Below are 72,089 nucleotides of genomic sequence, written 5' to 3'. Positions count from 1 at the left end.
CATGTACAGCGCGTGCAGGCACTATCAGCAGCTGATTGGCCTCCATGGGTACACTTCTGCGAATGGTTCATCCAACTATGTGTCAATCCTCATTTCAGTGCAAATGTTCTCTTTACGGATGAGGCTTCATTCCAACGTGATCAAATTGTAAATTTTCACAATCAACATGTGTGGGCTGACGAGAATCCGCACGCAATTGTGCAATCACGTCATCAACACAGATTTTCTGTGAACGTTTGGGCAGGCATTGTTGGTGAGTCTTGATTGGGTCCCATGTTCTTCCACCTACGCTCAATGGAGCACGTTATCGTGATTTCATACGGGATACTCTACCTGTGCTGCTAGAACATGTGCATTTACAAGTACGACACAACATGTGGTTCATGCACGATGGAGCTCCTGCACTTTTCAGTCGAAGTGTTCGTACGCTTCTCAACAACAGATTCGGTGACCGATGGATTGGTAGAGGCGGACCAATTCCGTGGCCTCCACGCTCTCCTGACCTCAACCCTCTTCACTTTCATTTATGGGGGCATTTGAAAGCTCTTGTCTACGCAACCCCGGTACCAAATGTAGAGACTCTTCGTGCTCGTATTGTGGACGGCTGTGATACAATACGCCACTCTCCAGGGCTGCATCAGCGCATCAGGGATTCCCTGCGACGGAGGTGGATGCATGTATCCTCGCTAACGGAGGACATTTTGAACATTTCCGTAACAAAGTGTTTGAAGTCACGCTGGTACGTTCTGTTGCTGTGTGTTTCCATTCCATGATTAATGTGATTTGAAGAGAAGTAATAAAATGAGCTCTAACATGGAAAGTAAGCGTTTCCGGACACATGTCCACATAACATATTTTCTTTCTTTGTGTGTGAGGAACGTTTCCTGAAAGTTTGGCCGTACCTTTTTGTAACACCCTGTATAGCTACTCCTGGAGTTACGGTCTGGGGTGCGATTTTGTACAACAGCAAATGCTCTTGGTTATACAACCGTCACTGACTGCAAAATAGTCCGTCAGTATTATGATTCGACCTGTTGTGCTGCTATTCATGAACAACTCAGGGAGCGTTTTCCAACAGGATAGCGCTCGCCCACATACCGTTGTTGTAACTTAACATGCTCTAGAGGATGTCGATAAGCTGCCTTGCCCTGCTTGATCACCAGATCAGTCTCCAATCGACCACATATGGGGCATCATCGGACGACAACTACAGCGTCATCCACAGCCAACATTAACTGTCCCTATATTGACCGACCAAGTGCAATAGACATGGAAATCCATCCCCAAACTGATATCCGGCACCTGTATGTGCTGGAATTCAACATTCTGGTGGTTACTCAGGTTATTAACGTACCGGAATTTCACGTTTGCAGTGGCTTATCTCGTGCTTACATTAAAGTGTGATCTTGCAATGTTAATCACTTAAATACGTTACCTAAGAAAGTGCATTCCAGAAATTTCACTATTCTACATTTTTTGTGTTGCGATTTTTTCCCCATCAGCTGAGAGGAGGTGCTCAACAAAACACAAATTAGTGTTGCAGACCAAAAGATCTGGATGTCCATAGATGAAACCAGGGATGTGAGTCAGCGTTATGTTGCGTACGTTGTTGTTGTTGTCCTAAAAGGTCATGGGTTTGGAAAAATGCTAACTTGCGAAGCTCTCAAGAGTGTAAACGACTTGGCAAATTCCATTTTGTTTGACAACTCTGGGCAGCTACTGTGGCCAGATGGTGCGAACACCGAAAACATTTTGCTGCTAGCAACAGATAGTGCTTCATACACGGCTAAAGTAGTCAAGGGGCTTCAGATTCTCTACTAAAGCTGCCCTGCAGTGACCTCTACGCCTTCAAATACGCTCCTGTCACGTGGAAAGGAGCTTTTCCAGGTGCAAAACTGTCCTCAGCGACAACCGTAGATCTCTGTAAGTGGGGTCCGCCTGCTTTGCTGGGTGGTAACGTGCTCCCCTCCCTAGCAAGTGGACCCGGGTTCGATTCCCGGCCCGCTTGGATATTTTTTAAGCTCTGGGATTGGGTGTTGTGTTGTCCTCATCATCATTTCATCCTCGTCACCAGCGCGCAAGTCGCCCAATGTGGCGTCGTCTGAAATAAGACTTGCATTCTGGCGGCCGAACTTCCCCAGGTGGGGCCTCCCGCCCAACGATGCCATACGCTCATTCATTTTTCTGGAAATGGGAAACCTGAAAATTCGCCGTGTGATCCAGTACAACTCTGCAGAAACGTAAGTTTGACAGGAGATGTTCAGTCATTTGGAATAGTATGAACAAGTGAAATGCAGTAGTGAAAACAATGTTTTATTGTTTGTGTAGGTATTTTTGTTTTCACTGTATTTTGTATTTTTCCAGACACATGCAGATATTTCAGAAATAAGTGCCATTTAATTGCAAACACTGCAAAAATAAGTAGTATACTCACAATTTGTTCAAAACTGGGTTTTGTATTACATAAAAGCCAGCAAGAATGTTTTAAATAAACTTATCATATTTTATTTTTAAGGTCATCGTTATATAAGTTGTAGGCCACAATTGCTTGCATATTTCGCTGTTTTTAGGTCTTTAAAACCCAGACCCCAGTATGAGTGGTCAACGGTGCACATGTCACTGGTCTCCTCGTGCTCCTGCTAGCTTCTTGTGGACTGTAAGAGATGAGATTTTGCTTGTATGTTGAATTTATTACCCTCTGCTACGAGTATGTATGCACTCAATCTGATCGCCCTGTGATAGCGCATTGTGTGTGTGTGCCACGCGCAGCTTCAAGGAGAGGTTGGAAGCAGAGGATAACTGCCAGCAGGAAAAGTTTCTGACATCAGCATCAGCATTCCTAGAATTGAAGGTATCAGCGTCAGCTATTTTCCTAGAATCACAGACGTCAGCCACCAGGTCCTTGGGCAATAATGTTATTCCCGAAGTTCCCCCTTCCCCCAATTCTCTAGTAGCCAAAGGTGTTACGCGTTTTCCGGAAACGCAGAGTGGCCATTGGCGGTGAAGCTCAGAACCTCCACATTTTGAGCAATTTTAATTTTTGTCGTTCGAATGCATGAGCACTGTTGTCTTCCGTCTGTACATCAGCCCAGTTGAAGTGCTGACTTCAGCACTAGCACCAGCGATCAGCTGGGAAGAAGAAGACTCTCAGTAAGTATTTTCAGTTCTCTTTGGAATACAATATCGTTATTATTAATAAAATCCATCAATTTTGCAAGCATGCATCACAGCAGTCCCACATGGCGCTAACGTTATACTGCTCCCATGCACGTATTTTACAGATTCTCTGACCTATTGTAATAAATTAATTACGTTTATACTTATATTTTTGTTATTGTTGCTACACACAATGTCACACAGAAATTCTTGCGTGAACCCCAGCAGCAGCAGACACTGTCCACAGATTTCTTCTCCCAAACTTCCGAATCCAATGTTGTTCAACTATTCAGTGCCACAGACGGAGCCGGAACTCGACACACAGGAAAGCCCCACAGGAGTACTGTTGTTCACCAACGTGACTGCAAGAGAATCTAAGCATTTGAATGTGAGTCTGTCAACAGCCTCGGACTATTAAGAGCGAAAGCTGTACAGTTGATCAACACAGGAAAGCCCCACAGGAGTACTGTTGTTCACCAACGTGACTGCAAGAGAATCTAAGCATTTGAATGTGAGTCTGTCAACAGCCTCGGACTATTAAGAGCGAAAGCTGTACAGTTGATCAACAATGTTATTCTTCCAGTCTAGTTTTTGTGTGGAAAATGCTCTGAAGTTAGACACAGCATTGTTCAGTTTGCAGTTGTCAAATACGCTTGAATCCCTTTTTACCGATTCCATCTCCTGTCTGTTTGCATTGCTATAATAAAAAATCGGAGCGTTTGTAGTTGAGCAAATGTCTTTGTTGTCCATGATTGTTTAGAAGCATGTGGAAGGACTGGATGCTCATAAGTTCCCATGAACCCAATATTAATGGTATTACGCAACACACGGAAAAGTTTCATCTGTACTGATAAGTAGGGAACTTTCCATATCAATTTATCCATCCCAGTTTTATTCTCTTCTTCTGAAAGTTCTAAAATGCGTGAGTTATTATCTGTACTTCAAACTGATCCCTGTTAAGCGTTTGTAATGACTCATTTGTTATCTTCAAAGAAGCCCAGTACCATTTTGAGCAGGATAAAGGCGCTAAAGTAGGCACCTAGCGCTTCATCTATGAAGTATTCTTAATTTTCGAATGCATTCCATTCTGAAGTTAATGTAGAGGCATATGTTTTGAGAATCGATCTGATTGCAACAGTTCTTGTGCGGTCGATTTCATCACCGTTAATTTGATGTCTCCTTTTTTGAAACAGAAAAGCAGCTGTATTACGCACAGGTTGCTTAGTTGCTGTTGGCAGAGCGCCTCCACCCCTTTTTAGGGTCACAAATCTTCCTCCTATATACAGGAAACTGTTGCTCGGAATTGTACTCATCTTCCTGATGAATGACCTCATCATCATCCTGAACTGGAGTTGTATATCAAGCGATGTTACTACGACGCTTCTGTCCTATCGATTTAGGAAACTCTTAATTCCCACATGTTACCAAATTGTGCTTCCACTGCGAAGCGATCCTCTGACGGCTGTGTGCGGTCCTTTGAATGATGTGTGTGCTGTATTTATACTTTGAACCCATGAGGCTGCGACAGACGAAGATATACTACAACTGCCTCATTGTGAAAAAGCTAACAGATTCCCATTCTGCTCTATGATATTCAACTCGAGATGGTCTAATGTCTGAACAGTCACAGGAAGATGTATTGGACTGCCAGGCACCTCCACAATTGTGTAACCTGGACCCACTGTGAGAAAAAATTCGTAGTTAGTGTGAGGGCATGTGTGTGTGTGTGTGTGTGTGTGTGTGTATGTGTGTATATGTGTGTGTCATCCTTAGCGTAAGTTAGTTTAAGCTAGATTAAATAGCGTGTAAGCTTAGGGACCGATGACCTCAGCAGTTTGGTCCCATAAGACCTTACCACAACTTTCCAAATTTTTTATCTTAAATCAAGAGTATAATACATCACATCTAGTGCTCACCTACGCAGTGCTGTACTTACTGCCAGTTTTTATGAATTTTTCGAGAGAAACGTTAAGCAGAAATAATTGTAGAGATATGAATTGCAGTCTTGGTAGCACTGAAAATTGTATAACACCTTGTTCTTGTCTGTAAAGTATTGGCACAATTCTTCAGGTGGTCTCAAGTTCAAAATGGTTCAAATGGCTCCGAGCACTATGGGGCTTAACATCTGAATTCATCAGTCCATAGAACTTAGAACTACTTAGACCTAACTAACATAATGACATCACACACATCCATGCCCGAAGCAGGATTCAAACCTGCGACCGTAGCGGTCGTGCGGTTCCCGACTGGAGCGCCTAGAACCGCTCGGCCACACCGGCCGGCAGGTCACAAGTCACCATATGAGTCGAAATAGTATATCGTATTTCGGTTTCTTTTAACAAATGCAATCCTGTGAGTGTTACATCCTCCTGCAAAATCTAAATCGGCACTCCCACATTCCTTGTATTTTCACATCATCTTTCGCAAGGAATCCCATATAAACACTCTACAAAATCTTGGGATTTTGAGTTTCTTGAGGTATTTAAGAAGATATGTATTGGTAAGCAGTCTGCACAGTAGTATACTGGTAGTTGGAGGTCCAGTCCATATCAGTTCTTGTACGATTTTAAATTTAGTCCTTTACTGATAGCGATGGCCTCCATTGCCCTACTAGGTCTTCTAGCTTCCTGTAATTGCTACTCTGTGTCTTGTACGTTCTTCACTGTTTGAGCTATGGCAGCAGCTGCTCCAGTCAAAGATCCGACTGCTGATAGCTCTGTGAGTGCTGGAATTAAAAATGAAATGGTTCCACCAGATGTCTTTGCTATTCATAGAACCTTAGGCATTTTAATGTGACTTCTTGTCCTTCCTCCTTTCTCCTTCAGAGCACTTCTAACTGTTACCATCGCTGACTGGATGTAATTTTTTTAATACCTTACAGATTTTTTCCTCTTCTTTTTCTGCAATGAGCTTGACTCATAATTTGCCTGAAATTTATTTCAGCAACCGATTTGAGATCAACTACAAATGCTGCAGTGTGTTTTCCTATAGCTATTTCCTTTCTTCCACGTATTTGCCTGGCTAATATTCTATCGGCAGCGTGGTGGCAAGAACAACAACATGTTCCTTGCAGGCATCGTCCAGTATATTAATTTCCTAATCACCGCAATCCTGACGATTTTTCAGCTTCATTCCAGTTCCGCAGTAGTTGTATCCTGGTAAACACAATTCAAATGATAATTTATCAAGAATACTACCGCCACCTCTGATGTGTTTCCTAGCATTCACATCACACTACCCGTATATTGTCTGAGGTTTCTGTGTCCTACTTATATACCAAATCATGGATGTCCACCCAGCTGTTGTTCTTTCATGGAAAGCCTAGTCACTTACCTAAAACCTTGTTCTCTCAACGTCTTGTAACTTACTCCATGGTCTATACATGTGGTTCAGAAATTTTCTGTAATTCCTCTGTGTAGAAACTTCCAGCAGTGTCTTCACCATCGCTGTCCTTTAAGATGTATCTTCTCGGGTGTGTGCGTTGAAGTTTGCGAACTTTGAATCTCCGTTGACCAGTTCAGCGGGTACGACTTGTCAAATGAAGTTCTATATTTCGAAATAAGCACCGAATCATCTACATTAAATATATGTTTGCACAGATCCACCACCTTAATATGATTGTATACCGTCTTTAGAAGCCCAGAATCACATAAGTCCACAGGCTTTATCTTCATCGTACTTATACTTGATCGATTACACTGCCGAGTTATGTGTGGGACAATTTGTAGAATTAAAACCTGCATCAGTTGCCAGTAATTTTTTTATTTATTCCATAACCAATTTGGAAGCTTAAAGCTTCATCTTCAGGAGCTTTGAAACGGGTCATGGAATAAATTAAGAAAATTACTGGGAGCTGAACTGATTTTTATTCTACAAATATGTTCATCAATTGTGGATGGCCAGCTGATCAAATATTTTATATGTGGGAAGATTCCGAAAGATTTGCGTGACCGTGGAAGATTAAATTTCATCTACACATAGTTTTTTATTGGCCTGTCCAAACATTGCACAATACTCAAGTTCTTATGGCAGAACATAGAATAGTGGTTTATTTTATACCATTCCATTACAGACTTCACATGTCTTTTGTAAAATTCACGTTCATGATCGTTCTGAAGATTGTCAGAACATCTATTTATCCCTGTCTGCAGCAATTGCTCATACAACCTCTTGACTTCTTTCTTTGCCTTTGCCTTCACAGGAAGAGCCCAGACGAATTTGGAATATCTGTCTATTACCATCAAAATATATCTGAAGTCTTTATATGAATGCAAACATTGATTCATATCTAATAGATCGGCTTGCTATAAATCATAAATCATCTGAACCTCATATTGTGACAATTCTATGTGGAACTGTTTTGCGTACTGTTTTGTAAAGCTCGTGAATGACTGACTCCATATTCGCTCGATGACATGTCTTTCTCAAAACTCTGAAATGATTGATCTGATTTTTGTCGCGTGAACTGTATTTCCTGCTGTGGCTGTTGGTGTCAGCAGTCTATACCATTTTATGATCTCATCTGGATGATCATAATGTACATACTTCAGAGGTAGAGTGTTCAGTCTTTTGTGCTGAACGTCAATGTCTTCATCTGTACCATATATCGTTTAAAGTGATTTTATAATATTATTGTATTTCCTACTTTTATAGCCTTTTATTCGTCCTTCTGTGCCTTTGATCTGCCTATATGAGTTAGTTATACATAATATATCGGCATATGGTTGCTTCTCCTTTGGTAGATACTTATCAGGATATGAAGCTTTGAAGAGTATTGGCTCTAATAAAGCAGATGTTCTATTATATTTCGTATTTGTGACCAGTATTTCTTCCTTGGTTAACTGCATAGGATGAATACCTCGGATATATGGCTCATCTTTGCTAACCGTATACTTGTTGTTTAACTCTCTACCATGGTGTTCGTTAATGTAAGCAGTAGTAGTGTTTCCTTTTTCTATTTCTTCTTCCGCTCTTTTATCTCCATCCATAGTTTGCCAAAATCTTCTCAGAGTTTCTCTTCCTGATTTAAACATTTCTGAGTGAGACTGCCCTTGCCACAGCTGTCTTAACTTTACCAGTCATAGATTCTATCAAACAGCATTCCACGTTTCAACAACTTTCCACTTTGTGGCCGACATGCTATTGTCGACTAAAATAGGTTTCTGCGATGGTATACCCCCTTACATATACTCCGAGACTACTGGTGGTGAAAGGAGTCAAATTTCTTGGCTATCGCCTTGATGTATTCACACGTATCCATTACTTTTGTGTTGACTTTTTCAATTTTTCTCTCTGACATATAGCTCACATTGCTGGATTCTAGTGTTCAGCCGCTCCAGCATTTCACCATTTCTTCTACTGCATCGATAAGACTTTCCAGTCTCTTTTTCTGGCGTTGTCTCGATTTTTCTGTCAGTGTATAGATGCATGTGCTCTGCACCCTCAGAATGAGTGTACGGCACATGTACAAATTTGTCCATAGTCTGCAGTACACTGATGCAGTTGCATTGTTGTGCACTTCCTTTTACGCAGAATCTCTTGGAAGTTTCGTTTATATAGATCATCATTCAATTTTCTCGTTTTATGAATCACCAGAAAGCCATACTGTGTGAGATTCCAGCAATCAGCACATTTGCTAACAGATTCATTGAATATCAGTTTGGTTCCTACATGTGGTTGGTAAAAATGTTTGAAATTTATATTGTACTGTTTGAACATGATAGTAATGTTTGCATTATTCCTCACCAACTGATTTGGTATCCTTGAATATGTCTGACTCACATAATACATATATAGATTTCATATGATGACAAAAATATTTGTGTTTTGGATCCTGGTTCTCTACTACAACTTTGTCAAATATGAATAGACTGTTTGTTTTTTATTTCTCAGGCGGTGAAATATCAATGCTTTCGCTGAATTCCTGGCAAGTTACTCCGCCAATGCTACACAAAACTTCTTTTAATAGTAGTAATTATTGAAATAGGGTTTCTGAAAGTGTATATAGATGCTGTAAGTGAAGCCCTTCAGGTTGTGTTAATAGCAAGAGAATAAGATAAGTCTTCCTGAATCAAATGGCCCAACAATCATATATTATTGTGAAGTAGTGAACCATTACTCTCTTCTTCTCCTGATTTCCAGTTTCATTGCATAAACGGGCACTTTCCACTAGAGCCTCGTGATGAGGTTGATTAGTCTACTCAGTCATGGTGACAACTGTTCATTTACCTTAGCATATAGTAGTTTTACAGAGATATAAATAATGCACATATAACTAATATGGATTTTTAATTTGTAAATATGGTATATGAAAATAATTAAGTAAGAACATACTTCTGTGCCGATATCCAGCATAGTTGTTTCATGCGTTTCCATTCCATCAACGCACAGCACGAATTTTAGAGCTGAATAGTAGTGTCTTCTGACGGTCGACAAGTTTTGTGACATACCCAGCAGATTTCTCCATAATCGCTCATAGAACTGTCAAACATACAGTTGCCAGCTTAGCCAACACTCTACATCATGTTGTATTACATAGCTAGTAAGCATTAGATTTTTAAATGTGTGCTCCTGTAGATGTCTGCACTCTCTGTCGTTAAATATTTTCAGTGTTTGTGGGAAGGTCTCCTAGTATCACTGAGGAACAAAGCAGAAAATTGCATTGAAGCACCACCTGGACGATTTCACCCATTCAGGGATAATGTTACTTTGAAGTCACTAAATTGTGGGTTTTCAAATAACGTCACTAGATAGAATTAATGATCAAAGTGCATACCCACATTGATTCATTTTGTACCCTATTTTTGTAAAATGTAGATGTGATTGTAGAATGTTAATGCCACATAGGGTGACTGCCGCTGCTGTGATGGCAGGGCCTCACCTGTAAGGAGAACAAATTACTAAACATATTATGTCCATTTTACTCTCAGAATTCTTTTTATTCACCATTGGTTCTAATGTTTGCAAGACGATTGTCTTGCCACTATATGCCTCGACATGTTCACCATTTGAGAGTTCTCACATGGCTGAATTTGACACTAAATATAGTGTTCGTTGTTACCTTCGCAGCATGTGCTCTGCACCCTCAGAATGAGTGTACGGCACATGTACCAGATCGGGTTGACGGAGGAGATAGAGAAGATCCAAAGAAGAGCGGCGCGTTTCGTCACAGGGTTATTTGGTAACCGTGATAGCGTTACGGAGATGTTTAACAAACTCAAGTGGCAGACTCTGCAAGAGAGGCGCTCTGCATCGCGGTGTAGCTTGCTCGCCAGGTTTCGAGAGGGTGCGTTTCTGGATGAGGTATCGAATATATTGCTTCCCCCTACTTATACCTCCCGAGGAGATCACGAATGTAAAATTAGAGAGATTAGAGCGCGCACGGAGGCTTTCAGACAGTCGTTTTTCCCGCGAACCATACGGGACTGGAACAGGAAAGGGAGGTAATGACAGTGGCACGTAAAGTGCCCTCCGCCACACACCGTTGGGTGGCTTGCGGAGTATAAATGTAGATGCAGATGTAGAAGTATGTACCAGAAATACCCTTTATGTGTCTCAAAGGTAAAGTGATGAGCAATGAGCCTACATTGTGAGGTATGTATGGAGTATTTGCGACGTATACGTTGGTGGAAAATATTACGCCAACACATATGCTGCAATTATGCCAGGTGTGTGTGTTTTGAAAATAAAGTAGTAATAGATTAAATACTTACTGGCAGGTATTTTGAGCCCAGTCCGGCAGTTTCTTGAGTGACAGGACACTGGGTATACATTTTAAAAAGGGTATGCAATTCCAGCAAATGGTTTTAAAATTGTAGATTGTTGAGCATTAAGTTTGGATTCTAGTTGTCTTACGCTTTATTTACTTAGAATCCAATGTGAAATGCTTTTCAGTACCTTAGTGAATAATTCTCAAGTGATGTCCAACATTGTTAAAAAATATATCGGCTCAACCACTTGTTTATAGTGTAAAACACTAAGATTGACGCGTGTTTTACACTATAAACAAGTGGTTGAGCCGATATATTTTTTAACATTGACATTCACAACCACGACCTCTCATCCAGTATGGATGAAATCAAATGTCCAACATTGCCTTTTTCCCCAGCTGATACACTTGCATAGCACAGTAAAACACACAACTTCGTGTTTTACCTGAGTAAAGAAGCAATCGGTTTCCAATTCAGAATGAAAGTGATTTTTTTTTTGCTTTTTACTTGAACATTTTTGCTTGAACATGCCTTCATTAAAACAAATCCATCCCTTAACTGACGCCGGCCGGAGTGGCCGAGCGGTTCTAGGCGCTCCAATCTGGAACCGCGCGACCGCTACGGTCGCAGGTTCGAATCCTGCCTCGGGCATGGATGTGTGTGATGTCCTTAGGTTAGTTAGGTTTAAGTAGTTCTAGGGGACTGATGACCTCAGAAGTTAAGTCCCATAGTGTTCAGAGCCATTTAAACCTTAACTGGCGAGGATACTTTTATGTAGTGTACCATCTACTACGAGGTGGGCCCTCTGTGACCTCTATGTTTAAACCGAGAATTAAGGTGCAAGTCATTTAATATTTTTAATTTATGTTATACAACATTTATTTTTACACATATTTAAGTGTTGTTTGAATACATGTTGTTGATTTTATGGAATTAAATAAAGCCAGCATTATTTTACTTTTTATCACACAAAATGACGTACTTCCGTGCGATTTTTTAAATAGTACACACAAAAGAACCTCATAGAACTGAATTTTACATTTTTAAAAATTATAATAATTTTTTGGGGCAAGTAAATTTTTATAAAACAAAATTTCAGGGTTCATAATTGCTCATAAAATATCCCTCGATAAGTACAAAAAGAAAGACTGCAGTATTAGTATTCAGCGTGAAAGAGTGAAAGAAGTTTCATAGTGAAGCACATGGATTTGTCTTATAACTGAAATAAGTGTCAAGGAAAGTAACTGTTCACAGGAAAATTATTAAGAAAGGTTTTTGCTAACTTGTCTAGTTGTGAGAATTTTATGAAAGGCTGTATTGATGTTAATGAAGCATAGTTATACGAGGAGTCTTAGTTCTCATTTAACGATCGTTAAGTTTAGTTCCTCATTTTTCAGTCTTTACCTTTATCAATGTGTTTGTATACTTGCATTGCACATCGCGAGCTGCTTTCTGCAGAAGCATTTTCGTGAAAATTGGTAAGATACAGTCATGCACTGCACATCGCAAGTACGGTAAATGAAATTTTGTTTTGGACAGACAGATCAAAATTCCTAATAGTAACAGGTTGTATGACAGACGAGCGTTCCGTGAGCACAGGTAGGCCAACAAATTTAATTATCAGCAAAATTCATGTCCACTATAAGATGCAGTGATTGTCGGAATGTATTTATGAAAATGTCGTATCATCTCATAGGAAGATGTCAGAAAGGTATTCGGTTGTGAACTTTCAGGCAGTTTTAACACAAAGTTAGATGCTTTAATTTTTGTGTCAGTTGGCTCTATAATTACAATAACAGTTCTGGTACAGTGAGTGTTTGCAAGACTAAAGATAAAAGTTAATAACATCCAGGGCCAACATTTTAATCTGAGCCATTTGCATCTCAGTCAAACAGCATATGATAATTTCATTGCGAATTGCTTGACGTAATGGCTAGCCTGGGTTTCGCATCGTGCAACGTGAGGTTCACATACTTTTGTTCAAAATTTAATTTTAACATAGTTCTTTTGCCCTGCAGTGAGATTTACGTATCTCCCTCTCAAGATACGTTTTACTGATTTCTCAGATACAAAAGAGACATATACAAACACGAGTTCGTTAATTAGAAGTTTATACATTACCGTTTGGGTGATGGGCTCTACAATTTTCTTTATCACCACTCAGAGCACAATTGATTGTAATTAACACTAAGTAGTTTATTGGAGAAACAGAAAGATACAGCATAGGACGGATGGTAGGAGGAGGAGATTAGCGTTTAACGTCCCGTCTACATCGAGGTCATTAGTGACGGAGCACAAGCTCGGAGTGGGGAAGGATGGGGAAAGAAGTCGGCCGTACCCTTTCAGAGGAACCATCCCGGCATTTGCCTGGAGCGATTTAGGGAAATCATGAAAACCTAAATCAGGGTGGCCGGACGTGGGTTTGAACCGTCGTCCTCCCGAATGAGAGTCCAGTGTGCTAACCACTGCGACACCTCGCTCGGTTCCAGGGATGGGGAAGAGGAGAGTAGTGTTTAACGCCCCATCGACAATGACGTAATTAGAGACGGAGCACAAACTTGGATTAGGAAAGGATGGTGGAGGAAATCGGCCGTGCCTTTTGAAAGGAACCACCTCAGTGTTGTCTGAAGCGATTTACGGAAATCACTCAAATTATAATCAGGATGGCCTCCCGAATGAGAGCCCACTGTGCTAAACACTGCGCCAGCCCGCTCGATGGTCATACCACAACTGTTCTGAAGTTCTTCCTCTGGGTGATCCTCTGCTAGCAGAACTGTGATCGCTGGTTGTTGTAAAATCGTCTTCTCTTTCGTCTTTTTTCTTTCTCTACACTAAGAGATCAAAAATATCGGGACACCTGGCTGAAAATGACTTAAATGCTCGTCGGGCCCTCCATCGGTAATGCTGGAATTCAATATGATGTGGGTCCACCCTTAGCCTTGATGACAGCTACCCCTCTCGCAAGCATACGTTCAGTCAGGTGCTGGAAGGTTTCTTGGGGAGTGGCAGCCCATTCTTCAATGAGTGCTGCACTGAGGAGAGGTATCGATGTCGGTCGGTGAGGCCTTGCACGAAGTCGGCGTTCCAAAATATCACAAAGGTGTTCTATAGGATTCAGGTCAGGACTCTGTGCAGGTCAGTCCATTACAGGACTGTTACTGTCGTGTAACCACTCCGCCACAGGTCGTGCATTATGAACAGGTGCTCGATCGTGTTGAAAGATGCAATCGCCATCCCCGTATTGCTCTTCTTCAGTGGGGAGCAAGAAGGTGCTTAAAACATCAGTGTAGGCCTGTGCTGTGATAGTGCCACGCAAAACAAGGGGTGCAAGCCCCCTCCATGAAAAACACGACCACACCACAACAGCAGCGCCTCCGAATTTTACTGAGGGAACTACACACACTGGCAGATGACGTTCTCCGGGCATTCGCCATACCCACACCCTGCCATCGGATCGCCACTTTGTGTACTGTGATTCGTCACTCCACACAACGTTTTTCTACTGTTCAATCGTCCAATGTTTACGCTTCTTACACCAAGCGAGGCATCGTCTGGCATTTACCGGCATGATGTATGGCTTACGAGCAGCCGCTCGACCATGAAATCAAAGTTTTCTCACCTCTCGCCTAACTGTCATAGTACTTGCAGTGGATCCCGATGCAGTTTGGAGTTCTTCTGTGATGATCTGGATAGATGTCTGCATATTACACATTACGACCTTCTTCGACTGTCGGCGGTCTGTCAGTCAACAGACGAGGTGGGCCTGTTCGCTGTACGTGTCCCTTCACGTTTCCACTTCACTATATCATCGGAAGCAGTGGACCTAGGGATGTTTAGTAGTGTGAAAATCTTTCGTACGGACGTATAACACAAGTGACACCAATCATCTGCCGACCGGAGTGGCCGTGCGGTTCTAGGCGCTACAGTCTGGAGCCGAGCGACCGCTACGGTCGTAGGTTCGAATCCTGCCTCGGGCACTGATGTGTGTGATGTCCTTAGGTTAGTTAGGTTTAATTAGTCCTAAGTTCTAGACGACTGATGACCTCAGAAGTTAAGTCGCATAGTGCTCAGAGCCATTTGAACCATTTTGAACCAATCACCTGACCCCGTTCAAAGTCCGTGAGTTCCCCGGAGCGCCCTATTCTGCTCTCTCACGATGTCTAATGATTACTGAGGTCGCTGATATGGAGTACCTGGCAGTAGGTGGTAGCACAATACACCTATCATGAAAAGCGTATGTTTTTGGGGGTGTCCGGATACTTTTGATCACATAGTGTATGTCAGAGACGTTTTCCTTCATTCGATGACTGACAATATCAAACTTACGACCGTTAAAAGCGACACGTTCCTGCGTATACATTTGTAATATACTGAAGAATACAGGTACGTAGCTGAGTAACACGTGTCAATAACAAACAATGAAGACCATAATGCCATTGACAACAAAACATTGTGGGGCTGGCGGTTTAAGAAGTGTCGTGACTTACCAATGCGTAAATCAAACCATGTAATCAAATGTAAAATATATACACGAATAACATAACAACATCATGCATAAACTAGGAGACTGGCAAGGCAACATTCTTGCCTAATCATGGCAGTTGCGCGGGAGAAATAAGCAGTTGTTGTCATTGGCGTCTTGTGAGCTCAGTGGAGCAATCCAGTTTAGGCAACGTGGGCGGTTCCGCGGTATTCCGAAATTGTGTCTTCGAGCTACTAAAAAATGTAGTAAGGCGCGAGCTACGTTTTGGTACCTTCCTTCAGCCGCTCTCCCCCCCCCCCCCCACCCCCCCCCCCCCACCCCCCTTCCCAATAGTTAAAAACCGAACCCTGGATCTGCGGCTGTCTCTATTCAGAGCGATGCACGCACTGAGCTGCTAAAATTGGAGGAACAGCCTGTATTTTATTGTAGAGCAAGTATTAGAATGGTGGAAGTTTGTGAAAAACTGACTACAGTTACTACTTCACGACAGCAGAGAGCGGACATTCGTGCCAATCGTGTCACTGGCTGGTTCTTCTGCTCATTGGAACTGTGATTAGAAATGTTTACGATCGCCTATGACAGTGGTTCCCGAACTAAGGGGTAAAATGAAATTTTCTGAGGGGTAAAACCAAAATGATTCTATTGTGTTTTGCTCACTAAACCAAATTATTTTTAAAAGGTGATTGCTATTGTCACTATTTGGTAACACTGTAATACTAATTAATAAGTTATCAATAATTACATTTTTTTTCCAAATAATTGCTTTCACGCTTTACACTATGAGCTGCGTATTGGCTCAAATGGCTATGAGCACCATGGGGCTTAACATCTGTGGTCATCAGTCCCCTAGAACTTAGAACTACTTAAACCTAACTAACCTAAGGACGTCACACACATCCATGCCCGAGGCAGATTCGAACCTGCGACCGTAGCGGTCACGCGGTTCCAGACTGAAGCGCCTAAACCGCACGGCCACACCGGCCGTCAGCTGCGTATTATAGGTAGTAAAACCAAGGTATAAAAAATCTTCTTCCGCATGCAGTCCACCAACAAACTACACACAAAAATTTTGCTTTGTTCCACGTACCTGTAACAGTAAAAGTACGACATATACGAGTATATACAGGGTGTACCGGTACATAAAGTCCGGGAACACTTTCAATTATTTATTGCACAAGAACTAAACATTGTACAGATGTCATACATATTTCATTTTCAAGAGAAACTCTGAAAGTTTTTTTTACAAAAATTCGATATGCGAACAATGTGTGACCCGGCAGACGCCAATATGGTAATCGAATTGTTGCCATACCCGTCCTAGCATGGCATCGTCGATTGTGGTAGTCGCTTCCCGTTTTCTCTCCATGAACTCTGCTACATTACGTGGTAGAGGCGGTACATACACCAGATCTTTAAGGTGTCCCTACAGAAAAAAAGTCACGCGGAGTGAGATCTGGTGATCAGGGAGGCCATTTCATGAAACAGGTGTCCCCTTCTGTAGCACGGCCATGTTTGCGACTGGCGCTGACAATCGGCAAATTACGAAATTACGCTGCGGCGGTATACACGAAAAAAAAAACTTTCAGGGTTTCTCTTCAAAATGACATATGTTTGGTTCTTGTGCAATAAATAACTGAAAGTGTTCCTGGATTTTATGTACACCCTGTATATACATGTTTAAATATCTCGTGCAAATGCCTTCTCTAAGTTAAATGTTGGTCTCGCAATGGAGCAGAAACTGCTCAGTTATTCACTTCGCAAAACATAATCGAACTAATTGACAGCACAACACAACACTAACTCTGTACTGGCTCCAACACTGCTCTATAACCCACACATTATTATTATTATTATTATTATTATTATTACTATTAGTGGCAATGCTCAGAGACAAAGTATTGGTAGCCTGAAGTCTTCCATTTTCTACCAAGTAGGAAGTGAGAAGACCGGCAATCAAGTAACCTACAAACAGCAGTCCTAAAGTATGGTGCACACTTTTTAACTTGGTTAATTTTGAATGGGAGTGCGGTGTGTGGGTCCAGTAAGTGTCACTAGGGAGACAAGTGGTGCAGAGGATACGTTTTGTAACGAGTGTCTACCCTTTCTTTTCTGAGAAAACGTTAGCAGTCGCGATGTACAGAGAGAAGCCCTTCACCATTCTGTAAATATGACTGTTAGAAATAAACAGAATCTCATTGACTTATTAGTTCATGGTGCAATAATAATAAGCCGACCGCAGTGGCCATGCGGTTCTAGGCGCTACAATCTGGAACAGAGCGACCGCTACGGTCGCAGGTTCGAATCCTACCTCGGGCATGGATGTGTGTGATGTCCTTCGGTTAGTTAGGTTTAATTAGTTCTAAGTTCTAGGCGACTGATGACCTCAGAAGTTAAGTCGCATAGTGCTCAGAGCCATTTGAACCATTTGCAGTAATCATAAACCCACAAACACTAAATATCATTTAGCTTTAATTATTTTAAACATAAAAGTTTTAAACAAAATGTCTTTCTTTCCAAAGTTTAGTTAGGCTCTCATGTTCATGATGTTAGGGCATGGCCGGGGGAGGTGGAGGGGAGTAGGAGGTTTACCAACTAACATCTAACTGGGAACCACTGGCGTACGTTAAACACATGAACAAACGTTTAACTACCTGCGTTTGAGAACCTACGTTTAAATGCCTGCCCACCGCTGACATTGAACTATTTCCAATTTACCAATGGCCCTCCATCGCTATTTCCGTAATAAACGATGCCATGATGCCATTCAGCTAAGTTTGTCCTCCAACATGTACTACATCACTCCCACAGCAATAAATGCTATTCGATTCTAGAATATAGAGTGTTGTCTACAACGTACTAATGACGGAATTAGACTGCAGCGCTGTTGGTTTTCACGTGGCTGTTCCGTGTGGCATGGCTGTGGTAAGAACGCACTCAGTGTTCCCTCACTCATTCATTCAGTCAGTCATTCAACACGTGCAATAAATCCCATTATGCAGTAAAACTTTCAGGAATGGTGGAACCAGTCAAACTGTACATCAACTGGCGCAAGCAGCCAGTACGGGTTACTTCTTTAAAGTAAAAGAGCCAGGTAAGACCAAAGTTAATCTACTCAAATTGATAATTATGGAAATTACTTCTATAGTCCTTTACTACTACATGAAACGCAGATAATTTGGAAAAAAGGCCACTGCTCTTACTCAGACGATACTCATCAATCTATTATTTTATAGTAAAAATTTATGTAACTTTGCACAGGATCTATCTGCATAGTGATATAGTTAAAACCTGATGAAAAGACTTATGCTGTCCCGCTAGGCCGTAGTGTTGAAATACCGAGTCGTTTCAATTGGTGTAGTCGAGACATCCCCGTCCCCCGCTTTATACGCGATGTTCTGCTGAGCGCGAGCCCCGTAGTTTTGTTCGGTCCTAGAGCTTAACATCAACAGTGCACATGGGCAACTCTGCAGTCACATAAGTGTGAAATACTTTTCATGTGAATGTCATTGTCGACAGTAATTTTCGCAAAGGCGACATAACATTCGGATAAAATGCAGAGGAAGTAGCTCGTAAGGTTCAAATGGTTCAAATGGCTCTGAGCACTATGGGACTTAACATCTGTGGTCATCAGTCCCCTAGAACTTAGAACTACTTAAACCTAACTAACCTAAGGACATCACATACATCCATGCCCGCCCGCATCTCGTGGTCGTGCGGTAGCGTTCTCGCTTCCCCCGCCCGGGTTCCCGGGTTCGATTCCCGGCGGGGTAGGGGTTTTCTCTGCCTCGTGATGGCTGGGTGTTGTGTGCTGTCCTTGGGTTAGTTAGGTTTAAGTAGTTCTAAGTTCTAGGGGACTGATGACCATAGATGTTAAGTCCCAGAGTGCTCAGAGCCATTTGAACCATCCATGCCCGGGGCAGGATTCGAACCTGCGACCGTAGCAGTCGCGCGGTTACGGACTGAGCGCCTAGAACCGCTAGACCACCGCGGCCGGCAGCTCGTAAGGCAATCTTTTGCTTTGGTTTTGAATATTTGAGTATTTTCAGCTGCTTATCTAATGTCTGTCGATAACCTTTTAACGATATTTGCATATGAATACAAAAATCAGTTCTGAACCTCATACAACGATCCCTAATTTGCCACGATATTACTTTTACTATTTTGCTTGCGAATTTCGTGTCAACTGCTTTATGTTTTCCCGATTTATTGTTATCCTTGATATTTATAGGAACAAATGAACTTTTAGTGCGGCGTAGGTTTTAACATATGCTATAGAGCTTGTCATATTAATAATTAGTTATGCTTGGAATTAAAAACTGGTGTAATGTAATTTTTATTATTAAATATAAACTTGTTGTTGCCTCGTATTTTTATCTGTCCATCTTCCAGCCGTTTCCGTAGTAAACAGAGCTCCTTGAACAGCTCTGAAGACGTTTCGGACAGGAAAACGAGGCACTCGTTTCTGTAAACGAGGATAACGAGTGGACTAATAGAATCTTATGGTACACTTCTGGAAACTGGTGGGTATTCCGTGTGCAATTATTTCTATAGCTATTTGAATCCTGTTAGATGAATACCATCTGATTACTGACACTTGACTGAGTCTTATTTCATTATATTCAGACTTAGGACATAGAATTTCGCTCGACACAGTAATGAGCTGTCTTTAGACCAAAACGCATATTATGTAAGGTCGCTGTATATGGGCTTCATTAGTTATGGCTGGTGATTGGTTTCTTTCTTGTTCGTGAATAAGCGTGCATTTTGCACAGTGCTGTAGCGCGCAGTTAACAGCTATTGTCGACGATAATAGTGGCGTTTCGCGACTACATAAAAGCTGACGACATTAAAGGCACGGCCTTCACAGTCTTCCACTGCTCATCTCCGCCCTTGTGCTAGCTGGCAGACTCATTTTCAACATCATTAAGAAATACTAATCTACAGCACCGACAGGTAATGCATTGAACTGCCTAATAGAGAATAAATAATTGATTTGGAATGTAAGTCTGTAACTTAAATCTCAACAGTAGATTTCTCGTACTCGTTATCCAAATATGTCAAAATCTTGCAATGGAACTTTTTTAAACCGTTTACATACAACGCTCAACTTCAGCATCGCACTGATTGGGCTTATGACCAAATGGAGACGAAGAAATTCAGCTGGTCTCAAAAAATGATACCGAGGTGACAATTGAGACAATGTTATGTGTGTGCAGAAGAACGATAATGGCTGGTATCTGTGAACGCTAATGCAATTGTTATTTGGCACAGAGCTGTATAATAATGCTGTCATTAATAATTCCATACCTCTCAAATGGTTCAAATGGCTCTGAGCACTATGGGACTTAACTACTGAGGTCATCAGTCCCCTAGAACTTAGAACTACTTAAACCTAACGAACCTAAGGACATCACACACATCCATGCCCGAGGCAGGATTCGAACCTGCGACCGTAGCGGTCACGCGGTTCCAAACTGACGCGCTTAGAACCGCACGGCCACACCGGCCGGCCCATACCTCTGTGGGCCAAGTCACACACATATATACACACGCACTATGCTTAGAAGCGTAGGCGTGTACATAAGACGAGTATAGCAGGATCAACGTTGTAGCGTACAACAGGCACTACGCAGGTGATGATGTATTTAAGCCAATTATATCTTGACATAACTAATGTGAACAAAGGTAGAACTGGGACAGAATCGTGATGCCACCATAATCATGCGCTGGTTCTAGCAGCATGGAATTTAACTCCACACAAAACACATAGTTTTAAGTTCGTCATAAGAAGTAAGTGAGATGGCAGGTATTGATCCCATGTAGAGAAATTCATATTTATTGCAGAGTAGCGACCCGCTCCAGCTACGCATGGGTAGGAGTAAGTATGTAATTCTGGGCGACTTGTTTATAATATACAGTGATAAACATAAACCTTCCTCGTGAATCACTCTGTCTATTAGTGAAAACCGTACCAAAATCCCTACAGTAGTTCGGGAGATTAGCCATGACACACAGAGAGAAAACGTGGCGGCTGAATAGTTTGAAGAAAAAGAGACTTGGTGTAGGTATAGTGGGTAGTGGTACCCAATCAGAAACTTCAGAGTGGGCAAAATACCATTTGGGATTTGAAGGAATATACAGGGTGATTCAAAAAGAATACCACAACTTTAGGAATTTAAAACTCTGCAACGACAAAAGGCAGAGCTAAGCACTATCTGTCGGCGAATTAAGGGAGCTACAAAGTTTCATTTAGTTGTACATTTGTTCGCCATTTCAGCCAATAATGTTTTTGGTCCCTTTTTCTTCGAAGGTGCTACTGTAACTGGACTACAGTATCTGGAGATGTTAGAGAATTGGCTGTTCCCTCAGCTCGAACAAGAAGCACAACAATTCATATTTCAGCAGGATGGAGCGCCACCACATTGGCACTTATCTGTCCGTAACTACCTGAACGTCAACTACCCGAGGCGATGGATCGGCCGCCAGGCAGCCCGTGACAGAGCACTTCATCACTGGCCTCCAAGAAGCCCTGATCTTACCCCCTGCGATTTTTTCTTATGGGGGTATGTTAAGGATATGGTGTTTCGGCCACCTCTCCCAGCCACCATTGATGATTTGAAACGAGAAATAACAGCAGCTATCCAAACTGTTACGCCTGATAAGCTACAGAGAGTGTGGAACGAGTTGGAGTATCGGGTTGATATTGCTCGTGTGTCTGGAGGGGGCCATATTGAACATCTCTGAACTTGTTTTTGAGTAAAAAAAAAACCTTTTTAAATACTCTTTGTAATGATGTATAACAGAAGGTTATATTATGTTTCTTTCATTAAATACACATTTTTAAAGTTGTGGTATTCTTTTTCAATCACCCTGTATATTCGCTGAGCAGCTGTGCTATCATCAGTTACAATGACGAAAGTTCTCTCCTAATATTGGGAGAGCTACTCTCCCAAACGCTAGTGCAGCGTTTCCAAAGTGAGACAGCAACGTCACGAACGTGTGGTGGCCTTAGAAACCAAACATACTGGTGTAGCTACCGCCACAGATTTGTGAACACGGCGTACCCAGCGGGAAAGCAATGAGACTGCTGCTAATCATCATGATGTATAGCAGCCGATCTGATAGGGACTGCAGCACCGCCAACGTTCTCTCAGTCTACGAACTCATGCATTTATGAAAATATGCGATCGAGGTAACTAACCTAAGAAAAGATACGAAGAGAAAGGACGCCGAGAAGTGCTATACTTTGTTTATGTAGTTTTTTTTTTTAATTTTACAGAAATCGGATTCTTATTCTCAGCACTAGACGTAGACGAGCAGTAAAAGCCATTTTCAACTTATTCTTATTAACTGACACATTGCACACCAATTTTACGATATAAGGGTGCAAAAAAGTGCAGCTTGTTTTGTATTATAACGTAATAGGGGAGAGAGTGTGGCAGATATGATACGCGAGTTGGGATGGAAGTCATTAAAACAAAGACGTTTTTCGTCGCGGCGAGATCTATTTACGAAATTTCAGTCACCAACTTTCTTTTCCGAATGCGAAAATATTTTGTTGAGCCCAACCTACATAGGTAGGAATGATCATCAAAATAAATTAAGAGAAATCAGAGCTCTAACAGAAAGGTTTAGGTGTTCGTTTTTCCCGCGCGCTGTTCGGAATGGTAGATAAATAGTATGATTGTGGTTCGATGAACCCTCTGCCAAGCACTTAAATGTGAATTGCAGAGTAACCAAGTAGATGTAGATGTAGATAAAGAGAGATAATGAAATTATTTAAGATCAGCATTGTTGCAGGTTCCATTTTTATCGGTATTTTGCATGTTTATTGTAACGTTACCGATAAACTATTTTGTGACACACCAGGTGTAGCAAATTTTTGCATTGTACAAATGATTTTTTGTATTGAATAGCGTTTAATTAAGTAAATAATATTTTAAGATAAATTTTGACCTTTAATTTAATTTTCATTCGTAAAAAGTCTCGTTTTAAAGAATTTTTGTTCTGTTTACAATTTCTAAGAGGAGGTGGGAGGGATAAACCCTATTTTGGACAACCATCCACTCAAATAAAATACGAACCGCCTTGCCTGCGTATAGTTTCTGATCGAGTTTCGCCATATCACTGAGCTTCGCTAATCTCTGTATACTTTACTTTACTGCTTTTCCCGCCAGATGCCACCTTATCTCTAGTTGACCAAGCTCATAACTCCCATAACTGTCACTCCAAACGCCAATTAAACATGGAACAGATAAAAAATACATATATTACAACTGATCTTACTTAGCGGTAGTAAATGATATTCACAAACCTTCCTCGCGAATTACGCTACCTGTTTGTGAAAACAGTATCAGAATCCCTGCCGTAGTTCCTGAGATTAGCCGGACGTATAGACATATACTGCAATGGGAAATTTTAGGTTATAGTACATGTAGATAGAAGACATAGAAAAGATACAATGCAGTGGCGTGCTGCCCCTTAAAAGTAACGTATGATATTTTTTCCAGTTTACTTACGGCTATGAAAAATCGGATAAGTAAGAGTACAATCTTTTTACGTGAAAACTCTTAAGATTTTTTAACCAAAATAAAAGTAATTAACATTCTACATCTTTATTCTTTATGTCTACGTATTTATTTCTTTACTTAGTCACCCTGGGGACCCCCGCCAACGAGAGACAGTTTATTGATTCTATCGCTGTAGAATGGCTGACTTTGTTGACGGAGGAACATCCTCATCTGTGCTTGCACCGCTTTATCACTATCAAAGTTAAGTCTTCGGAGGTGTTCTTTATGTCTCGGAAACATATGAAAATCGGATGAAATCCAGTCGTGACTCTTGGAGGATGATCGATGACAGTGAACACTAGGCGTCGGATTGTTGTAGATGTCGCAGCGCTTGTGAGTGGTCTGCAATTATCACGAAAGAGAGGGTGTTGCATATGTGGACGAACTCTTCGAAATCTAAACTCGATTACAGTACGCTCAGTCTCACGCACCGACATAGGTTACACACCGCTATGTTGCACGACACAATTCGGAGCTCTCCATCGGCAGAGGGCTACGGATAAGTAGAAATGAGGAATAAAGATAATGAATGTTAATAACGTTCTTTTTATTTAAAAATTCAAGTGTTTTGACATAAAACATTCGGAAACATTACAATGCAACACGCCCTCGAAAGTTATTACTGCACCGCTTCGTTTATACACTACTGCCCATTAACACTGCTACACCAAGAAGAAATGCAGATGATAAACGCGTATTCATTGGACAAATATATTATACTAGAACTGACATGTGATTACATTTTCGCCGGCCGGAGTGGTCGTGCGGTTCTAGCCGCTACAGTTTGGAGCTGAGCGACCGCTACGGTCGCAGGATCGAATCCTGCCTCGGGCATGGATGTGTGTGATGTCCTTAGGTTTGTTAGGTTTAATTAGTTCTAAGTTCTAGGCGACTGATGACCTCAGAAGTTAAGTCGCATAGTGCTCAGAGCCATTTGAACCATTTGATTACATTTTCACGCAAATTTGGGTGCATAGATCCTGAAAAATCAGTATCCAGAACAACCATCTCTGGCCGTAGTAACGGTCTTGATACGCCTGGGCATTGAGTCAAACAGAGCTTGGATGGCGTGTACAGGTACAGCTGCCCATGCAGCTTCAACACGATACCACAGTCCATCAAGAGTAGTGACTGGCGTATTGTGACGAGCCAGTTGCTCGGCCACCATTGACCAGACGTTTTCAATTGGTGAGAGATCTGGAGAATGTGCTGGCCAGGGCAGCAGTCGAACATTTTCTGTATCCAGAAAGGCCCGTACAGGACGTGCAACATGCGGTCGTGCATTATCCTGCTGAAATGTAGGGTTTCGCAGGGATCGAATGAAGGGTAGAGCCACGGATCGTAACACATCTGAAATGTAACGTCCACTATTCAAAGTGCCGTCATTGCGAACAAGAGGTGACCGAGACGTGTAACCAATGGCACCCAATACCATCACGCCGGGTGATACGCCAGTATGGCGATGACGAATACACGCTTCCAATGTGCGATCACCGCGATGTCGCCAAACACGGATGCTGTAAACAGAAACTGGATTCATCCGAAAAAATGACCTTTTGCCATTCGTGCACCCAGGTTCGTCGTTGAGTACACCATCGCAGGCGCCCCTGTCTGTGATGCAGCGTCAAGGGTAACCGCAGCCATGGTCTCCGAGCTGATAGTCCTCGCTGCTGCAAACGTCGTCGAACTGTTCGTGCAGATGGTTGTTGTCTTGCAAATGTCCCCATCTGTTCACTTAGGGATCGACACGTGGCTGCACGATCCGTTACTGCCATGTGGATAAGATGCCTGTCGTCTCGAATGCTAGTGATACGAGGCCGTTGGGATCCAGCACGGCGTTCCGTATTACTCTCCTGAACCCACCGATTCCATATTCTGCTAACAGTCATTGGATCTCGACCAACGCCAGCAGCAATGTCGCGATACGATAAACCGCAATCGCGATAGGCTACAATCCGACCTTTATCAAAGTCGGAAACGTGATGGTACGCATTTCTCCTCCTTACACGATGCATCACAACAATGTTTCACCACACAACGCCGGTCAACTGCTGTTTGTGTATGAGAAATCGGTTGGAAACTTTCGTCATGTCAGCAAGTTGTAGGTGTCGCCACCAGTGCCAACCTCGTGTGAATGCTCTGAAAACCTAATCATTTGCATATCACAGCATCTTGTTCCTGTCGGTTAAATTTAGCGTCTGTAGCACGTCATCTTCGTGGTGTAGCAATTTTAACGGCCAGCAGTGTACGTTCACTTATCAGGCATCAGAATTAGTAATCTAGTAATATTAATTCAATTTTTTAACACTATGTAATTACTTCTGTTTGCGTGGATATATTATCGATACACGCATCGATACAATCCAATAAGGAGTGAAACCGATTTCCGTCAGACAATTCAAGAACGTGGTTGTAATATATGCTTAATATTAAGATAAATGCAATCAAAATTCATAACCTTGTGGCTGCTTTATTTCATATGCATTTATTTAGTGGATTGCTCTATGTGCTTAGTCAAAACATTACCCTTGGAGCGCAGGAAACGTTAGACACAGATGTTATGCTTGGATATTTCCAGCTTTTTTTTTTTTCTTGAAACAAATATTCAATAAATGTTATTCACAAAGAAAGCTGCTCAGGCAAGACAATATTTACCATCAAATACCACTTATTTGTCTAGAATATACAAGGAAGACTGAATAAATATAGGTCAGCATTTAATCTCGTAGAAAACGTAGCAAGAGTTCGCGTTAATGCAGTATGTAATTCATTCAGTTTGTTTGTGAGTGATTGATTACGTTGGAATGGTAAGATTAAATATCTCTTGGCATCAAAAAAGGTGGCATACAAACAGAGTAATTGATGTGAACATCTTGAACGCCGTGTACTTGGTACTGGAATTAACCACTCATTGTTTAGTAGATCCAGAGGTACTTATGAAGATGACATGGCTCCAAATAACTGTGATAATCTTACGTTTTAGACCAGAACATATGGATAAGCTGCATGCACGTTGTCATTTTCCCTGACGCTTCTTTATGGTTACCATAAAGCAACGGCTTGTCTGGACCCGTGAAGTCTAATGGGATCACAGAGGGCTCTCAGGACGTGGATTAACTAACTTATCGAGCTTATGGCCACACTTTGGTGCGGAGCAGATCAGATGGTGTCGTAGCCCCTGGAACAAAACTATATGTACAGAACGATAATAGCTCCATACGTCTACAGTTGAGCTCATGAATATTCTGCGGACGAGGATTTTCCACTTCTTTGTTCAACATTGAACATAGCGTTTATAGGACTTTGCGGAAAGCCCGTCCATTTCCAAAAGCTGGAAGATGTGGGTATTTATAGCCCACATCTATCAGTTACACGTAATACGGATGTTTCTGCTTAGCGGGCTAAAATCAAATCATCATTAGGATAGCCGCATGCAACAGATATTTAACACATAGAAAAGGAGTTTAACTGACTGCATTTATAGACTTCTAGTCACAGCAATCTTCAAATGGTTCAAATGGCTCTAAGCACTATGGGACTTAACATCTGAGGTCATCAGTCCCCTAGACTTAGAACTACTTAAACCTAACTAACCTAAGGACACAACATACATAGGTCATCAGTCCCCTAGACTTAGAACTACTTAAACCTAACTAACCTAAGAACACAACATACATCCATGTCCGACGCAGGATTCGAACCTGCGACCGTAGCAGCAGCGAGGTTCCGGACTGAAGCGCTTATAACCACTCGGTCACAGCGGCCGGCCACATCAGTCCCCGAGATCTTACACACCCGTAACGTGGTCCTGGTTTTCAGGTCTTTTACCTCATATATTGAGGCACATGTTGTTTTGTTCTTCACTTTTGAGCCAGACGTGTGTCACATAAATGAAACTTTAAAAAGAAGCACATAGCAAAATCCCTGTGAGAAGGGGACTGATAGGAATTGCATTTTAAGTCCTGTAATTGAAACGGCGCGAAGATAATAATCATCCCTATTAAGACTTCTGTGGGATTCCGAGATTAGGTACGGAGCTACCCAACAGGTATGGCTAGGTATTTGTTGCTTCTGACTAATCTCCACTGACAATATAACTTGTACAGATGCAGGACCCCCATCTGCGAACAGTCCTGGAGTGGCGCTCTAAGAAGTGGATGACGGGAACAGCTGAATCGATAGAAATCGAAAACATGCAAGCCAGTTTTGAATGCTTTCCAGTTGCTATAATCTGGAACTCTGCATGTCACTTCTGCTTTCGTATATGTGGACGCACTGAATACGATGTATTTTCTAATTAGTGTTGGTAGTAGCGAGAATGAAGTCAATACCAGTAGATGCAGGCTTTTTTCTATCGATTCAGCAACTCTTTGGAGCCACCTCGACGAGAGTTTACTTGGAATGCACATATGACACAGATTTTAACTGTGAGATCCTTTACTTAAGCGCATCACGAAGTGGTGTTGTGTCAGTCGCTTGTATGAAACCATCGCAGTTTGAAAGACGTGGAGACATAACATAATGGCAAAAGTATGTGTGGTCGGCCTCACAACCACAAACTAAAGAAATTTGCTCAATATATTGATGTATGCCGTCCAGTCACATAAGAGTGGTCACCACCTACGTTCGACGTCAAATGCAATAATCACTCACAGACGGCAGGTGGTTGCACCAGCAGTGGAGGGTAAGTAAAACATGTCGGGGGGACGCGTGAAACAGTGCAACTGTTTCGTAATGTGGAAACGAAGCTATTTATCTGACGTCCAAAAGACATGATTATTGACTTTCTGGACAATCGTGGAAGCATTTACGAAATGGCTCGGTTTGTAAGCTGCTCGCATGCATCATTACTGAACATTACTGATCCTAATTTTCAAATTTTATTCAGAAACCATGATCTTATTGACATATCATTTTCCCTCCTAGCGTCTTCTGTTCTCGAAATTACTAAATTAACCACTTAATTCGAAGGAAACCTTTTTGACAGTTAAGTATATGTTTTTTGTGCAAGTTATTTAGGCCCTGAGGAGATAAACGTTTTGGAACTTCATTTACACAGCTAGCAGCAGCTGTTCATGAAATATTTCAATTTTTCCTTAAATCTTTAATTAAGTTTTCCTTAATTACTCTAATTACGATCAAGCTATAAAATATTTTCTTAAAAATGGTTACTTTGGTACTCCATTTGCCCATTTCTCACTCTTTGTTCGGCCAAGAAAATTCTGACATAAACCCATTGTGTAATTTATAGAGCGTATTGTTTTCGCTCCGCTCAAACATGTGACAAAAACGTATCGAGGTTAATCGTACGACGAAATACGTCCTTTATGCGTGCTGTCATTTCAAAAAAAAAAACCATTTCGGATATCTCGAACCGTTTATGAAAAATGAATTTTTTTTTTTTCGACCACTTGATTTCCTATGAGCGGGAAAAGACTCTGGCCTCCGCTAGCGACCTGTCCGTGTACATAACAAGCAATATCTCGAGAATAAAATGAGATATTACCCGCTCTCAACTTTGAATAGAATTTCGATATATTGGCTACATTTCATACCCAATAATATATGGGCTAAAGTGAAAAATACGCAAACCCTACGCAATGCGATTTCACATGTGCAAACTCTTAAAAATTTCGTGCAGTCATTTACTTAGTTTCGTGCTGCACAGTAACTATGCCGATTAACGAAAATAAATTCAGTTCATCATCGAGCGAAGATATCAGGCTGTAAGATGAGGAAAATTCAAATTTTTTCACCTGATTTTTTTTTTTTTTTTTAAATCGGACGATCAGTATTTCATAGCAGCCAGCGCGTCCGCTCCAGTGCTTTGCCGAGAAGATTCGTAGCTGTTGACTCTCACTGCCGCGCGTGTTGCAGCGGCGAGATTCAGTTTTGAATTTGAATGTCGCAAGTTGCAGCAGAGGACAGGCAGCGCCATGGACGTCGCCCACGTAGGACGCTTTCGTAACTATACCTGCGGTTGTGTTTCGTCGTCTGAAGCTGTCGCGCGCTGTCGGTCTCTTCTGTCCCTTACGGAGGACACGGCCTAAATCCGCTGTGGCCGCACTACATAACCCTCCGCTCCTGAGGTAAACGGCCTATTTTAATTAGCTCAAGGCCGGATTCACCAATTTCAGTTAAAAGTAAGCACATCTTAAAATATTACTGTCTCTGCAAATATTTTTGTTTGGTACTGAGCAGGTAAACTATACTCTTAAGCTGCTCTTACCGTTAGTTAACGTTTTTGCATTCAGCTGTTGGCTGTTAAATGCACAGTATTACAAAATGCGGCTGAGAACTGCGGGGAGCACGAATGCTTGATTCGGGCCACATGCGGCCCGTGGTCCACAGTTTTGCGACCTCTTTGTTAAACTAACAGGGTTTCTCACCACAACGTGTCAGTTGTGTCGGATCGAGAGGACTAAAAAGATGCAAAGGAAATGGCCAACATCCTACATGTAATGAGTGGTTCTAATTAAACTGCATTTACTCACGTAGGTCCAGTGTGGGCTGTGATTATCGTATGGCAGCAACACTTGGTAGATACGTTAATGCTTTAAATTGAACCTGTTTACGCTGGGAAGAAGTAGTTCGAATTGTGGCCACCAGGTTCAAATCTGGCGCAGTCAGATGTTTAAATGACGATATCACATGTACGCTGTCACTTGATAAACCATAACGTGAGCAAATACTATGGCTATCTAGAGGAGAAGCAGTGCACCGTTAGTGAAACTGTTTTATGTGAACGGCAGCAAGTACAGTGCTGCATTGACAGTGAACGGTCTCAGAAGAGACCTGATCTTATTAAATGCTTTAAAGAAGGTGATAAATGAATTAGGGAACACGGATGAGGTTGGTGTGGCTCCTGGAGGAGGAAGGCGTCCTGTCCCGGTGGAAGCTGTTGACGAGGTTACTGTTGCTATAACTGATTATGCAGCAGGTGCCCCGGGCAGTGCTGCTGCTCGTGCAATGCCACGAGGATTGCCCGTCCCGTGGTCAACAGTAAGGGAAGTTTTGCAGTCTATATTACGTTTGTACTCGCACAAGATTCCGACGGCGCAGCAACTAAAACCTTATGATCCTCAGCAACGTTCTAAATTTTCTTCTTGGTGTCTGGCATGGACCAAAGTAGATAACACGTAGCAATATTCTATGGAGTGACGAAGCACATACTACATTAAATGTGGCAATATTCTATGGAGTGACGAAGCACATACTACACTACAGGATGCAGTTGAATACACAGAGCTATCGAATTTGGGGTATTGTTAAAACGCGGGTTGTGCATGAAGAGCCACTGCATTCGCCGTATGTGACTGTGTGGTGTGGATTCACAAGCACCTTTATTCTCGGTCTGTTTTTCTTTAAAGAGAATACATCCGGAGGGCCTGTCCGGTGTACTGTGTACTGTAACATCTGCACGTTAGCGAAGCCTCCATGTACAACATTTGAGTCCTGTTTTGGAAGAGCGCAACTGTTTGGAAATCACTGTTTCGTGCAGGATAGTGTAACACCTCATGTCTCATGTCGCTCAATGCAACATTCCACGAACTTGTTATCTCTACAGCTGTTCCGAATGTATGACTTGCAAGATCACGTGATCTGAATCCACGTGACTTCTGGCTCTGAGGACGTTTAAAACAACACGTTTACCTGGAACACATTCGGTCACTACCTGATCTGAAAGCCGGTATACAGGAACAAGTCCGCTCACCTTCCACCGGAACTGCTGCAAGCAGCTGTTGCTCACGTCGTTTTACAGACGCAGCATCTCGTCGACGACTCCGGTGCTCATTTTGAACAAATTGTGTGAGCGATATTTAATAATGTAATCAAGTTTATGCCTTTATCACTCGTTTAACCTTTTCTGCCCATGTTCCGTTTCTAATCCATTACATACGGAAACATTTCTATAAGTCTTTCTTGCATTCATAGCGTTCCGCATGAAAGTACAAGTTTCGTTATAATAACAGCAGCTCATAATGGACCTCTGTGAGCATCTGAATTTTAATTAGAACCACCCATTGCATACGCTCTCGTGTAAGCCACTGTATAGAGCGTAGTGGAGGGTACTTGGTATCTATGAGTACAGGGTATATCAAAAAGAATAAGCCGATTTGGTACGTCTGTGTTTCTGAAACTAATAAACATATACATTGAATTTGGTTTTTTGATGAATGGGAAACTCAATAACTTTTTTTCCTACCGTTTCATAGGTATTCAGTATGCCCCCTTGAGATGTATGGCATATGTCAATGCAGTATTCAGATTGTTCCCACACTGCAGCGAGGATGTCTTGAGTTACAACTTCCACAGCTGCTGTTATGCGATGTCTCAGTTAATTCATTGTTACTGGTAACAGAGGCACATAAACAGTTTTTTATAAAACCCCACAAGAAATAATCACATACAGGCAGGTGGGCTGACTTTGGAGGCCAGTAATGTAAGGCTGAATCATTTGGTCCAGTGTGACCGATCCATCGTTCAGTAATACTTTGATTTAAAAATTCCTGCACATAAACATATACAATGAATTTTTTTATTGGTAAATGAAGTCGTTCGAGTCAGTCTCCAACTGTGGGAAAAGAAAGTTCTCAAGCACGGCGAACGGATTTCTGTGGACTTTTATGGAACTATGGCAGATGCATTGACATCTGTACCAGACACTCAGGGATGGCCCGGCGATTTGCTTTTACACAAAAAGCTTTGTTCATGCCAGCGTCCAATGCTCTGTGCTGCAGGAGGGTCCACGCCATACCTAGTATGAAAGTCACACTGAACACTTATTACTGAACTGCACTTATCAAAATGTAGAACACAAAACGACCATTTTTACTAGAACTGAAGTGGGTGCACGCTACTGCTATCTAGTGGGAACCATGTAAAATTCAAGAGTATGCTCTTTTTCAACTGTATGTTGTTCACGCACATATCACAGATAAGTCATGCTGCTTAAGACTTTCCGAGTGTAGTAACTGCTTCATTGGTTTATGGGCGTCATGTCAGATAATGTTGTGGAATTGTGGAAGCTGCACAATATTTCAACAAGGCAGCTGCTCGTTATCTTCAAGTGCTGACTGAAGTGTTCCTTTTTTTTCCCTTCATTGTAATTTCATGCCCTTGCCCCATATGGGCAGGGGAAGGTTGGTAGTGGCACAGTCCGCCGCTCTTCAGTGAAGTGGCTTTACAAAAAAACATAAAAAGGGTAACTCTTACAGTAAATGGTGATAAAAGGGGGACAAACAAAAGGAGTTAAAAGATACACTAATATGGTGACATTCAATGGGGGACAGTTAAAAAGTCGACATAAAGTTAAAAGAACACAGTTGTCAATTTGTGGGGAACTTCAAGTACACTGAAGTTAAACACAAGTTAAAAGTTGGTCACAGTATAAAAACACACAGAGTGAGACACTTAAAAAAACCACTGTAAATGACGGAGCACGCACGAAGAATAAAAACCACAGACAGGCACCTGCTGACGGATGAGGGGCGGGGCCAGAGAGGAGGAAAAAAAGAGGGGAGAAATATGCAGTAGGGGGGGGGGATTCTGAGGAGTTGGAGCAAGAGGAAAAAGAGAGGCAGGGTGTGCACCAAGAGGCAGGAGGCGGGCAGGGCGGGAGATGAAGAGAGAAGACAAGGCAGGAGGGAGCACAGACACAGAAGGGGCACAGGAAAAGGAGGGGGTGTTGGAGGGAGGAAAACCACCAAGGGGAAGGGAAGGGGAGGGGAGAGGGAGCCCAGAAGAGTAGGGTGGAGGAAGGTGGAGTTACAGCTGGTAGGAGCGGTAGACGTTAGGGTGAAACTCACCATCTGAGAGGGGTAGCTACTGGAAGTTGTGGTGGGGAATGAAGTGGAGGGTGTGGAGATGGAGAGAGGGCGGGAAACAACTGTATATGCTAGGAAACAGGCTGAGGGTGGAGAGGAACGTGGACAATAGGGGGTGAGGGTATCGAGTCGGCGGACGATATACATGACGCGAATCTGTTCAAGGAAAACAAGAAGGTGGGGGAAGGGGATGAAGTCGGAGAGGATGCATGTGGGGGATGGAAGGCAGATACAGAAGAAGAGGTAGAGTGCATGGTGTCCCAGGATTTGGAGGGCTTTATAGAATCTGGGAGAGGCAGTAAACCAAGTGACACTGGCATAACAAAGGATAGGGTGGATCAAGGATTTGCACGTGTATGTTGCTGCAATGGTTCGCCAATATATACGCTGGCTCGCTAAAGATGAGCAGGCACCAAGGGTTAAGGCTATAACGTCACCTCCAGTGCCCCATACCGCACAAATGGGCCACGGGCTTTTCATTTGCGACGTGGGAAAAAGCACGACCGCAACTAGCAGCACAGCACATGTGCGGACAGTGTTGGCGCCCATATTAAGTGTGCAGACTTTCATTCTCCGTCTGTGTTGACTCGGATTCGTTCGAATGCGGCCGACACTGCCTTAGTACCGCCAGTGCTGGTTTCCATGCCTTGCTGAGTTGAAATCCCGTATCTCTGTTGATCAGGTCGTTACTTACACGAATTTTGACTGCTTCTTTAATGATGAAATCCCAGTACGTGGAAGCGGACGAAAGGATCATTGTCTCTCCATAGTTCATGCTGTGTCCCATGTCAAGACAGTGTTCAGCCACAGCAGACTTTTCTGGCTGACCCAGTCTGGTGTGACGCATATGTTCAGCACACCTATCCCTAATAGTGCGACACATCTGGCCAATGTATGATTTCCCACACTGGCACGGGATTTTATATATCCCTGGTCTTTTTAGACCTAGGTCGTCTTTAAGAGAACCCAGCATAGTTTGCACTTGCGCTGGAGGGCAAAAGACACATTTTATTTGATGTTTTTTAACAGCCTGCCAATCTTAAAGGACAGGCCACCAACATACGATAGAAAAACCATCCTCGTGGCGTTCTCGTTTCTTCTAGCTGTTCTTGAGCTTTAGTGCATGCAGGTTTAAATGTACTATGGATCTGTTTATCAGAGCACCCGTTTTGTTCAAACGCAGAGCGAAGATGGCTAAGCCCTGCTGATAAGTTCTCTACATCAGAGATAATTCTGGCCCTATGAAACAGTGTCCGCAACTCGCCACTGCGTTGATATGGGTGATGGCAGCTCGTATCTCATAAATATATGTCAGTGCGAGTCGGTTTGCAAAACACACTGTGACCCAAGGAACCATCTTCTTTTCTGCAGACCAGGACATCAAAAAAGGGGATCTCTCCATTTTTCTCCACTTCCATGGTGAAGAAGATGGTGGGATAGAGGGAGTTAAGATGTTTCAGAAATGCAGGAAGCGTTGCTGCTCTGTGTGGCCAAACATCAAAAGCATCGTCCACATATCTCCGCCCGGTGCTGTTGTTGCTCCTCCATCTGTCAGCGGCCGCCCAGTACTCGCCGCCTGGCGGTGCTCGCTGCCGCCGCTGCCGCTGCCCATTGCTCGGCGTCCGGTGTTCGCCGCCGTCGCCCGGTGCTCGCCGCCTCCCGGTGCTCGCCGCCGCCCGAAGCTCTATGCCGCCTGCTGCTCGCTGCCAGTTGGAGCTCTCCGCCACTTGGTGTTCGCCGCCGCCAGGTGCTCGCCGCCTCCCGGTGCTCGCCACTGCCCGGTGCTCGCCGACCGGTGCGCGCTGCCGCCCGCTGTTGCCCGCCGTTGGCCCCTGTTTTAATTCCCACTTCGGTGACTCCTGGGGTCGTTGAGTGCCTCCTGTGGGCTTAACCTGTTTACTCCAGCTTCCCTTCTCAGTCTCCACCCATTCTATCTCCTCATCCTTTAACCCCATCTGTATGTTGCTCCTGCTCCTGCTCCTGCTCCTGCTTCTGCTGCTGCCTCCCCCCACCCACTGCTATCGTCCAACTTTCCCCCCTTCCCCACCTGCCCCACTACAACTACTCCTGCTTCCCCTGCCCAAGTCACCACCTGCTGCACAACAGTCGCCACCACTGAGCACCCCACCTCCATTCCTAGTGCCGCCACCTGACAAGTGGGCCAGCTTCCCACCACCTCCACATCCATTCGGTTACTCACCTCTCCTCTCATACACACCCACCAAGAAACATCCCAAGCGCCCAAGTGGCGACCTCACCTCCACCACCTACTCCAAAACACCACTGCCTCTGATCCCACCATGGATACCACTCCTACTCCCGCCTCCCCAGCCTCTGCCCTGTATACCTTCGTCCTTACCAACCCCGATCCAAAATTCCTAGATGCCCACACACTCACTCTTGAAATCTGCAAATACATCCCTAGTGCCCCCATTACCCAACTTATCCCTCACAAAGACTGTCCTCATTAAATCCTTCTCTCCCTCTTTCCATACCAATCTCCTCCAGCACCTTCCCTACATCACCTTTGGCCCCCATGCGTCCCTCACCCCTTTCCTTATGTCCTCCTCTCCTCATCAGCCCCAACTCCCTCGTTGTACACCAACCTTCACCACCATGACTACAAAACTCAACCCTGTGATCACACAGGCAGAGGTGGTTGACGGATTTGAACCCACCGACTCCTGGAAATCTGCTCGGCCCGCCGTATTTACAACTCCTCCGGCCCTACCTTCCTTATGCATCTCTTTACTGAGTGAGCCTCGTCCATCGATCACCTCCTCACACAGTGAGCCCTGATTTTCAACTGCTGCTACGCTGTTAACCTGTCCCATTCCCCTCCTCATTCCTACTGCTGCCAGTGCTTCTTCTGTAGAATGACCCCATCACCCCTAACTGTGAGAACCCCCCACCTGCCCCCATTGTAAAGCCTCCACTTCCTTAAACAGTGTCCTAACCTCGCCTCTCCCCTTCCTGCAACACCTGCAATGAACCCCATCCCACCTTCTCCTCTAAATACAAAGCAAAACCCCCTCCCACCAACCCTGAGCTTACTGTCCCTGTTCGCCCTATAGACTAGCCCATCCACCCCACAATTCCTGCCTCCCTCTCCCTAAGCCTGAAGACACCATCAAGTTTCTGACCATCATTCTGCTGGACATCCACCCCTTCCAATGCCCCCACACTCTCCAGCAGCTTTCCCTTGCCACCTGCTCTGTCTTCCATCTGAATACCTATGCCACCTACCTCCATAACCAGGCCAACTTTACCTTCACCCACTTAGACACCCTCATTTAAGTCCCTCTCTCCTCTCCCTGCTTCCTTCCCCTCTCCCACCTCCTGGCACATCAACAGTATCGTCTCCTCTACCTCAACATTTGCTCCCTTCATGCCAACAAATACCTCTTCATGCATACCCTATCTCAGCACCATCTCGACTCCTTCATTCTTAATGAAACCTTCCTCCAACCTCACAATGTTGTCTGCACCTCTGTCTATCTCCGTCACTGCACCGACAGTCCCATTCCCCTTGCCTGAGGTGGTGTCGCTATTGGCCACCTCAAGAATCTCCCTGTCTGGCCACAACCCCTGCTCAACGACCTGACTGAACACATTCTCCTCAGCATCGTTTTTCCCTCCCCACCATCACTTGTGTTACCATCTACATCCGTCCTGCAGCTCCCCTCCCCTAGGACTTCATTTCCCATGTTGATCATACCTTCTCCACATATGTTATTGCCGCCAAACTCAACATCCCCAACTGTACCCTGCCACACTTCGGCACTGGAATCAGTACCTCACCACCCTCCATGGTGATGTTGTTCCTCTCCCACAACACACCTGTCCTGAAAGTAGCTCCACCTCAGATGTTATCCTTGCTTCCCCTAACCTACTTGGTCGTATTGCCACAGATATCCTCAATCCCATTGGTAGTGACCACCTCCCTGTCCTCACTGTCTCCTCTGCCTGTGCCCCCCCCCCCCACAGCCTCCTGCCCAGCTGCCCCTCCGAAGTCCATCCACGACTACGACCAAGCTAACTGTGATGCCTACTGGGAATCCATTGCCTCGCAGGTCGACAACCACGCCCTCACCTTTCACCATCCTGCTGACATCACCTATGCCTCTTCCTTCCTTCAGAAGACCATCACTACGCTGTGGAGGCCTATATTCCTACTGACCTCATCCACCCTCACTGCCCTATCCCTCCTCCACAGGCTGTCCTTCTTTGTGTATCCCGCAAGCTCTACCACTCCTTCCTCCACATCCGTGACTGGGATACACTCATCCGCCACTGGCAATTACGTTGACACATCTGGAACTTCCTTACAGCAAAGAAACGCTGGGGCTGGCGCCAGACATGCACATGCTCAACTCCTCCACCAGTAAGGTGGTGGAACACCTTACTGGTAGCTATCCCACCCCACATTACCCTATTCTCCATGACAATTGCACCTTCCCTGACAACCTCAGTAAGGCTAGCCATTTTACTTCCCACCTATCTGAGGTCCTTCTATTCCTGACGATTCCCATGTTGATTACTCTCTCTTCCCCACCATCCTTGACCATACTGATACCTCTCTCCCTCCACTCGCCCCTAGTTTCCAGTACTTGGATCAGTTACCTCCCTCAGACATCAACATTCCCATCACCGCACATGACATCACACTCATCCTCTGCTCCAGACACAACACCGCCCCTGGTCACGATGGTGTCACCTACTGCCACCTCAAGGAATCCCACTATCCTTCCTGACTGCACTTGCTACCCTGAACAATGTCCTCCTCCACTGGCTTTTACCCTGACCTGCGGAAGACTTCTCGGGGCCTGCTGCTCTCCCTCTGACAGCTGTTCCTATCATCTCTTCTTCCTCACCTCCGTGTTCCGTAAGGTCTTTGGGTCCACCCTCTCCTGCTGTATTCATCGCCACCTTCACCTTAACCAGCACCATCTCCTTCCCCTTACCCAGATGTGGCTTCCGGCCCTCCTTCTCAGCCAATTACCAGCTCCTTAACCTTACCAATCTTCTTTTCCTCCAACTTAACTCCCGTCGCTTTGCTGTCTTTGTTTCACTCGACCTTCAGAACACCTATGACCATGTCTGGCATCCCGGACTCCTCTTCAAACTCCAGACCTATGCTCTCCCTATGAATTTCGTCTATCTTGTTCCTTCCTTCCTCTTCCATTGTCCCTCCTATGTCACAATTCCAGCTCCTGTACCTTCCATCCCTCCACCAGTGTGCCCCAAGGGCCCATTCTTTCCCCTCTCCTCTGTCTCCTGTATACTGATGATATGCCCAAACCTCTCCTGCCTGTCCATCTCCTCCAATTTGCTGATGACACGCCATCCTGGCCCTATATCCTACACTTCAACGGTCCTAGTGTACCCTCCAAACCCACCTAGATGAGTTCATCACTTCATGCAACCAGTGGTTCCTTCGTATCAACCCTCCAAGACCCAGGCAATCATCATATGCCGCACCACCCACTCCTTCCATCTCCATGATTTCTGTCTAACCTCACTCCTACCCTCAAATACCTTAGCCTCACCCTTGACTGCCACCTCATATGAACTCCCCATCTCCTTATGATCCAACACAAAGACCACAGCAGACTCTGCCTCCTGAAACTCCTGTCTGGTCGGACATTGGGATTGCATCCTTCCACTATTCTTCACACCTACATATCCTTGATCCGCCCCATACTTTGTTATACCAATGTCGCTTGGATTTTCACCCCTCCCAGATTCTACAAAGCCCTCCAAATCCTAGAATGCCATGCACTCTACCTTGCCTTCTGCATCCAGCATCTGTCCCCTATAAGCATCCTCTCCGACCTTGTCCCCTTTACCCACCTTCTTTTCCTTGAACACATCCAAACCCTGTATATCATCCACCGACTCGATCCCCCCACCCCTTGGTGTCCCTCTTTTTCTCTACTCCCAGCCCATTGCTGTGCCTTTACAGTTGTGTCCCGCCCTCTCTCCATCTCCACATTCTTTGCTTCTTTTCCCAAAGCAACTTCCAGCACCTATCCCCCTCCCCCAGATAATGAGCTTCGACCTGACATCTACCCCTCCTGCCTACTCTAACCCCACCTTCCTCTTCCCCTATTCCTCACAGCACCCTCTCCCCTCCCCTTCTCTTCCCCTGAGCGGTTTTCCCCCTCCTACAGCCTCTCCCTCTCTTGCACCCCCCTTCTGTGTCACTGCACTCCCTCCTGCATTGTCTTCCCTCTTCATCTCCTGCTCCAACCATCTCCTGCCTCTTGGTGCGCCTTCTGTCCCCCTTTTTCTCTTCCAACCCCCCCCCCCCCCAGTCCCAAGTCCCCCACTGCATCTTCCTCCCCTGTTTTTCCCTCCTTCCCATCCTCCAGCCCCTTGGCAGGACCCTCCCAGCAGTTTTTATTCCTCGAGAGTGTTCCGTCGTTTCCAGAGTTCTTTTAAATGTCTCACTCTGTGTGATTTTTATACTGTGGCCGTCTTTTAACTTATTTTTGACTCTAGTGATTTTAATTGAGCAACAAATTGCCAGCTGTGTCCTTTTAACTTTATGTCGACTTTTTAACTGTCCCCCCAATGCATGTCCCCATATCAATGTATATTTTAATCCCATCATCTCCATTTACTGTATTTTTTATGTCCCCATTTTACCCCCATTTTCTGTAAGAGTTCCTCTTTCATGTATTTGTGTTAAAACCATTTGGCTGGATAGTGATGGACTGTGCTGCTGCCAGCCCTCCCATGCCCATATGGGCAGCGGCATGAAATCACAATAAAGAAAAGAAACAGCAACATATTAGTCAGCACCTGAGGAAGACGAGTAGCTGTCTCGTCGAAATATTGTGCAGCTTCCACAACATTATCCAATCGGACTGTGGACCAAGGAAGCAACATAAGTAATGATTTTTTTTTAAATCGGATGATTCATTTTGATACACCTTGTATGTTATAGGATTTATGTCCTATTCGACTAGCATAATGAGGGAAGATGAAATATATTACTATGTGTGTGCTGTAATCTCTTACATCTTAATTTCATGGTGCCTCGTTGAGACACAAAATGATAGTAATAGAACTGTCGATCTTCCTGATATGCTGATTCTCTGAATTTGCCAAACAGGGTTTCGCTAGAAAAAAGTTGCCTCTCCCCAAAGATTCCTATTTGAGCTGTCCAAGTACCTTTCTTACACTTTCGTATGAGTTATATCAGACATGCTACTATCCTCACAGCGAGTCTCTGAATTCTTTGAGCCTCGTTTATGAATGCACTGCACTATGTGAGCATCTTTCGAATAAATTCTTTCATTTGTATTACCTAACACCAATTTTGGCTTTGCTCAGTATTGAAAGTGATACTGTAAGATATCTAAGCTCTGAAGCTATTATAAGCAGCTTCATTAGCACAAAGTGTAGTCGCAAGGCAGTTAGCCAATAAGACTATTTAAAACTTTCTTTTTAAGACTTGTTATTTGGGAAAGTATTGTATTATTATTTAGGGATTAATTATATTAGGGATTAATTACGATAAAATTTTCCCAGATGGCATCTACACAACAAGCTCAGCCTAATGGTCTGTGGATCCCTAATATGGCTCATTTTGGCTTGTAATATAACCTTACACCGAGATGACAAAAGTCATGGGATATCTCCTTATATCGTGACGAACCTCCTTTTGCCCAGCGTAGTGCAGCACCTCGATGTGGCAGGGACTCAAGAAGTTGTTGGAAGTCCCCTAAGGAAAAACTGAGCCATGCTGCCTCTATAGCCGTCTGTAATTGCAAAGTGTTTCCGATGCAGGATTATGTGCACGATCTGACATCTCGATACGTTCCATAAATCTTCGATGGGATTCATGTTGGGCGTTCTGGGTAATCAAATCATTCACTCAAGTTGTCCAGAATGATCTTCAATTGTGGTCCAGTGACATGTCAGGGAACATGATGTACATGGATGGCTGCAAATACACTACTGGCCATTAAAATTGCTACGCCAAAAGAAATGTAGATGATAAACGGGCATTCATTGGACAAATGTATTATACTAGAACGGACATGTGATTAAATTTTCACGCAATTTGGGTGCATAGTTCCTGAGAAATCAGTACCCAGAACAACCACATCTGGCCGTAATAACGGCCTTGATACGCCTGGGCATTGAGTCAAACAGAGCTTGGATGGCGTGTACAGGTACAGCTGCCCATGCAGCTTCAACACGATACCACAGTTCATCAAGAGTAGTGACTGGCGTATTGTGACGAGCCAGTTGCTCGGCCACCACTGACCAGACGTTTTTAATTGGTGAGAGATCTGGAGAATGTGCTGGCCAGGGCAGCAGTCGAACATTTTCTGTATCCAGAAAGGCCCGTACAGGACGTGCAACATGCGGTCGTGCATTATCCTGCTGAAATGTAGGGTTTCGCAGGGATCGAATGAAGGGTAGAGCCACGGATCGTAACACATCTGAAATGTAACGTCCACTGTTCAAAATGCCATCAATGCGAACAAGAGGTGACCGAGACGTGTAACCAATGGCACCCCATACCATCACGCCAGGTGATACGCCAGTATGGCGATGACGAATACACGCTTCCAATGTGCATTTACCGCGATGTCGCCAAACACGGATGCGACCATCAAGATGCTGTAAACAGAACCTGGATTCATCCGAAAAAATGACGTTTTGCCATTCGTGCACCCAGGTTCGTCGTTGAGTACACCATCGCAGGTTCTCTTGTCTGTGATGCAGCGTCAAGGGTAACCGCAGCAATGGTCTCCGAGCTGATAGTTCATGCTGATGCAAACGTCGTCAAACTGTTTGTGCAGATGGTTGTTGTCTTGCAAACGTCCCCATCTGTTGACTCAGGGATCGAGACGTGGCTGCACGATCCGTTACTGCCATGCAGATAAGATGCCTGTCATCTCGACTGCTAGTGATACGAGGCCGTTGGGATCCAGCACGGCGTTCCGTATTACTCTCCGGAACCCACTAATTCCATACTCTGCTAAAAGTCATGGATCTCGACCAACGCGAGCAGCAATGTCGCGATACGATAAACCGCAATCGCGATAGGCTACAAACTGATCTTTATCAAAGTCGGAAACGTGATGGTACGCATTTATCCTCCTTACACGAGACATCACAGCAATGTTTCACCAGGCAAAGCCGGTCAACTGCTGCTTGTGTACGAGAAATCGGTTGGAAACTTTCCTCATGTCAGGACGTTGTAGGTGTCGCCACCGGCGCCAGCCTTGTGTGAATGCTTTGAAAAGCTAGTCATTTGCATATCATAGCATCTTGTTCCTGTCGGTTAAATTTCGCGTCTGTAACACGTCATCTTCGTGGTGTAGCAATTTTAATGGTCCGTAGTGTAGTCTCCAAGTACCCGAACATAAGCGTTTCCAGTTAGTTATCGGTTCAGTTGGAACCCAGTCCATTCCATGTACACACAGCCCACACCATTAGGGATCTACCACCAGCTTGCACAATGCCTTGTTCGTATAGCTTGGGTCCGTTGTTTCGTGCGGTCTGGGTGACACTCGAACCCACGCTCAGCTCTGACCAGCTGAAATCGAGGCTAGGCCGAAGTTTCCCAGTCTTGAAGGGTCCCATCGATATGGTCACAAGCCCGGTAGTGACGCTGCACGCGATATCGTGCTGTTAGAAAAAGGCTCTCTCGTCGATCCTCTGTTGCCATAGCCCATTAACTTCAAATTTATCCTCAATGTTCTAAAGGACGAATTGTCGTACGACCCACATTGCTTTCTGCGGTTATTTCACGCTGCGTTGCATCGGTCACTGTGTTGTCTGTGGTGAGGGGTAATGCCTGAAATTTGGTATTGCCAACACATTCTTGGCGCTGTGGATCGCGGAATATTGAATTCCTAACGGTTTCCGAAATGGAATGCCCCATGTGTCTAGCTTCAAATGCCATTCCGCGTTCAAAATCTGTGTGGCCGTAATTACGTCGCATACCGTTTCACGTGAATCACCTGAGAACGAATGACAGCTCCGCCAATGCACTGCTTTTTTATACATCAATATGCCTTATCAGTATAATCATTATATACATCTACGTCCATACCGTGCATCATTGTTACGTGCGTGGCAGGGGGTATATCTCACTGTACCAGTTTTTACGGCTTCTCCCTGTTCCACCCACGTAGAGAGCACGGGAAGAATGACTTTAAAAGCCTCTGTGCTCGCCGGAACTAGTCTAATCTACGATATTTTCAATTTCGATGCAAAGTTCCTTTATATATTGTAATATCCACGCATACATTTATTTAGAAAATACGACATCATTGTGTATGGAATCTGAGTGAACATTCTAGTGATAATAAAAAAGGACTTCATCGTTACTAAAATAATAAATAATTATTGTCAGTGGCATAATTTAATATTCTATGAAAACCTGTATCTCAGACAATACCTACGGAAAAAGATAATGAAAATTTCCAACTTTTGTTATCTATAATTCTTCTAGAATTCTATTACCTGTTCGAGCTGTTGTACTGATAGGACGTGATTGATGTCTTGTAGCACTGAGGTCAGTAAAAACTGTATTATGTTGTTAAATAATATTTGAAAATAGAGTTTCTGTGTCACGGATATGAAGATGTGTGTTTAAAATTTTATTTTTGTATGATTCTTGTCCTACATAAATGTTAAGTTTTTTTGTTCAGCAACAATGGAGCGCAGCAATTAACGGCTGTTGATCTACAGCGTGGTTTATTGGTACAATGCTGAATAGTGAGTGACTAACTTTGAAAATTACTTTTAAATGTTAATGGATGTAGTAAAGGTGCCGAAAAGATTTAATATATATTATCTGTTAATAGTAAAACAATGCCTGAACCAGAATCGATAAGTGATTGTCATATGTTAGCCACCATCTTAGTGAAATATTGCAGCTGCAGTTTTAAATTGAATTTTTAAACAGACATAAATCTTGATGGTCAGTTATAGCGATAATAATTGTGTATTGGTGGCCAAGAATCCACTCAGAGGAAACAAATTCAACTTAGATTGTGAATAATCTTAAAATACAGTGCAAACAGCATCCTACACGATAAAAAATTGTTCTCTGGTAATGTATGAAGCCTAATTATTTCGTAAGAACTTTCATGAAATACTTTTGACAGAAAAGATAACGTTAGCGTTGTGTGCTTGTGGTACTGTGTGTAAATACTGTTCATTCTGCTTAAGGAAAAAGTGTTGCTACCTTGAATAACAGTAGCGGTAAATTGTATGAGATCACTCTTGTGCATGAACTTTGTGCTGTTTACGCTGCTTGACAGACAAAATTGTTACACGTTCGCAGATGGAGATTTCTTTAACAGAATAACTATCTTTAGCCGGGAGAGGCAGCGGTTAAGTGAAACCTGATGTTACGCTAATAATAAGTAACTGGTTTAGTTGTACTCCTGCCCACTGTAATGACACATTCCTATGCAGAGACATACAATATCTTAAAAGCTGCGCCAAAGATAAATTGAGAGACATGTATATTATAATCTTTGTAAAGTTCACATTGGATTCTCTTTTGTTTGATACTCCAAGGAGCTAAGGGACACTTTCGATTGTTGCCTTGTGGAGGATGGACGTGATTTTTGGACTGTGCGGAAAGGCAGCCATATGGTTGGTAATTATGGTTTGTGCGACGAGCACAGCAAGTCTTATTGTGTTGTGAATAAAAAAAATAGTGAAAAGTATCGAAGTGTTACGAAAATTATTTATATAGACGTAGCATTGTATTCCTTGGTTTCCACCGTCTTCGTGAAGTGAACCGATGCCGACTCATGATGGTACACACGGTCAACAAAGAGAAGAACATCGATGGCGACTAATGAATTAATATTGTGGCAGAAGGACTAATTCTACGTCCAAGGTGAGAACTCTGATTAAATCAACAATGACGTGGAATTTAAAATATAAGATGTTTTTTATTTATTTCGCCACACTGGCGACCGCTGACAGGGACAGTGCTGGTGGAACAAAGAGTAAGTACTTCATTGTTGTGCTACAAATGTACTTGTACTAATTACTGTTTCTCTGTTACATGACGCACATGGAAAATGACGAATAAAGTGAAACAGTATTAACTGTATAAACGGATGGCACAATAACCAGAAGGAACAAGGACAAGGATTTACAAAACGAACGTAATCGTGAGTGACGCAGTTCAGTCGGAATTAAGGTAGGAAAGCGCAAACGCATGCAGTGGCTGCACCTTGGCTTAGCTCCACTTAAAGCAGAACCTTTTCCGTCCATATTAAAATCCTGGTAGTGTTTGTGGCAACACACAATTACACTTTGATAATCACTTTTTTATGTTCAACAATCGCAAAATTAGAAGACGTAGTGCGCCATCTTGTAAATTTCCGACGCGCAACAAATAACAATCGCGAGATATTTTTATTAATTGAACTGCGAGAGAATTTAAAGATTTAGATTAACAGTAAAGTACAGATAAAAATAATATCTTCACAATGGAATCGGAGAACTTTAATTTAACAAATGTTCATGGACACGTCACCGATTCTGACAATAGTGACGTAAATGATGACGCAATTAGTTTTTCAGCACAACATAATGTAGAAGTAAATACGATTCAATTGCACTCCACAGGGATTAACAATAACGAACCACTTGCAAATGAAACCTTGTGCACAGTCGATGAAGCATCGATTACCAGATCAGATGAAAATATTTCGCGTGAAATCAGTGAACCTAGCCCGGTCTCGATTCAATCAGACCGTGGCAGAGAAACAATGGCAACAAATAATGGCATAAATACAAATACACAAGCTTCGTCAGTTACGCTTGAGGCATTATATAGTCTGATGTCAAACGTGAGCGAGCAATTATCTGATTTAAAGATCAGTCACAACACAACGAACACAAAACTGGCGAACATGCACAGACATTTCGATCAACGCTTAAATAAACTCACCAATGAAATCGATCAAAAGATCGAAGACAAAGTCATCAAAACCGTCAATAGTGTATACAATGTATTGGCAAATGATTTAGAAAAGAAATTGTCAGATCTTACAAACAAACAGGAACAGGAACTGTCAGAAATAGTAGAAACACACAATCAAACACAAACCGTACAAAAAGAAATAAATGAAAACGTACAGGCTATTCAATTAAATTTAACAAGAGTACAGTCCGCATGTGAAGAAATACCTGACCAAGTTAATAAAGTTAACGAAGAAGTCGGTTTTCTGAAACAGGAGACTCGACGTATCAACGCGGACATTATCAAAATAAATGAAACTTTAGAAAACGATAATGTAAATGAATCAATAACTGACCGGGAAACAAAACTTTTTGAAAAATTAGGTAATGAAATCAAAGTAGCCGAGGACAGAATACGCAAGGAAATTGCTGGTAGACTGAATGTTTCAAATGACTTGCCTACGTCAAGCAGCAGGCAGCGCGACACTTATACGCCAGTGCCAGATTACGATGTCAATAACACAGAACATCACGCGCCCTGTCCGGCGTATGTGCACGCACCGGCACAGGCAAACAATGGCTATTCGCCAAACGCGGTGCTGCAACAGGCAGTAGGCGTGTCGCCTTGCATCTCGACGATTCTAGTCGATGAGAGCCTGTTGAAACATAGACAGTTTCCAGTTTTCTCCACAGAATCCAGAAAAACTCATCCAGTCGTATTTGTAAGAGCATTTAAAAATGTCTTACCAAGAAACTGGACTGAGGCACAGAAGATTAGATATGTAGTAGGCTTCACACAAGGCGACGCACTTTTGTGGGCCACAGACATGGCTGAACAGTGCGTCACCTACGAACAATTGGAACGGGCTTTCTTGGAGAAATATTGGTCTGCTGGGGTCCAAGAAAGACTGCGCCGTGAAGTATTCAACCCACAACCGTTCAACCTCAAAAACGGCGGGTTGAGAAAGTATTTCGAAAAGTACTTGAATAAGACGCGCTATTGGAACAATCCAATACCGCACGTAGATGTTCTCAAAATTCTGAAAAACAGACTACCCGCGAACTTACGCGAAAAATTGGTAACCATACCGGAGAACGACCTTGAATACTTTCTTTCCGTGCTTGACTCAATTGATCTAATATACGAAGAAGAGCCGAGCACAAGTAATCGGAATGAATATTCCGGAACCAATCAAAACAACGGTAACGGATATCATTTTAATGGCAGTGGACAAAACCCACACAGTTGGCATCCGTATGCGACAAGGCCAAATAATGGAACCTGGAATTACGGAAATCGGAGGAATTCGGCGCCACAGAGACGTGAAGACCGAAGGTACAGTACAGATTACGGTCCACGCCGGTATGGAAATGATAGAAATCACGTGAATGATTGGTCAGGCCCGCGTGATGAAAGGCGGCACACAAATGAAAATTACAATAGTTACAGTAGTAGGAATGATAGACCAAGGAGGAATAGCGACGGCCGGTCGCAAGAAAATGTTGCACGCAGCGGTCCGGAAACTAATTGGCGACAGAATAACCACTCAGTACACTTTGTAGAGGTAACGGACAGTACTGAAGCAACGCCTTTGTCTCCCCCGGTAAACAACAATCGGTCGTAATGAGCCCCCACCGGCCGACCGATTTGACAACAGGGGGCACAAACAAGCACACATTACATCTTAGACAATTATTTTTAAGATATGATCAGGATGCGACCGTAGAAGATGATCTATGTGAAGAAGAGATGAAAGCACCGGACAAGGTAAGTGACCTCGTGCAGGCTGTAATAACAGCAAAGATAGGAACTATAATTACCAACGTAATTTTAGATACAGGCGCATCTACAAATATTATTTCTAACAGTTTATTTAAAGAAGTTTCGAAAGTATTAAAAGTACCAGTGTTGCCAACGGAAAATTGTAAAATCTTGACAGCTATAGGTAACAAGTCGAAAAGTATTAAGTGGCAGACGCAAATACCTGTTACCATTAGCGATGTCACGATAAACTGTACATTCTTAATCGTTGACAAGTTAATCGTCAATTGTATTTTAGGCATGGAAGTTTACCGGCAGTATAAAGTGAACATCGACATAGGCAGTGGACTTTGCTATTTCCGAGTGGGCAGTCGTAGTGTGAAGGTCAATCTTGTAAGGTCAACAATAGGTCGTAATGGCCAGTTACAGAAACAAGCTGAAGTAAAATTAGTTTACCCACAAGTTTTATTGATAGATATTCCTTTCCCCGAACAATTAGACACGGAAATAATTAACGAACAGGCCGCCCACGAGAAGGTAGGAAAATCCACTTGTCTTTCAGAAACTCAACAAAATGAACTAGCAGGTCTTATTTATGAATACCGAGACATTTTTAGAAAACAGCCGACAAGAATCAAAACGTATGAATACAAAATGGAAGTCTACCCACATAAAACGTACTGCCATAAATCATATGCGATACCATGGGCAAAGAAGGAAGCGGTTCGCAAAGAAATAGATAGAATGGTTCTGTGGAAGGTGATAGAACCTTCACATTCACCGTACTGCAGTCCCATCCTAGCTGTTAGCAAACCTGACGGATCAGTCAGATTAGTACTTGATGCGCGGGAAATTAATAAGATCATCGTACCAATACGCACTAGGCCGGAGAACTTAGATGAGCAATTGCTTAAATTTCATGGAGTGAAGTATTTAACATCCGTTGACATGAAGGCTTCGTATTGGCAAATAGCCCTACATAGTGATAGCAGAAAATATACTGCGTTCATTCATGTTGGCAGAAGCTATCAATTCCAAGTACTGCCATTTGGACTCAACGTGAGTGCTGGGGTGTTTATAGAGGCTTTAGACAGAGTATTGGGTCCAGAACTGATTAGCAAAGTGACGTTGTATGTAGACGATCTCTTGATAGCCACGGACACCTGGCAAGAGCATGTAGAATTGGTACACAAGGTGTTCCAAAAATTCCGAGAATATGACGTCACAGCAAATTTTAAGAAGTCCGAATTCGGAAGGGATCAAATAAAATTTTTAGGCCACATTATTTCACCAGGCGGAATTTTACCAGATCCAAAAAAGCTTGATGCCATAGAATATTTCCCCTCACCACAAACACGTAAACAATTGAAAGCGTTTCTGGGGCTCACGTCAATTTTTCGAAAATTCGTGCCCAAACAGTTACTGAATAGTGATTCCCTACTCAACCTTTTAAGGAAAAACCACACATGGTTGTGGACAGTAAAATGTGAGGAAGATTTCGTAAAAATCAAACAGGCACTCATAAACGCACCCATTTTGAAGCATCCTAACATGAACTACAACTTTTGTTTGAGCACGGACGCATCATGTCAGGGATTAGGCTCTTGTCTGTTCCAATTAGTAAATGACAATGGAGAACAGAAAGTAAACATAATTAGTTTTGCCAGTAGAACGTTAACGGAATGTGAAAGAGCCTATTCGGCAACTGAACTTGAAGCGTTAGCTGTAGTGTGGGCTTTCCGCAAGTTCCAGTACTATCTCTGGGGAAGGCATACACGAGTATTTTGTGACCATCAAGCACTATCGTTTTTACTCACATGCAAATTGTTGCACAAACGGATTGCACGTTGGTGTTTATTCCCCCAGGAATTTGATTTCGAGATAGTTTATATCAAGGGTGAACAGAATGTAATTGCCGACGCATTATCGCGCTTGCCACAAGGCTTGAGCGAGTTCAATGAATTGATCGAACAGACTTCCGATTTTAGAGTTTTTCTGATGCATGATGGCACATTTCAACCATATTACAGAAAGATGTGTAAGGACATGAGCAAACTACAAAAGGAAGACAATAGATGGAGACAAGTTATGCAAAAACTGCAGGCAGATGACAATAGTACATTGAAACAATATTACGCAATGTCAAACGATGTTCTTTTCTACAGGCGCAATCCACAATCCAACACCTGGTGTGTCTGCATCCCGGAAGAATACATAGACAATTTGATAAGACACACACATAGAGTATGGGGACACTATGGGGTATCAAAATGTACAGCGAAAATATCAACGTATTGTTACTTCCCGAATCTCAGACGCAGGATTGAACAAATAATAAAAAAGTGTACAATATGTCAGAAGGTTAAACATCTTAATAGATCTTGTTTGGACGTATTAAACCCTATCATTCCAACTAGACCAAGAGAACTAGTTTCCGTGGACGCAGCAGGACCATATCCACGAGCTAGGGAAGGAGTTAGATATGTGATCGCATTTTATGATGTCTTCACAAAGTATTTAAAAATGTATGCTATAAAAGCAGTACTGTCGGGATCAATAATCAAACGCATGATAGAAGACTACATACCACTAGTGGGAAAACCGAAAATTATATTAACTGATAATGCAACAAACTTCACTAGTAATAAATGGAAAACATTTCTCGAATCTCAAAACATAAAACATATATTGGAATCCAAATTTCACCCAGAATCGAGCCCGGTTGAGAGAAATTTTAAAGAATTTAATCGCTTTATAAGAACTTATGTACCAAATAAACAGACAAAATGGGTAGAATACATAGCTCCATTTCAGCATATTGTAAATAATTTAATTCATACTTCAACAGGCTTTACACCTACAGAGTTAATGTTTCAAGGCACAGAACTTGACGAATGGGCTAAACCTTTACCTAAATTAGCCACAAAGGAAATAACACTAGGCGAAAAGGTACGTCAAGCATTACTACAGATGGAAGAACAAGCAGAAATAAGGAGAAAGCAGTTCAACAAAAAGATAAGAAAGGTTACAGAATTTAACATTGGACAGGAAGTACTATTACGTACCCACCCAAAATTCTCTAAAATTAAGGCATTAAACAGAAAGTGGCAGTTGTTGTATGATGGCCCTTTCATTATAATAGACAAACCTCACCCAGGATGTTATCTGTTAGGTAACACACGAACGGGCAAGGTGAAAGGGTTATACCCCCACAAGGACATCAAGGAATTTTTTCATTAAAGGTTATATGTTATTTTAGCAAAATTGAAATTGTACAACCTTGGATCACATAGTAAAATTGCTGTCATTAACCTAAGAAACTTGCGAACAACTGGGGGCATATACCAGCTTAAAAACACATATTTAACCAAACCTAATGAAACATGTGTTACTGTGAGTCTTAACACTATAAAATAAACCATACGGTACTTTTGTAGTCTAACTCAGTTATTTAAGAGAGGGGAACAAAGACAAATTAGAGCGAAGGTCAGAGTTTGTTCGCTTGAGACGAGCAACAAACCACACGTCGAAGTTGCAATCCAACGCTCAGCTCATGAGCACGCGATAGCTGCATGTCAAGACGAGGTCATTGGCCGCGCTGTAGGCAGCGAGGCGGGGAGAAATCTTCCCCCCTTCCATGTCCGATCAGCTGAGCGTATACAAAGCGCAAAGGCGCATGCGCGGTCGAGTCCAGGTGTCACGTGACTATTACACGATGGTGGCTATCACGAATAATGTTCACCAACAATGCAGAGTTTTCCCCGCACCTACAGTCCAGTCGTGGTACGTAAGCGCGCATGCGCGGAAAGTTTAAAAGTTTTGAGACCACTCTTACTATGAGACACAGAGACGAAAGTCATTCAAAAACAAGAAAGGAAAGGGTACACAAGTCTTGTAAATAGTAACTTAGAAAATTTAATTATAAGCTGGTATTACGTAATAAAAGTGAACATACAAGTACATACTGGTCATGGACGGTATTGTAATATTATATTATACTGAGTAAAATCTTAGCTTTTACGGAAGGAGAAAGAAAATAGAAAAATAAATAAATAAATAAATAATGCAGATATATAACCGGAAGAAAGGCTATGTACACGAGAACAGCACACAATTACATATAGGGAAAAAGCAGCAAAGAGGAAATCAAAGAGATAACGCATACATTTACATTACACAGTAGCTAGCGATTTTCAGAATGAACAACAAGGTAAACGCGGGAATTTTTGTGACTAAGGAAAAGAGTGACACAAGCTTTAAAATAGGGTAATAATAAACAGACCTATGCAGCGTGAGTAATGAACTGAATCGCTCTCAAAACAAATACCTAGGGTTTATAGAGAGAGAGAGACACACATTAACGTTAGGAAACACCTGAAGCACTCAGCAAACAACTTTGTAGAATATATAAGCTATACACGAGGGTACATGTACGAAAGCTAAAGTGTAAAGGAGGAAAATAGGGAATGTTGCGCATTAATGGACTGTAAGGCAGTTATGTATGTAAGAAGAAATATTTAGTTGTAAGTATTATTAGTATAAGGGACGATGCTCAGCACACCCTGAATTATTTTGGAATATTGAAGGAATGGTGCAGGGTACCGAAAAAGGGCCCCACCAGCAAAGTGTATATTATAGTGGTAGATATTTTTTTTGTGTATAAACGTATGTATGAATGTGTGAAAGGCGAAAGAAGCTCTGTACAGGTACGGAACCTAAACAACATAGAAGTGTTTAAGGAAAATTAAACTCTAAGACAACCGCGTATAAACAGGTATACCTAACGTCAAGAAACAACTTAATTAAAACCGTAAGACTCTACGAGTTTACGAGAAAATGCGAAAAACCTGATACAAAGTGCAACATTAGCGATGCTTCACTCATGTATGCAAAAGGAAGGTATGAATTACTTTACCCACTTGAAACATGAAAGGAAAAATCATGTCAAAATTATATCTTTCATACATATAACGATTTACGGTCACGAAGAATGAAAATGACATCGCCGCTATACGAGAAACAGGTAAGTAGTGTGATCGACGACTTGTAAGCAAAGGAATCGTCTATAAAATAAACTATGAAAAAAAAAAAAAGTCATACAGAATTTCATGCTGCACTGAAGCTATGAAAGTGTGATTATTCGTGTACATAGATTTTCATGACAACCGATGCATTAAAATGTCTATTTTTTTCTCCCATGGTAACACAAGACGCCTATAAGCGCACTTTAATTGAAAATGACACGCACACAAGGGCGTGCCGCTATTATGAAACACTGTACATATTAATAGTAGCTAGACCCTGAACTTCAAGATTGTATGTTTATATGTCTATGTTAATGTAGGAAATTTTATTAGAGGTAATGATTTACAAGCACACCAGAACGTGCTTAAGCACAAAACACTGTACATATTAGGGTTATGCTGCATATAAATGATTATTTCGTGCATTTTCAGATTTATACGCAAAAAACCGTAGCATACACGTAGTCGTTGCCACTACCCTAAGTAGAAGGTAGAAAATTCCCTTCCCAAGCTTCAGTGGAGCGGCTACAGGTGTATTCTCTGCATGCTGATGCATGTCGTTGCGTATGAAGAATACGTAACGGAGGTAAACCTTAACTTATACTCGAGTTCAAGAAGGAAAACAAAGGACTTGTTCCTTCTAACAGATTAATGGAAAAAGGCGAGTGTGTGTGTGTCAGTAAAATCCAAGACGAAGAAGCCACTATGAGTGGTCAAAAATTTTTTCAATTTTAGTCGATAGTTTTTTCCTGTAGTTAATGTAAACAATGTATTGTATGTATTATATTTTATTCCATTGTATGTGATGTATTTTGTATTTCATGCCAAGTCCCGTGACTTACAAATTATGTGCATTGACCAGAAGTATTGAGGGGAATGAATCTCAGTACAATAGGTAAAAGGGGTTAATGCGAAAAAAAAAAAGTGTAGTGAAAAGGAAGTTTCGATCGCAATACTCGCGGTTAAAGTGGTGTGTGTAGAAATTAAAATTGTGCAAAGTAGTGCTACGTTGCAAGTGTCAGCGAGCCTAAACAAGTGACATCGAAAATTGAAGCTTGTATCGTCAAACGACCCATGGCGTCACAGTAGGAAAGGACAATGCCAAACAAGTTTGACATGGTACGCTTCTTACCAGGAGCTGAATCGACGGGATCGACCTCCGCCTCGCACATAGTGTGGTGTGTTCTTCGGGGCACATATTCCAATGTACCTCGTCGTATCCAGTCTATGTACTGGAAGGAACTACAAAAAGCACACGCATACTGAGGTTCGGAAGTCTCGACGGTACCCGCACGTCGGTGTATATTCAGTGCACTGGCGCGCGCATTCAACCAACGTCGCCAGCTAACGGACGACCAAACAATCAGGCGCGCGTATCACCCGCCCATATTCAACACGGGCTAGCGAACAAAGCTCGTCGCCCCAGAATAAATACAGAAAGCAATACAAGGACTTAATTTTCACCTCTGATGAGGAAGGAAACATTTGTATGTAACGTTGTATTCAGTGTATATTTTATTGTACAAACTTTACTACATGATGTCAATTTCTCAGTATTAACCAGAACTTTGTATATTAGGATTAAGGTTTGTAAATATTAGCATAAGTATACCAAAAAACTGACACACACTCAGAAATACCAAAGAATTCACAGTGCCATGAAAATGAGACAATAAAAATGAAGTGTGTAAATAAAAGACCCCCAAACCTATTAATTGCAAGGTCGACTGCTGTAACCTGTCAATCAAATAAAATTTTCTAGTGACAGTATACAGTAGGGGGGCAGTTGTAATGACACATTCCTATGCAGAGACATACAATATCTTAAAAGCTGCGCCAAAGATAAATTGAGAGGCATGTATATTATAATCTTTGTAAAGTTCACATTGGATTCTCTTTTGTTTGATACTCCAAGGAGCTAAGGGACACTTTCGATTGTTGCCTTGTGGAGGATGGACGTGATTTTTGGACTGTGCGGAAAGGCAGCCATATGGTTGGTAATTATGGTTTGTGCGACGAGCACAGCAAGTCTTATTGTGTTGTGAATAAAAAAAATAGTGAAAAGTATCGAAGTGTTACGAAAATTATTTATAGCGACGTAGCATTGTATTCCTTGGTTTCCACCGTCTTCGTGAAGTGAACCGATGCCGACTCATGATGGTACACACGGTCAACAACGAGAAGAACATCGATGGCGACTAATGAATTAATATTGTGGCAGAAGGACTAATTCTACGTCCAAGGTGAGAACTCTGATTAAATCAACAATGACGTGGAATTTAAAATGTAAAAATGTTTTTTATTTATTTCGCCACACCACGATTTGTAAAATACCGCAATCTAACTGCCCGCCATAATATGCATGTATGTCCAAAGGAAAAGGCACTGCGGCGACTCCAGCCGTTATGAAATACCTTAAATATATTCGCAATGTGGACAACCGTCACCAATAGAATGGAATAACGACAGTGAAATTTTGCACCGGACCGCAGACTCTAACCTGGATTTCCCTCTTAATCACGGTTGCCTTACCATTTGGCTATCCGTCCACGAATCACAACCAGACCCAAACTTCCATATGTCGTCAACCAGGCGTGTACAACCTGTACTCGTACATCCATTATGGACCTTCCAGTGCAGGTGAGACATTTTACTTGAAAGCCTCTTGCCCGGTGTCGGCGGATAAATACGATATTGCAGTGCATGTGTTATTCTGAATTGCGATGTAAAGTTCCTTTGGACATGCATGATGCGTGTATTGTCCGTGTTCCCAGCTGCCAATAAATTAAATATAGTCTAATCTTGTCTAATCTTGTCCTAGCGATACTTACGGGAGGGATACAAACGCGGTTGTTTATTCGCAGATGCTTCATTTAAAACTGTGAGTAGGCATTGTCGGGATACTTTGTGTCTGTCTTCAAGCACATGGAAGTTCAGTTTCTTCAGTATCTCCGTGACATTTTCCCACAGGCCAAACAAACCTGTGACTATTCGCGGCGTTCTTCTCTGTGAATATTCAATATCCTCTGTTAATCCTGTTTGGTATGCGTCCCATGCTTTTGAGCAATGTTCTTGGAGGGCCACGCGATTACTTTACAAGCAGTCTTCTTTTGTGGACTGGTCGCATTTTCCTAGTATTGTACCAATAAACCGAAGTCTGAAAACTGTCTTACTTATGAATGAACCAACATAATCTTTCCATTTCACATGCCTACATATTTTGACACCTATGTATAAGTTGTCCGATTCCAGCTCTGACTCGTGTGTTAGTCATACGATAGCACATTTTTTAGTTTTTGTGAAGCACACAGTTTTCCATTTTCCATTGCTGAACATTTAAAGCAAGATGGCAGTCTTCGATCCACCTTGAAATCTTATCACTGTCTGACTGAATATTTGTGCAGATTTTTTCAGATTGTACTTCATTATAGGTTACTGCATTATCTGCGGAACATCTGAGCTCACTCTTAATGTTGTGTGCAAGGTCACGAACATACAACATGAAGAGCAAGAGTCCCAACACACTTCCCTGGGACACACCCAAAATTACTTCTGAAGTTGCCGATGACTATCCATCCAATATAACTTGCTGCGTCGTCCCGACCAAAAAATCCTCAATGCACTCACAAATTTCGCTTGATATGCCATACGATGGCACTTCCGATAATTAGCATCTAGGATTAAGTAGCATCAGAGATTAAGCTATTTTCTCTGCCTCGTGATGGCTGGGTGTTGTGTGATGTCCTTAGGTTAGTTCGGTTTAAGTAGTTCTAAGTTCTAGGGGACTGATGACCATAGATGTTAAGTCCCATAGTGCTCAGAGCCATTTTTTTTTTAGATTAAGCTATTTCTGAGTTTTTCATCTAAACATGTAACCCTATTGAACACAATACATTCACACATCAAGTTCTATCTAGCAAAATAATAATAATAATAATAATAATAAATTTCTTGAAGGATGTCAGCTGCTATGAGATATTTTCGGCAATAAAAATAGTAACACCTCACAGACTTAACAGGTTGTGGGATTTCAATTGCAGCGCTCATGCTGAAAGACTGCTGCCGGTGTAAGATCTACAGTATTGTTGCCCCACTAGTACACTTGCTTGCTTCCTGACCTGTTGTGCTCTCTGATGTCATTTCCTGCACTCGTTCTTGGTTTAACCTAGATCGGGCATTAATTTCCGGATAGCAATTGCACTTATATACGCTACGTAAGGCGAGGAGGAAACGCAATGCCACTTCTCGGGTTGATATGATGTGTTATGTTATTTATGTGCTTACAAAACAGAGAAAGATTTCCAAAGAACTTGTGAGAATGAGCCCACTTACCAGTATGACGTTACTGTTGCAGGGCCATCGCTGGTCGATCCCGGGACTGCAGTTGGCCGAGTTGAAGCCGGGACCCACAGCGCCGTATTTCGTCAGGAGGCCGATCAAGTTCAATAGCGTCAAGGGGCAGTGAAGAGTGATACGGTGGTATTCGGAAGCATTGCTTTATTCACATAATTTACAGAACTACGACGGGTGCTGCAGTCCCTGGTCTTCGTCGGCCTAGGCCCCGTTTGGCGTGCTCTGTCCGACCATAGGACGAAGGTGATAGTACAAGTCACCCGTGGTCCACAGAGCAACAAGATAATGACAGTGAGCATTTCAGCCACAGGGTGTGCCATTTTTCTGTTTTTCTTGAGTATAGCTTTGTGGAGAGTGTGGAAACGTGAACGAGTAAGGAGGTGCCAACACATCAGTTGCCTATGGCAAGGGTAACCAGTGTAAACAGTGTATAGGGGTAGTGTTAATGTCTTTATGTTCTCATTAGTTTTAGTCTGTAGAATGTAAGTTTTGTGAATAAGGTATGTTTACGCAGGCACAGGCCACGTCTGCTATATTTCGATTCGGGACGAATCCTGTTGAAAGGAGGGAGGTGTACTGTGCTAGTGTTAGTCTTAGTCGTAGAAAAGGGGAATTTTGTTAAAATTCAGTAAAGGCGCTGTTGGGCGATGAAGCCTGGGGCCTCTGGCAGTGTTAGTAATAGTCGGCAGCCAGTGTGCCAGGCAGAGTAAACAGGGCACGGAGCTACGACGGCGCTATTGCTCGCACGATGTGTTTGGTGTGAAGCAACAGCGATGCAGGGAACTGCAGCGGTGCTTGAAGTGATTGGCGTGGGCACTAGACCAGAGCCACGAGGGCGATGTGTAAATGGCTGACGTATGGGAATTTACCCCTGCCATAATTTCTGTCTCTCTCTGACACTACGTCAGAAGCGAGGGGAAAAGCAGTATAAATAGTCAGGCACTTTTAGCTTGAGAGATGTGTGTCAGGTCAGTCGAGAGTCGGGTCGGACCTGGGCTAGTCTACGCTTACAGGGGCCAGTTTGGCAGCGATGTTGTAAATATTCTATGTAAACGTGTACTTTATTTCTATGTACTTGTTCGGGCTGTGTTCCACTTCCGGAGCCACAACACAGGGGCGGGACGGAGCGGCACCCGGGCACTTGGAGATTGCACGGTCTGCCTGAAGGAGGACAGTGACACAGCGGTCTGCAGAGGGTCCAGGACGGGCCACGTTCGCTTCCCACCTGGCATACTGGGGACTGGGGTCCGAGCGAGGCATACGGCGGGAGGGGGGTGGGGGGGAGGAGAGGCGTGGCAGCACTGCAGCAGCGCCAGAGGCGGCGTCAGGTGTTACCATCAGCAGCCAGCACCACTAGCGGCAAGTTGCGGCACGGCGTCCAGGAGAGCGCGGGTTCGAGTCTGGTCCTGTCCTGAGAGCAGCCAATAACAACCCTTTCGACAAGCTAAAATCCGCTCTGCCGAAGTTATCTGTACTTGCAGGAACCCTATAATCTCCTTCCACGTAATTTGCGTGAGCTAAACCCCTCCGCACAAAACAGTGTGCATTATCTAGCTCCTCATTACTCGAAAGTGGCTCCACCATGTAAAACGTCTCCTTTGGTAAGTCCGTATTTATCTAAACCCAGACTACCTTCCCTGTACCTGCTGGTGTGTTATCCTGCTGATCGACCTTTAATGAATCCGTTCGCAGTTTAGTTGGCGTCACCTTCGCGTTAAGTGCGCCTTGCAACATTCGTCCATTTACAACCGTTTCCCCCATTCAGAACATTGTTCCACTAAGTTCCACTGTTTGCTGCCAAAGATCTATTTTTGCACGATGTTTGTCAAGGAAGTCCAGTCCGAGAATCACCGAGTACCCCTCACCCACACTAAACTTAGTTCCTGCGATCACAAATTGAAGTACCGTCATACACAATTACTCCACTTTATTATCCCTCAAACCACGTAACCTACAACGTGGTGGCTCAAGCCTTCTCCTGCTAACCAGGTCTAGACTAATAACAGTCACGCGTATCCCCGTGTCAACCAGAAACCTCTGTTCCCTTCCGTTCACCAAGCCTAATAAGCAGCATTCCGTCTGTGCACCTACAACCGTATTACCTAATTTCACTGGGACCACCCTCCGACGGTCGGCAGTAGTCCCGTTCTTGTTTAACTGCTGCTGTCGCCGAGGTTCTCCCCTACTTTTACTCCTGGAGATCACTGCCCAGGACCCATTTTCCCACATGATTAACACCACAACTGACACTGACGCTGCCTCCTAATATGCCCTACCTGGCCACAACCAAAACACCTAATTTCCGCTGCCAGAACTTTATGCTCCACCCTTTGCTTTGCCACATAATCTACCTCCTCTAGGTATGTGGCAATCCTTAGAGCCGCTGCAAGATCACTGGGATTCTCCATTCTCACCCGACATGATATCTGCGGCGGTACTCCCCGCAAAAACACAGCTAACGCCCTGTTCTTGACCTCTTGTAACAGCACTCTATTAGTCTCCCCATTCTGTGACAGTAAGAACGTTTGTGCATTGAGTTTTCTAATCCTGTCTGAGAAAACCTCCACAGTCTCGTTTCTTCTCATGACTAACGCATTTAATTTTTTCCGAAAAAACCTGGTACTGTTCTGTTTTTGGTACCTCTGGCGTAACCGAGCCTCAAGCTCTGCAAACGTCCCCGCATTGTTCAACGTTTCGTGGTACAGTACGTACGACTTGGCATCCCCTATCAGGCGTAACTTCGCCACTCTCAACATTACAACATCCGACCACCCATTGGCCTCAGCCATTGTGATAATGTCGTTAAGGAATACCGATACATCCTCCGCTGTTTTACCTGAAAAGGCGTTAATCAATTCCGCGATTGCCCGGTCAAACGGTCTATGACACTCCCCGACCTGCAATTTACTTTCATACAATGTCCCTTCCCCTACTTGCAATACCTCAAATCTCGCCGCTAATTCTTCATATTCTTCTTTGTCCCTTATCCTTGCCTCCGTCAATACCCGAATTTGCTCACTCAGAGCGGCTACAGCTTCAGATGTAGTCACTGCTGCAGCCTCCGCTGCTTGCCGTGTTTCCGCCATTCTTGCATATAACTGTACTGTTAGTATTAATTCCACTCTGCTACTCCTAAAGCTTAGTTCTTGCGGCGATTCATCATCCATCTACATTCTGAACAACTGCACATCAAATGTCTAAATCTGGTACAAATAAAACAACTCTTTGGCACCCACTTTGTACACGGTAATCCATGACCTGACAGGTTACAAAAATTACATCGCTTAGGCGCTATGTCGTCATGTCCCCCATTTCCCCTGAATTCCGAAAAATATACAGGCTCCTCTGGCCTTACAAAAGACACCTTCAAAAAGTCCATCCTAATTGACACTTAACTCCTTAAAACACAAAAGAATGACATTTAACAATAAATCAAACTTCACTCATCCGTCCCCATCGTGCTTGTGCGCAGGTGAGTCCTGCTTTCCTCCCTATACTGATATGGACGAACACTTCCCAAACGACAAGGCGTAACAAGAAGTGTATGACCACCCATCACAAACGCAACCAAACACCTCAAGTACCCCTGTACACAGGCATACCTCAATGCTACTTGCTCGACGTAAGATGTGGGAGTGGAAATCCAGTACAAGCGTTGTAACCGACACCACTTCTGACACCACTGTTGCGGGGTGTCGATGGTCGAACCCGGGACTCCAGATGGCCGAGATAAAGCCGGGACCCACCGCGCCGTATTTCGTCAGGAGGCTGAGCAAGTTCAATAGCGTCAAGGGGCAGGGCAGAGTGATACAGCGGTATTCGGAAGCATTGCTTTATTCACATTATTTACAGAACTATGATGGGTGCAGCATAGTATCGGCGTGCCGCCCGCAGCGTTGTCCCACGAATCCAGCCGGCCAGCAACTCCTGGTATGCCGACACCGCTGCTTCGTCAAGGCCGCTCAGATGGAAGGCGGCCGCGCTCTGCCTGATCGCCGCTCGCTGAGGCGTCGCGTCTTGCATCGTGTGGGTGCCCGTGAGTCCACAGACTGCTACAGTCCCTGGTCCTCACCGCGCTCTGCCCCGTTTGGCCTGCTGTGTCTGGCCTTGGGACGAAGGTGGATATACGGGTCACCCATGGCCCTCGGCCGCTGCTGCTCCCAGGACAAGACCGGACTGAAACTTGCGTCCTCCTGGACGCCGTGCCGCAACTTGCTGCTAGTGGTGCTGGCCGGATGGCAACACCCGCCGCCGCCACTGGCATTGCTGCAGTGCTGCCGTGCCCCCACAGCGTACGCCTCGCTTGGAGCCCGCTACGCCAGGTGCGAAGTGAATGTGGCCCGTTCTGGACCCGCAGCAGACCGCTGTCACTGCCCTCCTTCAGATAGACTGTGCAATCTCCAAGTACCCAGCTGCCGTTCCGTCCCGCCCCGGTGTTGTGCCCCCAGAGGTGGAATACAGCCCGAACAAGTACATAGAAATAAAGTACAGGCTTACATAAAATACTTACAACGTCACTGCCGGACTGGCCCCTATAAGCGTAGACCAGCCCAGGTCCGACCCGACTCTCGACTGACCTGACACACACCTCTCAAGCTAAAAGTGCCTAACGATTTATACTGATTTTCCCCTCGCTTCTGACGTAGTGTCAAAGAGAGACAGAAACTATGGCAGAGGTAAATTCCCATATGTCAGCCATTTACACATCGCCCTCCTGGCTCTGGTCTAGTGCACACGCCTCATACATCCCAATCACTTCAAGCAACACTGCCTCGCTGTTGCTTCACACCAAACACATCGTGCGACCAATAACGCTATCGGAGCTCCACGCCCTGTTTACTCTGCCTGGCCTAGGCCCCAGGCTTCATCGCCCAACTGCGCCTTCACTGAATTTTAACAAAATTCTCCTTTTCGACGACTAAGACTAACATTAGCGCAGCATTAAACCTCCTCTAACCTGGAATGAACCTCTAGGTGGGTTTTTGCAAAACACACTGACTCAGCATCTGAAAGCACTTTTTTCTGGTGTCATATGGTATTCAAGTTCACTGGCAAGCCATATCGTGGTCACTGAGGAGAGAGGGAGGGGAGGGGAGGATAGGAGAGTGGAAGGGAGTTGGAGAATGGAAATCGAGCTCCCTCCCCCATGTTGCTTTCATCAAACAGGGATCATTTGACGCGTGTATAGGATAGTGAAAGGATCGTCATGAAGCACTGGCAGCAGAGATCGATCACAAAGCACAAGGAGGTTGGAATTTAGTATTTAACCATCAATTAATTGTAACATTGTTAATAATCATTTATAAATATATTTGTTTCACACTTATGTTCCGTTTTTTTATTTTTTTTTATTTATTTATTTATTTATTTATTTATTTTTTTTTTTATTCCAGCAGCACCGCGCACTCTAGCAGAAGTGCTGGACAGGGACACTGAAGTGTTCAGTTTTTCATTGTCTGTGTCACCACGGCAATATTCCACAGACGACCTTCCATATTTATCGCACCTGCTGTCGCGCCACCACCAGAGCTTCCTCAACATGTTGAGTCTCAGCTAAATCCCCCAAGAGTACCGTTTTTAAGAACGTATACAGTGTGACAGATAATGGTTCAAAACTCATGAATGTAGGCCTTGCACCTGACAGTGACTTGGAGTAGTTGTAAAAAGTTCAAAGTGTTGGTTTTAAACGGCAGTATTCATGGTGTGAGTGATAATATCTCTGCAGCATGGTGGAGTGTATAGAGCAGAAAATGAAAATGGAATACATTTCGGCCCATACTTTTATTGACGTTCATATGTTTGGACATATGGTTTCAGTAGTTGATATGTATGGTAAAGCTGTGCTTCAATTAACTTCAGGTGACACGTGCATTTACAGAAAACGTTCAAGTATTCTGAATGTGTATGATCTATACAGTATGCTAGGAATTGTGCAGGATGGACTTACACATTGGCGCTCGTATATTACAGCTGAATACTATGACTTTATAGAGTATTTGCATGTGAATAGTGAAAATATATTGTAATTAGAACAGTGTATAAACGCTTGTGTTCAACCAGTGGCAAACAGTGTAAGTGCTGAGCTATAACTATAAAATTTTTGAATGCCTACGTGTGTAATAGCACCTAAAGACTTGAAAACGATTCAGGCTGAATTCAAAGCATAAACTGGAATTTTGTGTGATAGAAAGAATAATACGAATATAAATTATTCTTGTTGTTCCATTCTTTGAATCAAATGCGTATAAAACACAGCATAAGACATCACTACCAGTGAATATCGCTAAGCGTTGACTGAGTAGTACAGCTATCCACCATGCAGCACTGCTGTTAGCACCCCATATTGTAAGGCAGGAAGCTCTACTGGACAAAGAAGACTCAAAGGGGCAGGGTCTAACTATAAACTCATCTGACACGTAAGGACTGCAGAGACAGCGATCCTACTTCTCCCTGCCACGTGCTTTAATGGAATTGGCCATAGCTGGTGGCGCATGGCCGATAGATTCTTTTTTTTTTGTGCTTATGTGTAAAAATTCATCTATTCTTGTTGAAAAGAATGCATATTGTGAAGAGTAATAATAATTATTTCATTCATAAGGACTGGGTTCTTTCATAAATAGAAACAGGGAAATAACTAATGGGTTTTATTGATAATAATTTTTCTTTTTTTTTTGTCCAGTTGAATATCATTGATCAGAACGGGAATCTAGTCGATTTTTGAGGGGAGGAAATTATAGTATATCCTCATATGAAGCAGCATCATGGGCATTACAAAAATATTATCTCTCAACGTCAAGAACTTAATTGTACTGTAGAAAGTTTATCTCTGATGCATATTCACCTGTCTGCGGAATTTTCATTCTTCTGTTGTTTTAAAATCGAAATGATGTACAACTCATCTTGTTCTTCTTGTTAGGACTTCCAGATGACAAGGTTCTGTATTTTGTATTATCATTAATACTAATGAAATGATAGCTACATACTTAAAAAGGCATTATATTTTTTTAAAAATATTGTGATCAGCACAATGTTCTACTAATTCAAAAACTTTTATATATTTTCAGCCTGTGAATTAGTTGGAAGTGATTGTTTTGGTAAAGCAGTGATTGATCAGCACTGTGTCGAAATTTCAATGTACATCATTCGAGCCTGCAGTTTAACTTGTTAACGAAGTCTGATCATTATTAATATTGTCATGCAAACTATTCCTTACATTGGAATCTAACATAAAACTCAGTCGCATGTCATCAAACCTCACTTTCTGACGACTTCTGTGCCCGTTGATGTAGTTTCACACACATAACAGGTATTTTTTCAAGTCAGGATATTAGATGAAGTGGGAGAATTTTACTTCAACTCATTCATAATGAAGCTTACCGTTTCATGATTTTATTATTCTCTTGCTGTTATCAGAATTGGTTTGACCTTGTTTTGTGAACATTTTACTTCTATTTCTTAAACATTTTAAAAATCCACATCGGTCACATCAAGGCGGCATTACACTGTGAAGCATAAATACAGCACATAAAGTCATCAAACACCACAGAACACAATAGCACAGGATATTTACTATGTTATTCAATCAATAGGACTGAAGCCTCGCAATGATGTCACTCGAGATAACAACTCCAGTTCAGCATGGCGACTGGATCATTTGTCAGGAATATTTATCCCACAAACGTTTTGCTTGAACAACCTTTAACAATAACGATGAGATAAAAATTCTTATTCAACATCGAGAAGAGTTAACACTTCAAAGCAACAGTTTTCTAAATATAGAAGAACGTTTGCGACTTTGAAGAAGGATGGAAGCGTTCTATCACCAGCAACATCGCGACTTACATGTAACGTATTCATCTTTCTTTTTCAATAAGTAAGATACGAACTACAGGTATAGAACTCGACTTCAAAAGAAATGATGGATTTACATCGACACTCATCAACGTTTGGCCTGTAAACATTTTAAAAAATGCAGGGAGGTTCGTAGATGGGTCGATAAATAGTCGCTTTACCACCTGCATCCCACTAAAATCGTTAATTGGCTTCTTTGACGATAGTAAATATGTCGTTATAAACTCTAGGCGGGAGTTGATTCTAGTTTGATATGCTGCGAATAATAATTCATAAATTCAAGGAGGGCCAGAAGAGCAGAGTAAAACTACGTTGTATAATTTGGCGTGGAAAGTACCACATTTATCAGTATCAGACGAAGAGTGCCTAAATTTTTGCATGTGCTGCAGGTGTCCAGCTATCTTGAACTTGCCGTTCATGGGAACCTTGCAAGTATCCAATTCTCCCAGGAACATGAAAAGAATCATGGACGATTAAAGCATCTGTTCAACTACAAACGGCTCGATTTACTATTCTAGAACTGCAAATAGACAGGATGCGGAGGGACGGGTTAACAGTCGCGTTGCGTTGCGTACTTGTTTGACCACTGTCTCTCGTCGTACTGTGCACTATAAAAGTTCCACCTACCTCAGTATGGCATCTGATCACCAGCCCGTTTCTCTGCATACGTAGATACTGTCCAGACGATGTTAAAAGCAGCATTGAAGAAAACCGCCGTCAATACTTAACGCTTGCAAAGTCCGCATAAACTCTGGTAGCAAGCTATCCTGTAATATCTTATAACGATTTTCGGGTGGAGGGCGATTGCTTCATCTCTTTAGAAAAATGGCAGAACTCTGCAACGAGATCTTTTATTTCTTTAGGTTCGAAACAAACACTTGCCATCAGCCCGTATTTAATTAACGAATAATATCACTGTCCTCAGCTCACAGTTCATACAACCCAGTACACACGCAAGGCAGCCAGAGATGTACTTAAGTCTGACCCGACTTATTGTGCGATCTACAATCATTACTCTGCTACAATATATGAGATTCACATTCGGTCCTTTTCAGTGGATTTCTAATAATGAAACTGCTCGCCAAATATTCCATAGACGAATATGAAACATGCCACGCGGAACTGTACAAAGGCTGAAAATTCACAAGCGTTTATGTTTCCAACAGATCACTTCACAAAGCTCAGATTTTCACAATCTGTCCGTAAATGCAACTGCTTTCATGGCAATACAATCCGGACGCGAGAAACCAGAAACTCCTTCATTTTACTCATAATGTAGATGGACACGTCCAACATGACCTGCACGTTCAATAGCTAGCCAGCGACTGACTCCTGCCGTTCCTTCCAGGGCGTATAACTATTTGCAATGCGCGGGAAATACTTAATGCTGATTGGTTGTTCAAAACGACCAGCCAACAAAACAATCCACCGAGTTCATTCTCGCGCTAAAACTGTCTTATGCCAATCAACATTCACAGATGCATTTACGTCACTTCATCATGCAAATGTTAAGAAAATGTTTAACAAAACCAAACGAAAAGAAAACTAATCTTGAAATGATGTTAGAAAATCATTACTCTGCAATGACATACGTCATTAGCAAGGTGGGTAAATTACGTTTTTCATTTCAACTTGCTTGCTTATCACTTTCACATGATACAGTTATGTAATGTTTAACCTAAGATAATATTGAATTTTTTCCTATGTCCCACATACACACTCTCATTCATTCTCATTTAATCACACAACAACACATTCAATAAATACTGATCTTTTCTGAATTTTATATTACGAAAGTGAAAAATAGTTAACGTTTTTAATTATGAAAATTCAAACAAATTGGCCTAACATTTTGTGAACTTTAGTAATGATTCCAAATGATACTAAAAGACAAAATGTTATGAATCCTAACTGACTTTAATCTTACAAGTGTCGGTTTGGGGTGTTTTAGGTAATTTTCTCTAACTCTGAAAGTATGGCAGCTAGAAAGCTGAGGTTTTACACATTCTTCTTTTTAATAACAAAGGGCAGTATATTGACTTTTAACTAAAGTGAATAACATTTAATATAGTTTATTTACATTCTTAGGCGCTTGATATTCTCTCTCTCGAATCGACACAGGCACCGGTTCCCATGGCTACGCTAGCGACAGGTGCGAATGAGTCACGCTAAAGATTCAAGCGGCTGTTTCTATCACTGCCAATAGCTCCAAAGGTACGAGCCGTACTGCAAAGTAGTGCAATAAATGCTATTGTGTATTGACTCGCGACATTAGAAGGAGGGGAATTTGAGAAAGGATTCTAGCACATTTCACAACTGTAAACTACATTCAGTGTACTTTACCTATCATAACTTACTGGTTGACTGGGACAAAAAAAAATCTCGGTCTGCTGTACGATATGTATGCAAGATTTTGCTCTTCGTACTATAAGAACGATGAATTTCGTAGTATGCTTAGTCCTAAGAAGTTTAAAGAATTAGCACCCACAGTGGTGATTTCTCGCTCCTAGCGAAACGAGATGGTGAAATATGAAACTGTAGATGTGTTACTCACTTTGAATCATTGCAAAACTTCCTTCCATACACAGCAACACGTTTGTTGCTACTACAAGATCGCCTCGTAATCTACTCACCTCTCAATGGAATGGTCTAATATCTGGTAGAAAATCTGAACAGTCACTGGAAGATATAGACAGTGTGAATTAATCTATCATTTAATTAAGAATTCGTTGTGATATTGCACAAAACACAGATCATGCTAATAGGCAGAATATTCAATTGTTGATTCGACTCACAAATTTCATCAGTCTTAGCCACCAACACTTGGCTCCTGGAAAAACCTAGTAACGATCCTATTGAACCTGAAGTCTATTGTCTATTCTGTTGTTTTTATCTCTGCTATAGGTATATTAACGTTTGCACGTAACTCAAAGAGCTGTACAGTTTGCTTCATATAGGCATTCAAATCATCAGTATCATATGGGCCAGTAAGTACTACTATAACATTTCCACTTATTAGATACAGTTTATATTTGCTTCAGTGATGTTAAGTATGCTGTTATATGTTTTTAGACTGATCAATACAATACTCCATTCCCCGTTGCTTATATCTAGTGGGAGAAAGCAGTTTGCTCTTAATATCGATGAGCACGGTTTTAAAGTTCGAGTGTATGGCGTCACAACTAGTGCTCAACTGATGTAGTATTGTGCATATTGTTTGTTTATATGCATTAATCAAGAGAAACATTAAGCAGAAATGACTGGAGTGATATGAATTGGAGTCTCAATAATGTTGAAAATTGTGGAACACGTGGTTATTGTTGGTAAAATATTGGCAGAGTTCTTTAGGCAGTCTCAAATCACTGTATGAGTCAAAGTAGTAGATGGTACTTCGGTTATTTTAAACACAAACAACCCAGTAAGCACCAGTCCGTCTAAATTGCACATTACTTGCATTTCCAGACCGCCTTCGGCGACGCATTGTGCATAAATACCCAATAATATCTCGGGACGTTTGAGTTTTCCGACGAATGTAAGCAGGTCTGGATTGATAAGTGGTCTGTCTGGTGATATAGTCAGGAGGCTTTCTTTTATGAACAGTCCAAGTCCTGTCTTGTATAGTTTTAAATACAATCCTTTGCCGACAGCGATGGCCTCCATTGCCCTATTATGTCCTTTACCTTCCTATAGTTGCTCATCTGCCTTTTGTGCATTCTTTACTGTTTGAGCTATGGCAGCAGCTCTTTCAGTCAAAGAACAGACTGCTGATAGCCTTGCAAGCGTTGGACTCAGAAACGGAATGATTCTGCCTGATGTCCTAGTTATTTATGGAACTGTAGGCATTGTAGCTCAACTCTTTCTTCCTCTCCGCATCAATGCAATTGTAGCTACTGCCATTGCTGACTGAATGCATTTTTTTGTTTTTAAAAAACCATCTGATTTCTTCTTTAGTATACAACAAGCTGCGGTCATGATTTGCTTGAAAATTTATTCAAGCACACAATTTAAGTTTGACACGCATTGGTTTATGAACTACAAATGCTGCAGTATCTTTTCCTATGCCTGTGTCCTTTCTTTCACGCATTTACCTAGCTGTATCAACTAAAATTCGATCTGCAACATGACAGCCTTTACTTGAAGCATGAGCAATATTATACGTCTTGCAGATGTCTTGTATATTAATTCTATTTTCACCACAAGCTAGACACTTTCTCAGCTTTGTTACAGGTCCTCAGCAGTTGTATCCAGGGATATGCAATTCATGTAGTAACAATGGTTTGAAGTTTATCTGCCCTGTTTATATACCAAGTTGTAAACATTCAACCAGCTGTTGTGGTTTGATGGGAGGCCTAGCCACTGCACTAAGGTCTTGTATCCTCGATTTGTTATATCACTATCTACAAGAAAAGTGTGGTTTAGAGCTTTTCTGTATGTCATCTACGGAAAAATTTCTGGTAATCTCATCACCATTGCTGTCCTGTAAGATGAAAGTTCTCAGGTGTCTGTGTTGCACTTTGTAAACTGTGAATAATTTTGCTGACCAGTTTAACAGATAAACCATCTCAACTACAGTTTTGTATTTCGAAATGTGAACCACTTCACTCATATTGAATTTCTGCTTACATGGACCCACCAACTTAATACGACTGTATGCTGCATTTAGAGCTCCATTATCATGCACATCAAAAGGCTTCGTCTTAGTCGTATGAAGTCTATTGCGATTATACTGCTCAGTTATTTGTGGGTGAATGTGTAGCCATTTGTAGACCCATGAATATTAAATCTCATCCACACACGGTTTTTTATAGTCCTGTTCAAACGTTCCTCAGTACTTACTTTCGTGTGGGAAATGTCGAGTAATGGTTTATTCCATATTGTATCATTACGAACTTGAAGTGGCTATCATAAAATTCACCTGCAGGGTCTGTTTGATGATTGTCAGGACATTGATTCTTCCCTGTCTGTAGCTATCTTTAAAAATACCTGCACAACTTCCTTTCCTGTCTTTGCCCTCACAGGCAGGGCCAAGGCGAATTTTTAATTTTTATCTACAATCACTAAAATATATCTGAAACCCTTATTTGATGGTGAATATTTGTTCATATCAACGACATCTGTGTGTTATCATCTAAACTTAACGGGATGATAAGTCTGTGGGAGAATGATTTGTATGCGGACATGTAAAGATGATGACAGACTGTCTCAAAAGTCACACAATGAACCATCTTTCTCAAAGCTCTGAAATTACTGATACAAGGCGCGTTTTTTAAGTAAAGTTGGTTTTGTTGTAGACACTAGTAGTCCGCGCTTATACCGTAACGAGCGCGTGCGCCGTGTACCGGCATGCCACAGGAAGAACTGTGCTCAGTTTCAGCTCTGTAGTTAACCTGTACGGTTCTGTTTTGTGCTTTCAAAATGTTTAAGACTATCAACTTGCCCGCGGCCTGTGAGGTTCGCTCAGTGATACGGTTTTTGTCACCAAGGAACCTGTGTGCTGCAGAAATTCATCGACAGATTTGCGAAGTGCACGGTGATATTGTTATGAGTGAAAGCAAAGTGCGTAAGTGGGTACGAGAATTCAAAGATTACAGACGATTTGGTGGCTTCAGTTGAAGCGAGCATTCGTGAGAACAGGCGTTTCAAAATAACAGATCTCTCAAACGAATTTCCTGATATGTCGAGATCAGTGCTTTACAACATTGTTTCTGAACACCTAAAGTTTAGGAAACTGTGCTCCCGTTGAGTCCCGAAACTCCTAACAGAAGACCACAAAAACCAAAGATTTGAGTATGCTATGAAGTACTTGACTCGTTATCACGAAGAAGGTGATGGCTTCTTGAGTCAGATCGTAACTGGAGACGAAACATGGGTTTCCCATATCACGCCCGAATCGAAGCAACAGAGCATGGAATGAAGACACAAACACTCACCTGTAAAGGTGAAGGCCAAACAGACTTTGCCCCAGTGCAAAATCATGGCGTCAGTGTTTTGGGAGAGGCATGGTGTTTTGCTGGTCGACTTCATGCAACGAGGAACCACTACCAAAGCAGAAGCATACTGCCAAACCCTGAGAAAGCTACGCAGGGCGATTCAAAACAAAAGACGTGGCATGCTGACAGAGGGAATTGTCCTTCTCCATGACAATGCAAGATCTCACACTGCAGGTCAGACCCGCGATTTATTGGACAGTTTGGCTGGGAAGTTTTAGACCAGCCACCCTACAGTCCTGATCTTGTGCCGAGCGATTACCATCTGTTCCACCATCTCAAACAACACCTCAGTGGCTGTTGTTACAACGACGATGTGAACGGCAGTGAACTCTTGGTTATCAGAGCAGTTGGCAAGTTTTTATGAAGAGGGTATTTTGAAATTGGTTGAGAGGTATGATACG

Source organism: Schistocerca piceifrons, chromosome 3, assembly GCF_021461385.2.
Source record: "Schistocerca piceifrons isolate TAMUIC-IGC-003096 chromosome 3, iqSchPice1.1, whole genome shotgun sequence".
Lineage (NCBI taxonomy): Eukaryota > Metazoa > Arthropoda > Insecta > Orthoptera > Acrididae > Schistocerca > Schistocerca piceifrons.
This window is presented reverse-complemented; position numbering follows the sequence as displayed.